A 60,948-nucleotide genomic window follows, 5' to 3' on the forward strand; every position below is an offset into this window, starting at 1 on the left:
TCGGAGTCCTAGTGGACAATCACTTAGATATGAGCCAGCAGTGTACTGCAGCTGCCAAAAAAGCCAAACAGTGTTAAGCTGCATTAACAGAGGGATAGAATCAAGATCATGTGAAGTATTAATACCACCTTACAATGCCTTGGTAAGGCCATACTTGGAATACTGCATCCAGTTTTGGTCACCACAGTGTAAAAAAGATGTTGAGACTCTAGAGACTCTAGAAACCAGATGACCTCCAAGGTCCCTTCCAACTTTATTATTATCATTAAAGAGTACAGAGAAGAGCAACAAAGATGATTGGGGACTGGAAGCTAAAACATGTAAGGAACAGTTGGTGGAATTGTGTATGTCTAGTTTAATGAAGAGGAGGATGAGGGAGGACACGATAGCAATATTCCAATATCTCAGGTGCTGCCACAAAGAAGAGGGAGTCAAGCTATTCTCCAAAGCACCTGAAGGCAGGACAAGAAGCAACGGATGGAAACTAACCAAGGAGAGAAGCAACCTAGAACTAAGGAGAAACTTCTTGACAGTTAGAACAATTAACCAGTGGAACAACCTGCCTCCAGAAGTGATGAATGCTCCAACACTGGAAGTTTTTAAGAAGAGACTGAGCAGCCATTTGCCTGAAATGGTATAGGGTTTCCTGCCTGAGCAGGGGGTTGGACCAGATGACCTCCAAGGTCCCTTCCAACTTTATTATTATTATTATTATTATTATTATTATTATTATTATTATTATTATTATTATTATTATTTATAGTATATAGTATATAGCAGGGATGTCAAACTCAATTTCATTGAGGGCCGCATCTGCATTGCAGTTGCCCTTGGGCTGGGTGGGTGTGGCCAGGGTGGGTGCAGCCTACTGGGTGGGTGTGGATGGAGTGGGTGTGGCCTACTGGATGGGCGTGGCCAGTTCTACATTGTTTGTGTCAATGGTGCCTGTGGGGGCCTGGGCAGGAGTGGGACAGATCTGAGGGTCTCTGGCAGAATGGGGTGGGACCAGGGCAAATGCCAAGGCATGGTCCACTGGAGGAGCCTCACTGTTCCTCTCAGGCCATGTGGGGGGGGCTGGATGTGGTGCAGGCTGCCCGGAGCTCTGGGCAGCAGAGGTCAAATGCCCAGCCTGGCCCTCGAACACCAAGCCCAGCCCCATTTCCCCAAGGGGTTGCCCACCTGCACTTACCTCCTTCTCAAGGCTGCTGCTGCTGTGCTTGCTCTCCTTAGCCAGGCTGTTCATGATGGTACCAGGGCAAAGTCAGAGGGAGGCCCATTCCCTCTCCATGGGAGGAGACCCAGGCAAGGGAATGGTGAAAGGGCAGCAGGGCAGGACTTCCCTCAGACCCTCCCTCTCCTTTCCTTCTTTCCTTCCTTCCTTCCTGAGTACAGAGTGGTGGGAAAATATTTGAGATGAGGGAGGGAGAAAAACAGGCAAGAAACGCAGTTGGGGAGGTGTCACCCTTCGTGAGGAATGAAGAAATGCACCATCGCCTGGAAGTGGTCAGCACATCGCCCTCACCTACTTCATATATCTGGCTTGGTGGGCTCTGGGAGAGGGGATGCCATGAGCAGCGTGAGAGTCAACGTTACCTGCGCAATGCCGCCCAGCCCCCAGCCTGCCCGGTTTCAGCAGGCAGTGAGGCACTCTCCTCACAATGCCGAAAGGCTGAGCCAGGCGGCATGAATCCAAAAAGAAGCTCAACACTGCCCAGCCCCCAGCCTGCCCGATTTTGGCAGGCAGCGGGGCACTCTCCTCACAGTGCCGAGAGGTTGAGCCAGGCAGTGCAAAGCTTGCCAGCTTTGCACCTTGCTGCCTGCTGAAACTGGGCAGGCTGGGGGCTAAGCAGCATTGCACTTCTCATCAGATTCATGCCACCCGGCTCAGCCTCTCGGCGCTGTGAGGAGAGCGACCCACTGCCTACCAAAACCCCTCCTCCGGAGTCAGATATGTGAAGTAGGTGAAGGCCACTTGCTGGCCACTTCCAGGCGATGGTACATTTCTTCATTCCTCACAAAGAGTGACACCTTCCCAGCATGCACCCAGGGGGCGGGGCCAATGCGGCAGGCGCTGGTTCCTCGCTGTTTCCAGACGGCCATGTGGAGCTAAGACTGAATGCGTTTCAGCATAGATGGCCACCACAAAATTGTACATTGGCTCTCGGCCAGACGGCCTGGGCCAGGACCAAGGCAGTGGGGGCCATTCCCGCACTGTTTTCAGGATGGCTTCGCGGGCCACATGAAACCACTTTGCGGGCCGTATCCAGCCCTTGGGCCTTGTGTTTGACATGTCTGGTATATAGCATATAGTATAAAAAGGAAAGCATATGTTTGGCTTAATTGAAATGAAAGATTATGTGGTATGAAAAAATGGAGTACATTGATGTTCATTTTGCTTAGCATGTTAGTGTATGGATTGGAGATACCTGTGTATCATTTATGAGTAAAGTTACATTGCTTTCGTATCAATATACATATCAATATATGTAAGTTTTTTACATTTTAAAAATATTTTTAAATTCTTTAAAATGTCTAGATACCTATATATCTACAAATGCCAGCCATCAGATTTTGAAGAGCTGGGGGGGGGAGAGGAACTGGTGTATAAATTATATGCAAAAATATATGTTTGAGCTTAAGCAAGTAAGCAAAGCATGGTCTGAAAAAACTAAAATCAGACTTATAAAATGCATGCTTTGATGATCTGAATATGCAGAGGACAAAACAGATGGATTGCAGATAAATAAACAAGTGGAAATAAAATATCCTGGTGGGCATTAGCTACTATCTTGACCCTCAATAAAAAGGACAAAAGTGAAATATACTTGCTCAGTCAAAAACTAAAAATAATAGCCCTAATAAAGTTTCTAGGTGTCAAGGAGGTAAAGGAGTCTAATACACCCATGGAAGTTGGATACCTTAACACAGACATGTCAAACTCGCGATGTCACGTGACATCGTGCGATGTATTGGAACTTTTTCCCCATTGCTGGCAATGGGGTGGGCGCGGTTTCCTCATGATGCATCCAGCCTGCTGGCAGGCAGTTTGACACCCCTGCCTTAACAAAAGTGAAAACCATAATAAACTGGCAAATAATGAGCTTTAAGGTATTTGCTGGAACTGCTGGTCTTTTTCTGAAATTAATATTGACATCATTCAACAATAGCAAAAGATGTGGTCTAGGAAAAGCTGGGCTGTTTCTTTGGCATTGAGTAAACCTCTGCAAGGTATGAAGTGAGCCATCTTGGTAAAAAAAGATCTATCTCAACCAAAATGACTGTGAAGTTTTGGATGGGGATAGTGGGTTAAATCAGTAATGATTTAGAGAGACTGTATGCCATAGGAATGTGTGAGGGGGGAATGGCTGTAAGAGGCCTGCCGGCTTCTGATGTAGAGACTTGTCCCTTCTTCATGTGTGGCAAGATGTCACATAGTCCTTGATATCTGCTGCAATCTTAGGCCGCCAAAAGTCTCTTAATATTCCCCTATGCCCTGGTGTTGTGGCAAAGCTGCAAACCTTCTGTGCAAGGAGGAAGAACCACTATTGTGCTCTTGTGTTTCAAAGGTCTTCCCTCCATTATGAACAGGGATACAGTACCTGACGAGATTTCCTTAAAGTAATTAATCTGGGCCCAGGAGAAGTGGCTCAGAAGTTGCTTTGCTTTGATTCTGGTGATCACGTCCTGATGCAACCTCTCAGAGTTTGGTGGGTATGGTGCTAACCACAAATGAGAAACTTGTAAAATTGTGGTGGCTAATGGAGCATGTTGGGCTTGAGAATACTCTGGCTTCTGAGAAAGAGCATCAAGTTCTTCATATCTAGGACATACTGGTTGTAAAAATCAAAGCATGAGAAGAATTGGCTCCATCTAATTTGTCTGGGCAAAAGCGGGTTGGCCTGTTACATGTAAATTCTTATGGTCTAATGAGAAAACTTGCAGCTTCCAAGAAGTGTCTCTGTTGTTAGAATGAGGATTTACTGCCAAGAGCTCCTTGTTAAAAATAGACGGACAATGGACAATGCTTGAGAAGAAGGCACAGGGCAACAGTCATCACTAGTTTCTTATAGAAGGAGTACTCTGATGGCCACCTGAAGCATCTGACCCCACCCTTGGGCTCAGCCTGGATATTTCCTATTAGATTTGTTATGACTACCTACTCCAGAAAACTCGGTGGTTTAGAAAATCCAGAAAAAACAGTAAATACAACAATTAAAAGCCACATAAACAATTAACCCAGACATAAACAACCAGAACAATAATAAGACTGGGGTCCTACCAATACCACATTAAATGCAGGCCTGGGAATATAAACAGGTCCTAAAGGCTTGCTGAAACTCCAGGAGAGTAGGAGTCATCCATATCTCTGGGAGCATGCTATTCCAGAGGACAGTGGTCACAATAGAGTAGGCATGCTTTCTTGGTTCCAAAAGATAACAACATTTAATTGAAGAGGTCTGGAATGCCTCTGCTCTGCCTTAATGTACCAGACAGAAACAACTGAAGATAGACAGGGTCCCTCAGATAATTGGGTTTTATGTTAAGAAGGGACATATAGGTGGCAACCAGGATCTAAAAATGCATTTGGACGCCTACAATACAGCTCACCAAGCAGTGGTGACACAAGTGCAATGTAAAGGGCCAATTATTGCTCATTGCATTTGATACCAATTATAGCTTCCAGATAATCTTTACAGAAAGTCTCATGTACAGCACATTATAGTAACCCAGGTTAGGGGCTGAGGGCATGATCTCTCTACTGTGTTTCCCCCAAAAAAAGACCTATCCTGAAAATAAACCCTAGCTTGATTTTTATGTCTGCACCTAATATAAACCCTACCCCAAAACTAAACCCTAGTTAAGATGCCTCCCACTCCATCCCACCATCTGGTTGTACAAGGTGGAGCAAGGCACACATGTAAAAATCAACTAGGGTGGGAGGGTGGAGCTTCTCTATGCACCCCACATCTGCTTACTTCAGGGACCCCACAGCCAGGCCTTCCACACCCCAACACCTACCTTGCCTTGCAACAGCCCCGTCCACTTCTTCTGATTGCTGGCGGCTGCTCGTGGCAGGAGGCCATGTGATGTGTCACACTGGTTCCACTGCTCGCAGCAGGAAGCCACATAGCTGTCGCGCTGCTGTGCTGCTTGCAGCAGGAAGCCATGTGGCACATCACGCCGGTGCTGCCACTCATGTGTGCCACCGCACATGTCATGTGGCCTCCTGCCACGAGCGGTGGCACCAGCATGACATGCCACATGGCCTCCTGCCACGAGTGATGGCACCAGCGTGACGCACCACATGGCCTCCTGCCGTGAGCAGCTGCAGAAGAAGTCAGGTGGCGGAGCGACAGGTGTTGGGGTAGAAGAAGCCTGGCTGTGGCAGTTCTAATGTAATCAGGTAAGACATCCCCCGAAAAGACCTAGTGATTCTTTTGGAGGCAAAAAATAATAAGACTGGGTCAAAACACGGTATCAATACTAATTAAGACCAACCACTCGGAAGTAGGATAACCACTGCAACAGAGTGCCTCTCACTCCCAACCTGCATACCAGTACTGAAGTAAGCATCTGTGAGTACATCTGGACTGCCAAAATAGAAAGGTTGACTTGTTATTTTAGGCAGAAGACAATAGGTACATTTATTAGGTGCAAGATCCAATCTGGGTCGGTCACTGGGACCAGAGGTTTAGTCTTCCGAGCTTTCAGACTCAAGTTGGAGCCCATCCTCAGGGAATTTCTCTCTACCGGGATATGTGCTTTGGGCTATTCTGTGCTTCGTATTTGTGTAGTGCCTTCATATTTGTTGATTGGTGTGTTGATGGCTGGTGATTGGCTGTTGTTTCCTTATGCTGCCAAGTCCTCAACCCTTAAGTACCTGATAAGCTCCTGGTAAATCATTTTGACTGACAAGGGGTCCATTTCCAAAGCTTCAGTCATTTCCCTGGCTTTCTGAAGTGTTTTGAGAGATTGGTGAGGGACTACATGGTTGTTGTTGGTTTTTTTGAAACAAGTTTTATTGGTTTTTTAACTTTTACAACAAGAAGCTCGAGAATCACTGTGGTGATGGGGTAATCAATCATCCAAAAACAAAATCATATATATATATATATATAACTCAAATTAATACATTAGATGTTCTCTCTCTGTTTCCCTCAAATAGTATAACGTATTTAAAATAATCCATTTCTAGATTACATTTATAAAGATCCAAATCCTGTTTTTAAGCTTTACTAATTTACAATTACCATAATCCAATTTAATCTTAAATAAACATATTATTAGCACTTCAAAAATACACATAATATTCCAGCAAAAACATTATAATATTTCCAGATATATTCTAATTCTTAATCTAATAAATCATTAATTTTATCACAAACCTCTATTTCTTCTTCCACTACAAAATAATTATCCTAGTTAAGATAAAAATATTACTCTACTCTATGTATATATAGTCTATCAGTCAATCTATTTCTATAACAGAACAAAACAAAACACAAAATCATTTCAATCCATTTGGTAGGATTTAAATCTCATCCAAATAATTATCATATCTAAAACACACATATCATTACACAAAATATCATCTTACTAACTTGACATACTCAATTAATTGTTAAATCAGTCCAAATCTCTGAAGCCTCTTCCATTTTCTTATTCTCATTCCATTACAAAATAATTTTCATACATAAAATAAACATATTATTTCAAAAGTACATTCTTACTCTGTTTCACATATATATTCTACTAATCACGAGTTTTCCTCTCGCTTCTAAATCTGAATCTTAAACCTTAAATCAATCCGTATCTCTACAAGACCTTTTTAACCCATTACATGTAATTTTAAGTCTCTTTTTTCAATCTTATTTTTGGCAAAGCAGGTTTCCATAACAGAGCCTCTATTTCAGCAGATAGGTCTCCCTTTATTCCTTGTGATGTCATTTGGGTCAATGGAAGACATCCCATCCTCTGTTTTAGGAGCCTGACTTCTTTGTAGTTAGACCCTTGTTGCTTTAGAAATTCAAGTCTCAATGTTTGGTTCAGCTGAGTAAAACGTTCAGTTGTATCCAATTTTATGATTAGTAGTTGGTTATCAAAGTTATCATCGTTCTCAGTAAGTCGTGTTCGTACAGCAATTCCTGTTATTTTTGGATTTGTATGTAGTTTGATTAAGGTTACCTTTTGATCCTCAGAAATCTCAATAGGATGCTTATGAGGTAATATAAATTCCTCTTTAATACAGGTTAATTCCTCTTCTGGTGTATTTTGGCCTATAGGATAATCAGTTGAAGTCTGGAAGTCAGTTTGAGGGTTTGTAATAAAGTTTCTGACTCTTATTTCTGTAGTAATCTCTTTTATTTTAGCGCATACTTGCTCAGTGGCTTCATGAATTTTTTCCAATATAAGTTTACAGTTTAGTTGTAAATAGGGTTTCTCCATTTCAATAATAGTTAGAAGCAGTCCTTTTATCTTTTAGTGGAGGCTATATTTAATAAGGGGTAACCAATGTCCACCCCCACGGTTTCTAACAGCTGCATCAACTTCTTTATCTTTTCCCTTTTATAATAGTTTGAAAGTCAAGCCAACCTCATCTCCAAACAGAAGCAGGCAATTGCAGTATTACGTTTCACCACAAGATGTCCTCAGTGGGTTACAGAATCTTTCCCAGACACCAATAAAATTAATCTTCCTCTTTTTTTTTTTTTTTTAGAAAAAAGCTCTATAAAAGGGTTTTTTCGGGACCCCAGTTAGAAGTAAAATATAGTCATTAAAGTTAGTTATTCTGTCCTTTTATTCAATGCTTTTCTTCCCAGACAAACAAACGCCGCTCTCTCAGGGCAGGGAAATAATTCCAAGAGGGCTTTTTACAGGCAAAGAGAAAAATAGGGTGAAGTGAGGAAAAGGAAGAGTCTCACCTGGATCATTCGCGGTGGTTCTTAATGCTTAGATGTTCTTGTGACTTTCGGCTGGTGCAGCTGCATGATCGGCCCTCTTGCAGGACGATCTTTGCTCCGTCGGCCCTAAGGAGTCAGCTGGAGCCACGGGAGAAACTGCCACCCTCCCGCAGTCACCAGAAAGCCTCCTCATCGGTTGTTGCCCCTCCAAGTCGACTTTCAACTCCCTTCGGAGTCTAACGGCGAAGGAGAATCAGCTGGTGAAGAGACGAGTTTCTTCGTACGACTGCAGTCGCTGCAAACCGGAACCAGAAGTCAGGGACTACATGGTTTCATGCCTTCCCCCTACATTTGACTTATTACAGTTTGCCTATTGGAAGAACTGCTCTGTAGAAGATGCACTTTCCTGTGTGCTTCATCTTAGGTTGGCGTACCTGGAGGGGAAGAATACTCATGTGCGAATGCTGTTTGTGGATTTTAGTTCAGCATTCAACACAATCATACCTCAGCATCTGGTGAACAAAATGGGCCTATTAGGTTTTAATACTCCTTTATGTAATTGGATACTTGATTTCCTTATTGATAGGCTTGTACCAGGTTGACAATGAAGATGCTTATAGGGAAGAGGTGAAAGCTCTGGTGGACTGGTGCAATAAAAGTAATCTGGTTCTAAATGTTGATAACACAAAGGAGGCCATTGTAGATTTTAGAAAGAGCAGGCATAGTCATACTCTACTCAGTATCAAGGATGCAGCTGTAGAGGTGGTCAACAGTATTGAGTATCTGTAGGTGCAGATAACTAACAATCTGAATTGGTCTCTCCACATGTCATCTTTAGTGAAGCGTGCAAATCAACATCTGTATTTCCTGCATTGGATGAAGAGAGCACATCTTTCTCCTTCTGTCCTGGCCACTTTTCACAGAGACATGATTGAGAGCATTTCAATAAACTGCATCACTGTCTGGTTTGGTGAGAAGCAGTGCCTCAGATAAAAAGCCCATACAGAGATTGGTAAGGACAGCCAAGAAGATCATAGGAAGCTCATTTCCTGGTATTCAGGATGCTGCTTATAAGTGCTATGTGGTTAGAGCTCAAATAATTGTTAGAGACCCCACACACCCACTTCACTGTCTGTTTCTGTTGCTCCCCTCTGGGAGAAGGTTTCGAAGTATTTCTAGCAGGACTATCCGATTCTGTAATAGCTTTGTTCCCTATGCCATCTGTCTGGTAAACTCGCAAGATACGTTTTTCTCACCATGCACAGGTATACATAACCCGAAGTAGACTGTTTCTCTGTATCAAATAATATATGTGGGTATATGCATAATTCTGTATTTATTTATTTATTTTTGTCATATTTGTGTAGCGTACATCGGAAGTGGTGACCCTTTGAGAGTTGTATGCAACAAAATTTCATTTTAATGTATGACTATTAGTGTACATTCAAAGTGACACTAAAGTTATTATTCTATTCTATTCTATTTCTATTATTGCACAGCCAACAATCTTAGTAGCTGAGAAACTGAAGGTATGCCCTTGTTCTTTAAAATGTGAGGCTACCAACAAGTTTGGATCTCCTCGTCTGACCGCTTGCTTGTGTTCTTGCAATCTGGTGATCGGCTTCCGCCCTGTCTGTCCTACTTAGTCACACGGGCAATCCATGCAGGGGATCACATAGATTATATTAAAAGTATCATTTACGTACATTTATTAGTGACTGGAAACTCTTTATGGCCTTTTTGGTGAAAATGGAAAAACATGAACTGGTAATTTATGGATTTGATTATTAGAAGGGTAAATTATGGAAAGAAGGGAATTATGATATATCCATAAAGAGGAAGATAGATGAAAAATTTATTCATAACTACTCTAAAGAAGATTAAGATCTGTTTCTTTATACTTTTCTTCTTTTTCTTTCATTTTCTTTTCTTTTCCCCCTAGATGGAACATACTTCACGTACACACAGGTACATCGTGCACTGGGCAGAGTGATATACAGATGCATTATTCAAATGCAAAAAAGTGTGGAATACTCAAGTCTGCACACAGGCAAACCCCTTCAATCTTTATTAACACAAATAAATGTATCCAAAATCAAAATAAAAGCTTCATAGTGACTGCACAAGTTTTATTCATTACAAACTAAAATTAAAACCTAAAGGATCTAGCTGTAGCTATTCTTACAGAGTAATTCTTGGGGCAATTATAGAAATATAAACCCCAGTTTCTACGTTTTTTTCCCCTGATCATATTTAAAAGCAGCCTTTAACATGCACCTATAAAAATTAAATAGAAATAAAAAAACAGCATGGATTGATTAAAATTGATAGCTAAATCAAGCATTTTATTGAAGTACTATAATGGCCTGAGGGATGCAATGATTCAGCAGTTAAAGACACTGAGTTTGTTAGCTGGAAAGCCAACTCAAGACACGAACGCTATGCAATGGGGTAAACTTCCATTATGTTTCAGCTCCTGCCCACCTAGTAGTTTGGAAGCATGCAAATGCATGATAAATAGGTACCATTTGGTGTGAAGGTAACAGCATTTCATGCTCCTTGGCATATAGTCAAGCTGGCCACATGATCATGGGTTTTTAGCTGGATCTCTCAGCTAAGAACTGGAGATAAGCACTGCCCCCTAATGTCAGACATGGCTGTACAGGGGAAACCTTTACCTTTATCTTTATAATGGCCTCAGGTTCTTGGAGGATGACCATGTCTATGTTACTGTCCAATAAAAGTTTGGAAACATATTGGGCCTTGAATTGCTGAGCCCCTTGACTTTGATTTGGCAAATTCGAATAATATTCCTGAACTCTCTTGTCATTTCGGAGTGAAAAGGTTTTGTTTTCATTTTCATTGCCATGTATTTTGAGAACCAGAAAAGTCTACAGAGTAGTCTGGCTGCCCACAGTTGCTAGTTCATTTAGTTCACGCTGTCGCACTATTCAGGGTGCACCACAATTCAGTGAGTAGATGGTTAAACATTCGTATTTGAACACAGATCTTTGTTACATTTACAGTCTATTGTGTTCTAATAATCTAGATGAAATGTTAATATATATTGCTAGTCCATTTATGATATGCCATATGCTAAATAAATATAATGGCGTAAGAGAGATAGGTACATTAACGGGTAATTTTTATTTCTAGACATAAAGTGGGAAGAAAGTACCTCTTTCTCTTGTTAGAGAAAGAGGTTGCTTTGTGGGGATAAGTAAGTTAGGTGAAAGGATGCTGTAAATGGAGTCTTATTCCAAAGCATCAAATAATTATTACTTCCTAAACAGACTCTAAATTTAAAGTCATTCAGAATACAAAAGTATTCCAGCCCATTTTTCAATCAGATGCAAACTCCATTCCTACCCTTTTATCTGTTCTTCACAGCTGCTTTGTGCAATACACTTCCTCCTTATAAAACACTGAACCAAAACAGGAACTGAGAAGCTCTGTTTTTCCTTTGAGTTTTAACTTTTCTGAAACCATTTCTACAATTTCAGACTATCTGTTCACACTTCCTTGGTCAATTGGTTCCTCTTTCTATCCTTATATACAGTATATTGTTTTTCAGATCTTCACTACACTTTTTACAAAGGCATGTTGGATTCTTCTTCTAACGTCTAACTTATTTTTCTTATTAGAATTATTTGCAATTGTGTTATTATTCCACCCTCCCTCCTAACCTTAAATTCCTATCCCCATTAGCTTCTCCTGCCATAGAATCCTATTACCTATATTACTTCATTAAAGGATATGTTTTGAAATTGAAAATATGCATCTAATTATATTGTTTTAGTTTCTTTTAACAGCTATAATTGGGGCAGGCTTGTTGCCTTGGAGTCAGTCTTGACTACTGGCATCTGCCTGGAGTGGTCCTTTCCTGGCAATAATTTTTTTAAAACTGGTTTTTAAAAAAATTGCCTGTGTGAGAAGTCAGCCCCCCTAGAGAAGGAAATATTAAAAGGACAGAATATTATATTTCCTCAAAGGATCTCAAAGAGGCAGAAAAACATAACCAACCCAAACTCTAAGACAAGAAACATAATAGGATTAACCTGCCACCACCAGAATGCCAGAAAGGCATATTCAGACTTAGGTCAAAGTACATGACACAAGAAATACAAAACCTCAAACAGGAACAGGAAACAACTCCAAATAAAAGCCCAAGAAGGTATAAAAACCCACTCCCTACTACATGTGCTCGCTTCTCTTTTCTTCCAGAACCATCTTTCTGTCTGGCTCTCCCCTTAGTAGAAGTAGTGTATACCTTTTTTTAATGAAAATTATCAGCACTTTTGATCAGTGACGTCATCAAAGTAAACAAACCCACGTGCTGATTACGTCAACAGGGCACAGCCCTAAAAGGAAGTGACGTGCTCAGCCCCCACCCTCCGGATGTGACGTTTTGGCCTAATCCCATCAAGATTGGCAGTCAATCCTCTGGGTACATGATTAGGTTAACCCTAGACTAATTCTATGGACATTCAAAACCAAAAAGAGCTAAGTAAAGTGAATAATTAGCAGAGGCCTGTGTTTTTGGGGAACAAGCCCTACTTTGGGGAGCTGTTAACCCTAGACTATTTCTATGGACATTCAAAACCCAAAAGAGCTAAGTGAATAATTAGCAGAGGCCTGTGTTTTTGGGAAACAAGCCCTACTTTGGGGAGCTGTGAAATAAAAAATAAAAAAGGCTTTTTATTTCTAATCATTCTAGCCTAACGATGCTTTTAATTTTTGTGGAGTTTTAAAAATCAGTGCCTCAAAAGCTGGGGAAAAAGAAGCCCCTGAAAGGCAGCCAGAGCCTGCATTTAACCCCTTTTTTCTAAAAGATATTTTTTCTAAAAGGTATTTATGTCTAGGTGGCTTTAAAAGCATTTCCTCGAATGCAGGGGGAAAAAACAAACAAACACAGCCCCTTTTAAAACCCACAGCTGGTTTTTACCTTTGTAAAAAATCTAAACACACATATTTTGCCATTTGTACCCTGAATAAAATTTATTCTGCCCGCCTTCCCACTATAGCAAAAGACAAGGAATATTAACAGGAATTAAAATGCTCACAAGAGGCAAGCAGCCAACCAGGCTCACAAGAGGCAAGCAGCAAGCAGCCATGCCTGTCTGTCTGCTAGTAAAAAAAAAGAAGGGGTAGGCCTTGTTTGGGATGTGCCCGGGCATGTCATGCTCCCCGTGATCTGGGCATGCGCTATGCTCAAGGGCGTGTCATTGCAAGGGGCAGGGGAGTTTGCTCCCCCTGATCTGGGCATGCGCAATGCTCAAGGGCGTGTCATTGCAAGGGGCAGGGGAGTTTGTGCGGGCAGGGACATGCCCGGGCATGTCATGCTCCCCGTGATCTGGGCATGCGCAATGCTCAAGGGCGTGTCATTGCAAGGGGCAGGGGAGTTTGTGTGGGCAGGCCTGAACAGCTAGCGATTTAACCCCAGCAGTCTTTTGAAGATGGCAGCCTCTGATGGAGATTTGTTTGATGTAAATTTGACCCCCAAACCACCCAAGCGTGGGCGCAGAATAAGAAAAGGACCTGAGTTATACAGTTTCATTGAAGAGAACAAACTTATAAAACCTTGTTATTGCAGATTCTGCAAAACATCAAATGGTAAGTAAATATGTTTTTATTTATGATAATGTAAATGGTGCTGGAGCGGATACACCGCTAACAGGATGTGCTTTATATTTTGCAGACTCTGAATTAGTAATACCTAGACAGCAAACACTTCAAGACACCCCGCTTTTAGATTCCTGTGGTAATCGCCATGGTCAGAAAGCTTCTGCAGATTTCTCTGATCTAGACTGTAACAGGGATTATGAGCTATCCCAGAGACCACGCTATCTACCTTGTGAGTTAAAGAGCTGCAATTTGTGTAAAGACTGGTTTGCTTGTGACTGCGGACGTGATTTGTGGGGCTCAGACGGGTCAGAGTATTATAAAATAGTATTATCTTCTGATTCTGATAGTGGTGATGAGGGATATTTTTCTGATGGCGGAGCCGTGCACCCTCTGAATTCTGTATAACCAATAAAAGACTGTGTTAATGTCAACACTTGAACATTTGTCAGTGGTCTTTCAGTATAACGATGCATGAAAAGCTTTTAAGTCGTATTTATTATACTCCGGGGTGTGTAGGGAGTTATGGAGGTGTGAATGCCCTTTTTCAGGAAGCTAGAAAACATGATAAAAACCTGACCATGAAGCAAGTCAAGACGTGGCTGTCAGGGGAAGACGCTTATACGCTTCATAAGCCTGCAAGAATTAATTTTCCTAGAAATAAAACAGTAGTGTCTGGCTTAGATCATCAATGGCAGGCTGACCTCATAGATGTCTCCAAATTTTCTAAAGAGAATCATGGAAAAAAGTACATCTTAGCAGTTATCGATGTGTTATCTAAATATGCCTGGGCCTCCCCTTTATCTGATAAAACAGGGAGGGAAGTTACATCCGCTTTCCAGAATATCTTTCAAACAGGACGTGCACCCCGAAAATTACAGACAGATGCAGGTAAAGAGTTCTTGAATATTCCACTGAAGAAACTTTTAGCACGTTACGGCATTCATCATTTTGTCACTCATAGCGCAACTAAAGCAGCCGTTATAGAGAGGTTTAATAGAACCCTAAAAAACAAACTCTGGAGATATTTCACAGCTAGAAATACCCACCGGTATGTGGACATTTTAGCAGATACTATTCAGGGGTACAATAGCTCTTACCATCGTAGCATCGGTACTGCTCCTAACACCGTAAATTTGTCTAACGAAAGGGGTGTGTGGATGAGGCTTTATGGGGCAACTTTAAAAAGAAAAAGAAAGGAAAAATGTCTTAAGATGGGGGATCATGTCAGGGTATCCAGACTGAAGGGTAAGTTTGAAAAGGGCTATCAGCAAACCTATACGGATGAGATATTCATCGTCAAAGAACTGCAGACAAGGGGGGAAAGAGCGGTGTATAGATTAAATGATTACAATGGTGACCCTGTAAAGGGGGCTTTTTACTTTGAGGAGCTCCAAAAGGTTCCTGCTGACCAACAGCGCATATACAGAATAGAGAAAATTATCCAAAAAAGAGGGCGGGGGAGACACAGAGAATTTCTAGTCAAATGGACTGGATGGCCAGAGAAGTTCAACAGTTGGGTTAAGGAGACTGAAGTACAACATCTTTGATATGGTGGAGTTTTACATCACCCTTCCCAGCAATGCGTCAGCAGCAATTTTCCCCCAAAACAGAAATTCTAATTTTACTATACAATTAGCAAGATCATTGGATCTTCCAGGGTCATGGGAAGTAGGGCTAGCAGAGATACAGTATCCGCATAGTTGGCACACATTAACTTCTCCTGGATATTTTGAAATTGCTAATGAGAGAAAGAGATGGCATTTTTCTTTGAGAAGCGGATACTATACTAGCATCCGACAACTGTTAGAAAATATGAACAAGCTTATATCAAGTGCCAAGGACGGCCCTAAGACAACCCTACAGTATGATGCAGTGGGTCAAAAAATTAACCTTAAAGGTGATGAACCGCATACCATTCTAGTTAGCGGAGAACTTGGACATCTGTTAAGTACATTCCCTGGATTCAACACCTTATATGTTTACACAGACATTGTAGAGCTCCAGATAGTGGGTGACTACTATGTGCCATTACTGCGCTGTGTGCCTGTGCAAGGGCAAGACAATGATTTCATCACAATAACCTATGACCGTCCACATTATGTACCAGTCAGCAAACATCACATCGATACCGTTACTATAGAAATCAAACCCGACCAGGACAAAAACGTGCGTTTTTATAACGGGAAGGTGATTGTCAAGCTTCATTTTAGGCCTCGGAAAAGTGAAGGATGGTTGTAATCAAGGAGCACGGGAACCCTCAAGACTACGTGGCTTACTACAGGGCACAATCCGGTGGAGGCCTTCCAGGCTTCCGAGGAGCCCCCATTATGTACGGGACAGGGTTAGGGGGTCTGTTCCGTGGGCTTTTTCGAAAAGCAATGCCTTTTTTTGAGGCGTGGGTTAGAAATCATTAAGCCGCATGTGAAATCTGCTGCCAAAAACATTGTCAGAGATGTTGCGGGGAATCTTGTATCCCAAGTTGTTGATAGGGGGCAGGCTGGATCAGGGTTGTTCATAGCCAGGAAGAATTATGCATCGGGCCCGCCTATTCCGCTTAAAAAGAGAAGACTTGTGAAAAAGGCCCGTCATACCAAGAGGAGACGTGCGCAGAAGAGGAAGCTCTGTGACAAGGAAGACATATTCTAATACAATATGTCATTTATTCATTCTGCTTCAGAGGAATGTGTTAAATCAGAACTGGATCTTTTTCAACTGGCGCCTACACAGACCAGTATTGAAAACAGTACCTATGTCGAGATCCCTCCTTTATCAGCGCTAACACCCAACGCACCCCTGGAATTTTTTATCACGGGGCATGGTGAGCATTACACGGATTTAAACAACACTCTGCTGTATGTGAGTTGCAAGATTGTAAAGGCGGATGGGACGGATATTGATGATGGGGCAAGGGTGGGCCTGACCAACTACCCTATAGCATCACTATTTAACCAGCTGGATGTTACTTTGGGAGATCGGCTCATTACACAGAGCCATCATTGCTATTCTTATCGGGCCATGATTGAACTGATTCTGAACTTTGGTAGTGATGCACTGGGTTCCCAATTTACAGCTGGGGGTTTTTACAAAGATGACTCAGAACTCATGGAGAGTACTCTACTGACAGCTGCTGGGAACTCCGGTTTCAAAGCGAGAGCAAGACACACGGCCGGTAGTCGTAAATGGGATTTGCTAGGACCACTGCATAGCGATCTGTTTTTTCAAGATAGACTGCTGATTAATGGCGTTGATGTGAAAGTCAAACTCACAAGAAGCAGAAATGAATTTTGTGTGATGAAGGATGGCAATGAGAATTATAAAGTGCAACTCCTGGCAGCTTCTCTCTTTGTAAAACGTGTAAAAATAGCCCCGGGAGTGCGCCTTGGCCATGCAGAAGCTTTGCTCACCTCCAATGCCAAATACCCCATTGATCGAGTGGGGATGAAGGTTTACAGCATTCCTGCAGGGAGCCTTGTGTGTAATCAGGAAAATCTATTTCTGGGGCAGCGACCTAAACAATTAGTTATTGGGTTTGTGGACAATGCATCTTTTAGTGGGGATTATGAAAGAAACCCATTCAATTTTCAACACTGCAATGTCAATTTTTGCGCCCTGTATTGTGATGGCGAGCAGATCCCCGCAAAGCCTCTTCAGCCTGATTATGAACACGGTCTTTTTGTGAGAGAGTACATGCAGATGGTGCAAGCCACAGGCAAAGGCATGAAAGACAGGCCACTGATAATCAGCCGGGAAGAGTTTAACCGAGGGTATACCTTGTATTGTTTTGACTTGAGTCCTGATCAGGGATGCTCTGAGCACTATTCTTTGATCAAGAATGGTAACCTCAGAGCCGAAATTAGATTTGCACAACCCCTCCCCAACACCGTCAACATGATTCTCTATGCAATTTTTGAAAACCTTATTGAAATAAGTCACACAAGGAATGTGCTTTTTGATTATATGTGAGTATGGACACACTGCAGCTCCTCCAATTGTTCTCTGGAAATACTGCCTTTCTAGGGGTCTACCCTTGTGATCTGCTACCCCAGAGACATATCTCCAAAAGACCTTTTGGATTAATTGTAAATACTCACCCTCACACTCTGCCTGGTGAACACTGGCTGGCCCTCTACTTCCTATCTCCTGGATATGGTGAATTTTTTGATTCTTATGGAAGACCGCCGGATAGCCCTGACTTTCCTGGCTCTATAGTGATGTTTCTAGAGCAGCAAGCTGAGAAATACACATTTCACCAACGTCAACGTTGAATCCAGGAAACGTACTTAACAGATGTCCAAGTTCTCTGCTAACTAGAATGGTATGCGGTTCATCACCTTTAAGGTTAATTTTTCGACCCACTGCATCATACTGTAGGGTTGTCTTAGGGCCGTCCTTGGCACTTGATATAAGCTTGTTCATATTTTCTAACAGTTGTCGGATGCTAGTATAGTATCCGCTTCTCAAAGAAAAATGCCATCTCATTAGCAATTTCAAAATATCCAGGAGAAGTTAATGTGTGCCAACTATGCGGATACTGTATCTCTGCTAGCCCTACTTCCCATGACCCTGGAAGATCCAACGATCTTGCTAATTGTATAGTGAAATTAGAATTTCTGTTTTGGGGGAAAATTGCTGCTGACGCATTGCTGGGAAGGGTGATGTAAAACTCTGCCATATCAAAGATGTTGTACTTCAGTCTCCTTAACCCAACTGTTGAACTTCTCTGGCCATCCAGTCCATTTGACTAGAAATTCTCTGTGTCTCCCCCGCCCTCTTTTTTGGATAATTTTCTCTATTCTGTATATGCGCTGTTGGTCAGCAGGAACCTTTTGGAGCTCCTCAAAGTAAAAAGCCCCCTTTACAGGGTCACCAGTGTAATCATTTAATCTATACACCGCTCTTTCCCCCCTTGTCTGCAGTTCTTTGACGATGAATATCTCATCCGTATAGGTTTGCTGATAGCCCTTTTCAAACTTACCCTTCAGTCTGGATACCCTGACATGATCCCCCATCTTAAGACATTTTTCCTTTCTTTTTCTTTTTAAAGTTGCCCCATAAAGCCTCATCCACACACCCCTTTCGTTAGACAAATTTACGGTGTTAGGAGCAGTACCGATGCTACGATGGTAAGAGCTATTGTACCCCTGAATAGTATCTGCTAAAATGTCCACATACCGGTGGGTATTTCTAGCTGTGAAATATCTCCAGAGTTTGTTTTTTAGGGTTCTATTAAACCTCTCTATAACGGCTGCTTTAGTTTCGCTATGAGTGACAAAATGATGAATGCCGTAACGTGCTAAAAGTTTCTTCAGTGGAATATTCAAGAACTCTTTACCTGCATCTGTCTGTAATTTTCGGGGTGCACGTCCTGTTTGAAAGATATTCTGGAAAGCGGATGTAACTTCCCTCCCTGTTTTATCAGATAAAGGGGAGGCCCAGGCATATTTAGATAACACATCGATAACTGCTAAGATGTACTTTTTTCCATGATTCTCTTTAGAAAATTTGGAGACATCTATGAGGTCAGCCTGCCATTGATGATCTAAGCCAGACACTACTGTTTTATTTCTAGGAAAATTAATTCTTGCAGGCTTATGAAGCGTATAAGCGTCTTCCCCTGACAGCCACGTCTTGACTTGCTTCATGGTCAGGTTTTTATCATGTTTTCTAGCTTCCTGAAAAAGGGCATTCACACCTCCATAACTCCCTACACACCCCGGAGTATAATAAATACGACTTAAAAGCTTTTCATGCATCGTTATACTGAAAGACCACTGACAAATGTTCAAGTGTTGACATTAACGCAGTCTTTTATTGGTTATACAGAATTCAGAGGGCGCACAGCCCCGCCATCAGAAAAATATCCCTCATCACCACTATCAGAATCAGAAGATAAAGGCCTATAACACGCTATTTTATAATACTCTGGCCCGCCTGTGCCCCATAAATCACGTCCGTAGTCACAAGCAAACCAGTCTTTACACAAATTGCAGCTCTTTAACTCACAAGGTAGATAGTGTGGTCTCTGGGATAACTCATAATCCCTGTTACAGTCTAGATCAGAAAAATCTGCAGAAGCTTTCTGACCACGGCGATTATCACAGGAATCTAAAAGCGGGGTGTCTTGAAGTGTTTGCTGTCTAGGTATTACTAATTCAGAGTCTGCAAAATATAAAGCACATTCTGTTAGCAGTGTATCCGCTCCAGCATCATTTACATTATCATAAATAAAAACATATTTACTTACCATTGCTGGGAGATAATGTAGTATCATTCACCATTTCACAGGCTGTCCGGTAAGTACTCTGCATCTCATCGTTAAAGTTACAACACACCATGCTACAGCCATGTAACACAGGTCTGAATAAAAAATTTTCTTTATCATAACCCATGCAACAGATTTTGTTGCATTCTGTTGGCTGGGGCCTTGTATCAGAGTGTCCGAAGCTATCTTTTGCTGTTGGTGTAAAAACACCTTTGGAATCAGAGGCTGCCATCTTCAAAAGACTGCTGGGATTAAATCGCTAGCTGTTCAGGCCTGCCCACACAAACTCCCCTGCCCCTTGCAATGACACGCCCTTGAGCATTGCGCATGCCCAGATCACGGGGAGCATGACATGCCCGGGCATGTCCCTGCCCGCACAAACTCCCCTGCCCCTTGCAATGACACGCCCTTGAGCATTGCGCATGCCCAGATCACGGGGAGCAAACTCCCCTGCCCCTTGCAATGACACGCCCTTGAGCATTGCGCATGCCCAGATCACGGGGAGCAAACTCCCCTGCCCCTTGCAATGACACGCCCTTGAGCATAGCGCATGCCCAGATCACGGGGAGCATGACATGCCCGGGCACATCCCAAACAAGGCCTACCCCTTCTTTTTTTTTACTAGCAGACAGACAGGCATGGCTGCTTGCTGCTTGCCTCTTGTGAGCCTGGTTGGCTGCTTGCCTCTTGTGAGCATTTTAATTCCTGTTAATATTCCTTGTCTTTTGCTATAGTGGGAAGGCGGGCAGAATAAATTTTATTCGGGGTACAAATGGCAAAATATGTGTGTTTAGATTTTTTACAAAGGTAAAAACCAGCTGTGGGTTTTAAAAGGGGCTGTGTTTGTTTGTTTTTCCCCCTGCATTCGAGGAAATGCTTTTAAAACCACCTAGACATAAATACCTTTTAGAAAAAAATATCTTTTAGAAAAAAGGGGTTAAATGCAGGCTCTGGCTGCCTTTCAGGGGCTTCTTTTTCCCCAGCTTTTGAGGCACTGATTTTTAAAACTCCACAAAAATTAAAAGCATCGTTAGGCTAGAATGATTAGAAATAAAAAGCCTTTTTTATTTTTTATTTCACAGCTCCCCAAAGTAGGGCTTGTTTCCCAAAAACACAGGCCTCTGCTAATTATTCACTTAGCTCTTTTTGGTTTTGAATGTCCATAGAAATAGTCTAGGGTTAACAGCTCCCCAAAGTAGGGCTTGTTCCCCAAAAACACAGGCCTCTGCTAATTATTCACTTTACTTAGCTCTTTTTGGTTTTGAATGTCCATAGAATTAGTCTAGGGTTAACCTAATCATGTACCCAGAGGATTGACTGCCAATCTTGATGGGATTAGGCCAAAACGTCACATCCGGAGGGTGGGGGCTGAGCACGTCACTTCCTTTTAGGGCTGTGCCCTGTTGACGTAATCAGCACGTGGGTTTGTTTACTTTGATGACGTCACTGATCAAAAGTGCTGATAATTTTCATTAAAAAAAGGTATACACTACTTCTACTCCCCTTCAATAAACTACAACCTTCTTTCTAAAGTAGTCACCATGTTGTTTATTCCTGGCTTGGACTGGACTCTTGATGAAGACTTTTCCTTCAACACATTTGTAAACTAGATTAAGAAGGAAATGGCAAACCATGTCTATATTGCCAAGAAAAAAAAGGACATATTATTAGGAGTTTACCTCAAAGGAGATATTTATCTTATCACAATTCAGTCATTTTAAAACAAAGCAGGCACTCATGCCTTAGTTATCTCCCAAATGGACCATTGCAATGCACTTTACATGAGGCTGTCCTTGTAAAACACGGGTGTCAAACTCACAACGTCACATGACGTGTCATGACGTATTACGTTTTTCCCATTGCCGGCAATGGGGTGCGCATGGTTTTGGCGTGATGCATCCGGCCCACGGGCCGGCAGTTTGACACCCCTGTTGTAGAACATGCAGAAGCTGCAACTGGTTCAAGATGCAGCAGTGCAGGCAAATTATGTCTGCTCGATTGATACCTATCATTCCTCTATTCTGAGAACTGCATTGATTGCCCGTGCTTCCTGTTTCAATATATTAGTTATTACTTAGAAATCCATTTATGGCACGGGGCAGGATATTTGAGGAAATGACTCTCCCCAATTGTGTCTACAGATCCAGCAGGGGAGCCATACTATGGATCCTGCATATTAAATAGTATCATCTGGCCATACCCAGGAAATCTTTTCTGTAATAGTCTCTCTGGATGATCATCTCTGTGAAGATTAGGATACAATAGTACCAAACATTGCCAAAGTCTTTGAAGATGTGATTATGTCACTAGACAAGACAGCAGGAGCATATGGCAGATCCTGTAAGTTGGTTATGTTAATGTTTGTGATTATGGCTAATTATGGATTTATTGTTTTTAACTGTTTTTAGCTACCAACTCATAATGGTCAACCATTTAAATTGAAATAAAAATAACCCTATTAATAAAGCATCTCAAGGCCAACTTAACAATATTAAGAACTAGTCATTCAATTAATGTACTTTAAAAGCTACCTTGCAAAAATTTGGATTAATCCTATATACGCTTGTATGCAAAAAGGGTAACTGAAACATTTTCAAAATGAAATTATTAAAGGAAAGCAGAGCACAGGAGGCGGCCGTGACGTTTCAATAAACCATTCGCACAAGTTGTTCTTGAAACCACAAACGACAGCTTCCTCTCCAAGAATGGCTGTGCTCAATAAAACCTTCTCCCCTCAAAGAAGGTGCTAATCTCCATTCACTAACAGCTTCTCTTTCTGGTCGAGATGATCTGAGAAATCAGAACTTCGGTCATTTTCTCAAAATGATTTTCTATATATTATACTAAACCACTAATCGTTAGACTCGGTTATCTATAACGTAGCCGTATCCCTCACTACGTAACTTGAGTGCCAGGCAAGAAAAAAAGAAAAGAAAAAAGAAAACCTGCGATTTTAAATTACGCGACTGAGAAGCTCACTCAACGTACGCACTCTGACGGGAACCCGCGCACAGCCTCTTAGGCCAGGCAGCCAATCCCAGGACTGATTTGGGTTTCCGCTGACCAATCAGAATATATTTTATTGGCATATGGGCAAAGCTGTCCGTTGTTTTGTGCGCTCTGTGGAGTTGGGTACGGTGAGCGTCTTGCAGATTGTTCCTCCTCTTCCCTTTGGTTTCCCCCCTCCCCTCCGCTTTGTTGCTTGTTCCTTTTCTTGCTGCCTCAGGGAAAAGTCAGAGTCTGGCAATGCCCGAGTTTTTGGCGGACCCGTCGGTGCTCACCAAGGAGAAGCTGAAGAGCGAACTGATTGCTAATAATGTGAGCCTGCCTGGAGGTGAGCAGCGTAAGGATGTTTATGTGCAGCTCTACCTTCAGCACCTCACCGCCCGCAACGTGCCTGGAGTCCCCGCGCAGCCGGACTTCTCCAGTGACGAGGAGAGGGAGCCGACCCCGGTTGCCGCCAGGAACAGAGGGGGTAGTGGTGCTACCGTCGCTGTGGGCCGGGTAAGCGATTTGGCGATTCTTTTTATTTCGCGAATTGCAAACGCGCTTTTCATTTTCTCTTCACGGCCTTCCACTTTGAGGGGGCGGTAGAGTTTTCCCGCTTTCTCTGAGGGGGCGGCGCGTTGCCTTGTCACTGACTGAAGGGGTGGGGAGGGAGAGGAAGAGAAAGGGTGCTTGCGCGTGGGTAAAGCCCGAGTCAACCGCCTTGGATTAGGCAGGCTGACGGGGTGCTTTGGCGAGAGGAGAATGGACTCTCGACGCATTTAAGCAGACTGAAAAAAAGGCAGTTCAGGCCCAAATAGCGTGTAATGTTGAAATGCATACTGAAATCTCCCTGACACCTGCCGCCTTTGTGCTTCTGTTGTAGCGATGCTAATGTAGTCTTTACAGAATTTAAAATTTGTAAGCAACTTGCTAAGACCACGGTTTCATAGTCATTTTTATTTGTGCCCTATCCTCACCTCCATCAATATATTCCCCTGCCCTCCTACTGATAGGAAATGATAGGCGTTTCAGTGTAAAGGTAGTCCTCGACTTACAACAGTTCGTTTAGTGACTGTTCAAAGTTACAACGTACTGGAAAAAGTGACTTATGACCGTTTTTCACACTTAATGACCATTCCAGCATCCTCATGGTTACGTGATCAAAATTTGGATGCTTGGCAACCGGTTCATATTTATGATGGTTGCAGTGTCCTGAGGTTATGCGATCACCTTTTGCGACCTTCTGACAAGCAACATTGAGGAAGCCAGACTCACTTAACAAGTATGCTACTAACTTAATAAATGCAATGATTCACTTAACAACTGTGGCAAGAAAGGTCAGAAAATGGGGCAAAATTCAATAAGTGTCTTACTTAGCAACAGAAATTTTGTACTCAATTGTGGTCATAAGTCGAGGACTACCTGTATTATACTTGATAAAATCAGGTTGAGGAAGGCTGCTTTACTGTATAATGTTCCTTTTGCATTTTCCATGTGAAAGATATGTATTAGGCCAATAGCTTCATTGCTTATTACTGAATTTCTTCTTGTTTTGTTGCTTGTCTAATACTTAGGGTTTACTTTACAAGAATAAAAGCATCTTATATAAAATGTAATGTTTTTCAAGTTAATCAGTAAAATAATTTAAAATCTTTTTAAAGATATTAAGCATATTAGGAAAGGCCTCTCTTGCTAATCTTAACATGGTTCACAGTAGGAAAGAGGGTTCCATAGCTAAAGCATCAAGCCATTTGGCTTTAAAGATCAAGAGTATTGTCTTAAATTGGGCCCTATACAAAACTGATAGCCAGTGAAGATCTAATGTAAATTACTAAGTCCAGCTATCTCAAGAAGAGTTGTACAGTTCTTGGCATACTACTACAAAGTAGTCCTTGACTAACAATCTCAATTGATCCCAAAGTTTCTGTTGCTAAGTGAGACATTTGTTAAGTGAATTTTGCCCCATTTTATTACCTTTCTTGCCACAGTTGTTAAGTGAATCACTGCAGTTGTTAACTTAGTAACAAGATTGTTAAATGAATCTGGCTTTCCCATTGACTTTGCTTGTTAGAAGATCGCAAAAGGTGACCCCAGGATACTGCAACCATCATAAATATGAATCAGTTGCCGAGCATTTGAATTTTAATCATGTAACCATGGTGATGCTGCAGCGGTCATAAGTGTGAAAAATGGTCATGTTTTTTCAATGCCATTGTACCTTCGAGCTGTCACTAAATGAACTGTTGTAAGTTGCGGACTACTACCCTGCTTTAAGAGAGGCACCTTGAGAAGGGGAATAGTGGAAGCTTATCTCAAGGTTAGATTGAAGCAATTGCAGCTTCATATCTAAATGGTAGCTTATGAGCTGTCTGTAAATCCATTCATCTTATTCTTTCAGTTCCTACTGTATATGAAAGAATGCTAGAGGCAAAATGGAGTGAGCAATTGAGACAGAGATCATGCAGGTTTAGGAACTCACCCATAGTTTCATATAGTTAGCAATATCTGGGTTCCTACAGCAATATCTTGAACATGACATTAAACTGTTACAGATCTCAGTGTCACCAGCAACTGCAATTGTTTCTTAGTAACCCATAATTTCTATAAATCACTGCCCTTATTTAATCAGATTTGCTTCAATTCCTTCCTTCTGGATCTTCATTGGGGATTCATTTGATATAATGAACTGATTTTCTTGCCTACCTGGCTTTGCTTTTGCTTGACTATCCTTGGCTTGTAAGGAATGTATTGCTGCTTCCGTCATAAATGGGACAGAGCATGTTCATGATACCATCTTTCTAAAGTTTATTTAGCAAGTTCAGAGTGTTTTGCATTATTTAAATATTTGCTGCATATTTAAAGGCAGTTTATAGTAAATCCAGTAATTGGAACAATTTAGAACACTTAATATATACATTACTTTTTTTACAAACGATACATAGTAAAATAGCTAAGCTATAACGAAAAGGTAGAGGGAAAAACAGCATAGCGGCATTGAGAAAATAAAGATAGTGAAGATGGCACTAGGCATATATCACTTGAGAGGGTATTCTAAATTAGACAGTAGCCAGTAGGGAAAAAAATGCTCTGCATAGCCATCTACCATGTGGTTGTAAGTCATATTATTGGGAGGGAAATGTAGGGAAAGATGTTACTTCAGATGCTGTAGTTTCAAATTATGACAAATTACTTTAAGATTAGCATCTCAAATTCAAATCAGAAACAAAATGTATTAACTATCTTCAAAGACAGCCCCATTTATGGTGCACTACAGTAATCTAAACAAGTTACTGTAACAAGGCTGTCTCTTTCTAGTATGATCATACTGGCATACCAGTCTAAGTTAGTAAAATGTGCTTCACACACAGATTATTTATATCTTTGGTGTCAAAGATAGATCCATAAGTATCCCCAAAATGTGAAACTGATCCTTTTCAACAGTGTAACTCCATCCAGAACATAATGAATTCCTTTACTGTGAGCTGATTAACTATTTACTAACTAGTAATTTACTACTAAAATTAACTATTTACTGTTGTGCAGCCTCAGCAGAGTTTTTTTCATTGACCATAGTCAATTGGCCCTTTTGCAGTTCTTTTCAGCATATCCAGCTGGTTGCAATTAGTATATGATAACATTTTTTTCTAAATGATTTTACTAGCAGGGTCATAAAGTTATTAAATAGCATGGAGAATAAAGTGGAATCTTTTACAATTGCATACTGTAAATACAGAGTCAAGGAGAAATATCTTAATTGATGACAGAACCTAGCAGAATATGATGTTTAACGCATTAAGTTCATTGTGTAAAATGGATATGCTTCTATCCCTCTTCTTAGGTTTGTTTATATGACACTGTCAGAAAAGACTTTAGGTGGATCTTGAAAGATAATGAGGCTTTGTGCATAGAGGTTAAGGAACTGAGAGCTCAAGTAGTGTCAGTCCTGCCAGGTGAGAGTCATAGTACAAAAAGAGCACAGGGTCCTGGAACTGAACAAATAGTCACATAGATACTGCTGCTAAGACCATGAACTGAGCCATGTACATGAGCAACTCCTTGCAATAGGACAATTATATCTCATTAGGACTAGGTATCTTAATCTCATCAGAAGGGTGTTAAGAGCAAAAGGCAAAATCTGGCAAAAACCTAGAACCAAATATACTATCAACAATTGGGACATAGTGCAGGGGTCAAAGGCAGAAACATATGGGCAGAGGGTTGATACAGGCATGAAACTACACAGAATTGGAACATAAAAATACTGTTATGAGAATTTGGGTTGGAATAAAATGAGAAAGAAAAGTGATGTTGTCAGAGTTTATTATAGTCGGCCTAGATAAGTAGAAGATATGAATGAAGCATTTCTATCAGATAATTGAACATTCAAAAAGTTGCCTGAAAATATTACAGGTAGTCCTTAGGTTACAATGGCAATTGGGATTGGCAATTCTGTTATTAACCATTATGTGACCATATTGCTTAGCAACAGCAATTCTGGCAGTCTTGGTTGCCATTGTTAAACAAGGATCACATGGGTCATTAATCATGTGATCATGATTTCCAACTTCCCCATTGACTTTGCTTATGCAAAGCTTTAGGGAACATTGGAAATTGCGATCATGTGGCTGTGGCTTGTTGCAACATCCAGAACTCTTAAGGACCCCTTGTAAATCCTTCTCATTCAGCACTGTTATAACTTTGAATGGTTGCTAAATGTATGGTCATAATCCAAGGACTAACAGTAGATTTCAGTTTCTTCCACATTTGGAAATCTAGCTCTGCCAAGAGGCAAATCCAATAAATTCCTTTTATTTAATCAGTTTTCATTTTAAATTCAGTGAAACCAATACACCATTTTTAAAAAGATTAACTATTTATGTCCCACTACTAGATGTTCCAATTTTTTAGTTCATAAGCTGTAACTTTGAAAATATCCTTTAATATTTTATACAGATAAGATGTGCATTTAGTTTTGGACATCATGTCCATTAGATGAAAAATATCTCAGATTTTTTGGAAACAACCAAACTGTCAGCTATATATTAAAATAATCTTGATTGAGTATCTGGTAACTATTGTGAAATAGGGAAGTAAAATTATATTTGAAATCAAGAAAAATCCTTTAAAATAATCACAGCAAAGTAATTGATGTACAGTATGTGATTCCTGATGCCATCCCCAATTCTAGCAGATTATTTCTATCTGTTTCTCTCTCCCTCTCTCTCTCTCTCTCTCTCACTCACTCTCTCACTCTCACTCACACACACACAGCATAAAGTTAAATTTTCATGGGCCTCAACATCAAAGTTCAGTCTACAGGGCCCAAGCAGAGTTGCTTAGGGTCCCAGAAATGAAATTTTCTATGTGATGACAAAACAATTGCCCTGATGGAAATAGGTAAAACTTTCCATCAGGGCCCACAAGCATTGATAATGCTAAATTTTCATTCCACATAAATATAATCAGTGAAGTACTATACATTTTTGCGGATAAGCCCATCCACAGATAAGCAATTCCTCAATTTTTTAATCAAAATATTTGAAAAAAAATGTGCTGCCCACAGATGAGCTGTCATGCATTTTTCATGGTATTTTGGTTAAAAAGATGAGGTTCTGCTTATTTGTGGACGGATGTAGAAACATATTTGTACAGGAAATACAGGTATGTTTTTTAAAAATTACCAAATATTTTCATGGATAAGTGTCACCTGACTTTTGAGTGCATTTTGGCACCTAAAATTTTTAGCTGATCCATGACTATATATAGTATAAATTAATAGTATTTATGGAAGTTTGCTTTTCCATTCTGTTTTTAGAAGAGCTGATTGGAAGGTAACTCAGATGGAAGATAGGTCATATCCAGTGAATTGCGATGCTGAAGGAGAAAAGTTTTTACCTATTTTTATTAAAGTCCTGGTAATTGTTTGGTCAACACATAGTGAAAGAATGTTTCATTTCTGGGACTGTGAACAGTTAGGCCCTGCAAAATGAGATCCAGAAAGTGGAGTCAAACATTTTGTACTGTGAATTAATGGGGAGTCATCGAAGATTACTATTGATACACAGAAAACTTTCTAAAATACTGCAAAAATAGTTTTAACTAATTTTTTATGTGTCTTTCTCAGAAGAGAAGGCTCTAGCTGTCAATTCTTTTTTCTAATATAGAAGGAGGGAACTTTAGTTCATGATAGAAAGAGAGTAAAAAGAAAAGTTATCTAATTTAAATGTATTTATTTTTATTTTATTGGATTCAGCTACCACTTCATTGAAAACAACTCTGGTGGCTCACAATATCAAAGAAAAATTTAAAAATACAGTATAAACAAGGTAGCATCTGTCCAACTAATGCACTGCATATACAGAAACTCATCTAATGGGTGCCAGCATCCACTCCACCCCAAAGCCTAGGAGAATAGCAAGGTTTTCAAGGCTTTCCAAAACACCATCTCAGGGGAGAGCCTTACAGATCTCTGAAAGTATCTCATTCCAGAGGACAGGGTAAGTAACTGAGAAGGCATGCTTCCTGAGTTCCAATATGTGGCATTGTTTAATTAGGGGGATCCAGAGTACAGCAAATCTTCTCGTAGAGGGGGGTATGTGTGTGTGTATGTGGCTACTTTGTCTGAAAATACAACTTTTTTAAAAAACAAGAAAGTTTTTCTTTTAAATTAATGACTTTGGTGGATGAAAGCAGAAAACTTTTCTCTTTATGTCCCTCAGCAGTTCTCCATCCACAGCATTATTTGTGGGTAACTAGATCTTCCCACCATGACCCTTTTTAGTGCAAAAAAGGCCCAATTCTCTTTGTGATGTTTGGAAAATAAGTTGAAGAACAGCTAAACAGTGACTGAGTTTAAAGAAACACTACTATAGGGAAAGAATTATTTAACTAAATGAATAAGCTGGAAAAATAGAGGACAGTATTTTGAAATGTTTTTTGTATTCCTGTTTACTAAGTATTTTCAATGTACATCATATGTAGCTAGGTGGCAGCATTTACCTACATTTCCTTGATTCAAAAACTAAGCAGGAAAATCGCCAGTAAAATTCTCAGGTTTGTTGTATAGATTGTAATTAAAAAAAAAAAAAAAAACCCTGGAAGGACAGTACATACATTTTTATCTTTATATACATATAAAAATAATCTAAAAGATAATTTTTCTAATTTTCAGTTAATAATTTAAAGAGGGTATCTAAGGAATTCGTGATTTCGTGTATTTTAAAATAGGGGACACCTTGTGTTTTCAGATTAAGTTACTTTTATAAATTTTTTGTGTAATCTTTAAAAATTGTCAAGAACTTGGAATAGTTAAATAGTTACAGGTGATATACAAAAGATAATCCTATCAATTACTCAGAAATTACTTTGAAGCAATGAATTATAAGGAAATACAGGTAATCCTCAACTTTTGACTATAATGGAGCCTGCCCATTGTGGTCATTTCACTTAATGTCCCCAAATCCCACTCTCCCTGTTGCTGTTGTTAAGCAACTGTGCATTCTTTAAGTACAGCACATAGTGTCTCGGGGGGGGGGATCTCAGAGCTCATCTTCGGGAAGGAGAACCAGCCACTCTGTTCCTTGGCCTCTCTATACATTATTTTGTTGTTAGTTGCGAAGTCGTGTCCGACCCATCGCAACCCCACGGACCACATTCCTCCAGGCCTTCCTGTCCTTAAATGGAGTCCATTTAAGCTCACGCCTACTGCTTCAGTGACTCCATCCAGCCACCTCATTCTCTGTCGTCCCATTCTTCTATTGCCCTCAATCTTTCCCAGCATTAAGCTCTTCTCCAATGAATCCTTCCTTCTCATTAGGTGGCCAAAGTACTTGAGTTTCAACTTCAGGATCTGGCCTTCTAAAGAGCAGTCAGAGTTGATCTCCTCTAGGACTGACCAGTTTGAATGCCTTGCAGTCCAAGGGACTTGCAGGAGTCTTCTCCAGCACCATAGTTCAAAGGCCTCAATTCTTTTGTGCTCAGCCTTTCTTATGGTCCAACTTTCACAGCCATACATTGCAACTGGGAAAACCATGGCCTGGACTATACGCACTTTTGTTGGCAGGGTGATGTCTCTGCTTTTTAGTAGGCTGTCTAGATTTGCCATAGCTTTCCTCCCCAGGAGCAAGCGTCTTTTAATTTCTTGGCTGCAGTCCCCATCTGAGGTGATCTTGGAGCCCAGGAAGATAAAATCTGTCACTACCTCCATTTCTTCCCCATCTATTTGCCAGGAATTGAGAGGGCTGGATGCCATTATCTTGGTTTTCTTAATGTTGAGTTTCAAGCCAACTTGCACTCTCCTTCTTTACCTGCATCAAGAGGCTCTTTAGTTCCTCTTCACTTTCTGCCATTAGAGTGGTATCATCTGCATATTTTAGGTTGTTCATATTTCTCCCGGCAATCTTAATTCCACCTTTTGATTCATCTAGCCTTGCCTTTCTCATGATGTACTCTGCATATAAGTTAAACGTTCCCTTCATATCTCCAATTTTCTTGAAGAGATCTCTGATTCTCCCTATTCTATTGTTTTCTTCTGTTTCCTTGCACTGTTCATTTAAGAGGGCATTCTTATCTCTTCTAGCTATTCTCTGGAATTCTGCATTCAATTGGGTGTACCTTTCTCTTTCTCCCTTGCCTTTCGCTTCTTTCCTCAGCTATTTCCAAAGCTTCCTCAGACAGCCATTTTACTTTCTTGCATTTCTTTTTCTTTGGGATGGTTTTAGTTGCTACCTCTTGTACAATGTTGCAAACCTCCGTCCATAGTTCTTCAGGCACTCTGTCTATCAGATCTAATTCCTTAAATCTATTTGTCACCTCTACTGTATATTCATCAGGGATATGATTTAGTTCATACCTGAGTGGCCTAGTGTTTTTCCCTACTTTCTTCAATTTGAGCCTAAATTTTGCAACAAGAAGCTCATGATCTGAGCCACAGTCAGCTCCTGGTCTTGTTTTTATTTGGTGATCTTACTGACTGTATAGAGCTTCTTCATCTTTGGCTGCAGAGCACATAGTCAATCTGATTTCTGTGTTGACTGTCTGGTGACGTCCATGTGTAGAGCCGTCTCTTGGGTTGTTAGAAAAGAGTGTTTGTTATGACCATCGTATTCGCTTGACAAAATTCTATTAGCCTGTGCCCTGCTTCATTTTGTACTCAAGACCAAACTTGCCTGTTATTCCAGTTATCTTTTGGTTTCCTACTTTAGCATTCCAATCCCCCATGATGATAAGGACATCATTTTTTGGTGTTGATTCTAAAAGGTGCTGTAGAGCTTCATAGAACCGGTCAATTTCATCTTCTTCAGCACCAGTGGTTGGGGCATAGGACTACTGTGTAATTAAATGGTTTGCCTTGGATTCGCACTGAGATCATTCTGTCATTTTGGGGATTGTATCCCAGTATTGCTTTTCCTACTCTTTTATTGACTATGAAGGCTACTTCATTTCTTCTGAGGGATTCTTGCCCACAGTAGTATACCTGATGGTCCTCTGAATTAAATTCACCCATTACTGTCCATTTTAGTTCGCTGATTCCTAAGATGTCAATGTTCAGTCTTGTCATCTCTTGTTTGACCACGTCCAGTTTGCCTTGATTCATGGATCTTACATTCCAGGTTCCTATGGAGAAAAGATCTTTACAGCATCGGACTTTCCTTTCACCAACAGATGCAACCACAGCTGAGCGTCCTTTCGGCTTTGGCCCAGTCGCTTTACTCTTTCTGGTGCTACTAGTACCAGCCCTCTGCTCTTCCCCAGTAACATATTGGACACCTTCCGACCTGAGGGGCTCATCTTCCAGCGTCATATCTTTTTTCCTTTTGGTACTGTCCATGGGATTTTCATGGCAAAGATACTGCCATTTCCTTCTCCAGTGGATCACATTTTGTCAGAATTCTCTGCTATGACCTGTCCATCTTGGGTGGCCCTGCATGGCATAGCTCATAGCTTCATTGAGTTACGCAAGCCCCTTTGCCACAACAAGGCAGTAATCCATGAAGGAGCTATACATTATGATCACTCCCAAAATGGCACCTGCTTCCAGGATGGCACCACATAGCCTCTGCATAGGAAAGCCACACAGCAGAGTGGCTGCTTCCCAAAGGAGCTCTACAAAAATGATAAGTGGACCTAGCCGTGATGGAGGAGGGTGTGGGCAGTGGGAAGCAGGCTGAAGGTTTAAGGATTGTAATTTAAGGATTATCTGTATTTGAGGAGAAAATAAGTACATTTTTATTATAGAGAGCAGTGTAGAAAGTGTTTTCTTCAAATGGGAAAACTATCACATTTCAGAAGTTTTGCCAAAATTATTGCATTAGCTATTTCACAGCCAAACCAAATCTGAATTGCTTTGGTTATTCCAGTTTTTCAATTAAAAACATGTAGCAAATAGAGTAACACTCCTCCCCTCAGTAGTCCCAGTGTTTCATATGCCATTGGCTCTCCTGACCATTAGCCAATGGCTGTTGTCTCTTTCACCAGCTGCTACTGCTGCCAATGTCCTAGCATAGTACCCGTGTTTTGCCCAAAATAACACCGGGTCTTTTTATTTATTTTTTTAAAAAAAATTTTCCTCCAAAAGAGGCACCAGGTCTTATTTTCGGGGGATGTCTTTTATACTCCATCTCTGTCACCAATAGCCCTGCCCAGCCGGTCCACTTCTTCTGGCTGAAGGAACAGCTGCATTCCAGCCTGTATTTTGCAGTCAGGCCTTTCCGGAAGGCCTATGCAGCCAAATACTGAGCTATGGATTGAATCCATAGCTTGGTTCTGCAGTGGCCTTCTGGAAAGACCTGTGACTGAGAAATGCAGACCTGGTTGCAGAAAACATTGCAGAAGAAGTGGGCCAGTGAGGAGAGGCCTGGCTGCAAGGTAAGTGGGTGCGGGGCACATCAGACAACTCCACACCCCCACCCTAGCTTGATTTTTAGGTGTGTGCCTTGCCCCAAAACTAGGGCTTATTTTGGGGGTAGGGCTTATATTAGGCCCAACCCCAAAATCAAGCTAGGGCTTATTTTCGGGGTAGGCCTTACTTTCAGGGAAACACAGTATATCCTACTTGTTCATCCTTTGCCTTCTTATGAAATAGTCCCATTTCACTCCAGGTGGACTACAATATCCAGAATGTGGATTTTAATTCAGCGACAATTAATCCAAACTCAGATATTCCATTCCTGGAACAGTAGGTACATGGAATGCTTTGGAACTTTGTAAAAGAATGCATGAAATTCATTATATGGAGTTATGCATTTCATGGATATGTTGTATTCTAAAAATCTTTATTTACATGTATATCTTAGCACTACCGTTTTATAATACTGGTAAAATATATCTCTCTATAGAAAGCAACAAAGAAAACGGATAAGTCAAGGCTTGAACAGGATGATATAGATATAGCAGAACTCAATAATGAAGAACTCAAAGATCAACTCCTGAGATATGGTGTGAATCCAGGTCCTATTGTTGGTAAGCTAATATAATAAATCCTAATATATTTGTATGTTTGTATGAATGAATTAATATGAATATAAAAACTGAAGACAAAGAGAAATGTAGATGGAAAAGTGATGACAATCTGTGTTTTTTAAATATTTGAAATTTCAATAGGCAAAGTAATTATGTTCTATTGTGGATTACATTCACTTCCTCAGTAATAATTGCCCAAATCCATGTTGTTATTAACTACTGTATTATTGTGCTGATCATCTTAGATGCTAATAAAGATCAGATGTTTACAGTTGGAAATAATTTATCCTTTCAGGTTATTTCAAATATTGCTAAGAACTATTTTCAAATATAGAAGCATAAACTGCTTTGCAGAATCACTCATCAGGACTTAAATAAGAAACTGCTTGTTGATCAACATAGTATACAATTGTATTAAAATACATCACCAATAGTATGAAAGTGTACTATTTAACCACATGTGGCAAGTAAACATTTGCTAAATGAGTTAAAACATTATTTTAATAATTTATTTTATATATATACTCCCATATTTTTACTAGAATTCTACACAACATAGTTAAGTTTGTTGAAGTAGGCTTTGCCTAACCATAGCTTCTCCAAAATTTTCCTTTCTTATATTCTGCTTTCTACATTATCCATTAACAGAACTAACATACATAATATAACATTTAAATTTTAAATTCAAGTTAACATAAATTATCCTTTAAAAAGGTAGCAAAAGAGATGTATCTTGGCTGCACTTCTCAGATCAAAACTAATTTAACACAACTCCAAGGGAGTTGCAGCAAGGGAAGCAATGCAAAAAGAATCACTCCCTTGTGTGCCAGATAAACAATTTCCTGCCTAGGAACATCTTCAGAATGGTCTCTCCTACAGCTCTTAATACCAATGATCTCTCCCATAAATGTTAATTACTACAGATTGTCAGTCCTAAACTTTATATGATTTTAAGATTAATAACGATATTTTAAATTAAACCTGGTAAATGATTTCAGTATAGGATGTATGTATGTTCTCTGTAACCTGTACAGGCTTGCAGACTATTGCTGTATTTTGTACTAATTGCAACTTAACTAATATTTCAGTTCTGGGATCATTTCATATAATGTATATCGCAGGGGTCAAATTAGGATATCAAAGCAAGATTGACTATTGGCAATTATAGCTGATTCAGGAACAGCTGTAATTGAACTATTACACATAACTGTGTCACTTTCGTCACCTGGGAACCCAGAAACAAAGTTTAAGGAGCATCTTCTAATAGAGCACTTCCCCTTTTAGTGGTTTTACAGTTTTGTTCAGAAAAACTGAACTCCAATCATACAGCTATTTTCTACTGATGAATGCTACTTATATTTTACCTAGTTTGTTTGCCCACATCTAGCCCATTCATGAACTTAAGCAGTAGTTATAGGGTTGCTTTTTTGAAACTAAGTAGTAATGAGCATCAGTATATGGTGGATACCTGAAATTAACGTTGAAGATCATTCTAAGAGAAAGTGAGGCCATTAGAAGAATAATCAGACAGTATATTTGCTTTGTCCTAGAACCCAAAATATGCACTCTCAGTTGGCAGATTGTTAGATCTAGTGTTGGAATTCATTTAGACCCCAACCATTCCTCTTCATCTTGGAACTGCTAGAAGGACAGAGGTAGAAGAGATGATTTCTTCCCTCATCACAAACCAATGGCAAATTGAATGTGCTCTTGAAAAAAGCTATGGAAGATTGGATTAGGTCAATAGTTAAATGTGAGGCCATCACAAATTCCTACAGATTTGAGCTATGTTAAAAGTTTAAAAAACATTACAATATACATTTTATTCAAACAGTCATAAATCCTGGTCCAGAATTGACATGATTTGGATGACATCTGAATTGAGGACAAGTATGCAGGAGATTGAGATAAAACCAGGTACATGGGGAGATCACAACCCCTTAAAAATGACATGGAGAGGAATACCCAAAAAATTAAAATAGACTTTGAATCAATCTATATTAAAAAAAGAGACTTTATAGAACTAGAAACAAAAGGAATGTAGTTTTTCTTTAAAGAAAACAAAAAAGAAGATACAACATTAAAAAATGTGTGGGATACAGCCAAAGCATATTTTAGAGGTATAGCTATAACATACATGGCAAAATAAATAAATAAATAAACAGAAAAGGCAAAAATACATATTATTAAGGGAAGATTTTAAAAAAATAGAAATTTTAAATTTATAATTCTAATTTTAAAAAATTAGAAATATGCACTCTCAGTTGGCAGATTGTTAGTTCTCCAGCACTGGAGATGGATAATCCACCAATGGGTTGAGACTGTATTCCTGCCCAATCAGATCAGTCAGCCAAAGTTGCCACGCCCGTCCTGGACCACGAGGTCCCAGTCTTGACTGATCTCGCCGAGGAATCAGACATTCAACTTTGGCTCCTAGGCAGGTATAGTTTTCTCCCATTGGTAGATTATTTTCCAGTAGCTGAGAGTTAGGTTAACTTAAATTAATTGGATTTAATTGACTAAATTACTTAAAATTCTTACAAAAAATTCTTACCAATTACTAACTGAAATCCAAAATTCCCAGAGGGATATCCTCCTCCACTAGAAAGGGGGGGATTCCCTCAAACTCCCACCCTAACCCAAGCCCCAGTCCTCCACCTCTACGCCAATAGCTCCAAAGGGGGGGAAAAAAGCCGATTGGCTGAGCTGAGGATTTTTAATTTAAAACTTAAAGTCTTAAACTCGCGGAGGTAGCGGAGGACTAGTGGGGGGGCGCATGCGAGGGGGGAGGCAGCCGCGGAGTCTTTTTCAGGTGGCGCGAACCAGCTGGAAAGCAGAGCACCGTCTTTTTAATTGCCAGGCATTCTCTGAGGACTTTTAAACCAGCCGCCATTACCAGGGAAGCTCAGCGCATGCGCGATCTCTTTGTTTCCAATGTACGTGGAATCTGGCAATAGAGGAGGCTTTCTGTGCAGGCGCGGCAGCCATTTTGAGCGCATGCGCAGTAACCCTGGACCTGTAGCGGCCATTTTTTTGGAGTAAAAGGTACCACTGAGCGTGTGCGGCAAGCAGATACGCACGTGTGGTCAGGATTTTTTCTCCGCAGCCATTATCGGCCACTAGAAAAGGGACAGGAGTCATAAGACCCCTTATGGACCTCCCTAAACATTTAAGCAGCAAACTGGTTGAACCTCAGCAGAGCTAGATAGGTGCCTTTTCATAACTTCTTATTACAGAGCTTGGTGCCTCTCTGCCTAGAACAAGCTAAGTGCCCGTGTTGCACACCCAGCTTAATTTAAGTTGCCTTGGCTCCATCCGGATCTCGGGCTCCCCACTAGTGGCCCGTAAGTTTCTGGATTTTAGTGGTGGGTTCCAGGCATCCCCAGTCGCGTGTCTGTCCTTACCCACTGCAGTCTAAGCCGGATTCCAGGCATCCCCATTAGTGTGCCTGTTCTTATCCGTGCATGGCAATTGACTCAGACCAATTACAGAGTCTGTTCCTGAGTTCCAGGCGCCCCCTGTAGTGCGCTTGTCCTTACTCAGAGTAGACGCTCTCCTACTACCGGGGTTCCCCTATCGTGACCCTGCGCTAGAGGAGAATGGAGGAAGCCATCATTCCCTCCACTGGAGCCTTGCCTTCAACTTCTAGAGCACCGTTTCAGAGGGTTCTGAAGCCTCTGCAGCCTCTAGAATCAAGGCTGCAAAGCAGTCATCCAGGAAGGCAGACAAACAGGCAATCAGAAGGCACCAAGCCCTGGAAAAACAATTCAGAATTGAAAAGAGCCAGAGCGGGGGAATAGTTCCCGAACTACCACTGGGGGTCTCTTCATCCCCACTGGGCGTTTGGTCTACTGGGGATTCATCTCAGTCTCCAGCACGAGGCAGGATAGGTGAATTCTCATCGCTTTTCCGATCCCCCTCACCACGTAGGACATAAGAGCCTCCGGTGACCACACTAACTCCGGCACCAGCAGGGACGCAGGTAATGACACAGGAGATCCAAATGTCCGAGGAGGAGGACAACTCACCTCAGGTGCCTTCATTTAACGGCCTTTTTAACCCCTCTCTTTTTGTCACCATTCTGCGCAAGGCTGAGGCCACAGCCCATCTTGGTCAGGCGACAGCAGTGGAACCCATCACAGTCGACACGGTGGCTGATCCAAGGTTCGCCGAAAAGGTAACCACTCAACACTGCATACCATGTCCGACCCTGTTCCTAAACACAATAAGGAAACAGTGGTCAGCACCAGCCTCCCTACCTCTTACCAGCAACACGGAGAAGAGCCTATTTAATGTAGCCAGGGAGCTGGAGGGAACCTTGGAGGTACCAGCGGTGGACGAACCCATAGGACCCCTGATAGCGGACACAGCCATATCAGGAGATTTTGCAGAGGCTCTTAAGGCCGAGGACCGAAAGGGTGAGTCCGCCTACAGAAGAACACACCAAGCAATAGCATGGGCTACCAGGGCAACTACCTCCGCCTCCTTTTTCACCAGAGCCACACTTTGTTGGCTCCGGGAATTACAGGGCCGAGTTCCTGTGGAGGACATCCATACCCACCAGGAACTCAGCAAGATGGTAACAGCCACGGAATATGCGTCGGACGCGACATTCTTAGCAACCAAATTTTCAGCCAAGGCAATAGCGTCAAACATCACGAGCAGACGCCTTCTCTGGCTAAAAAATTGGCAGGCCAATGCCAAATCCAAGTGGAAATTGGCTTCAGCTCCATACTAAGGGGCCAAACTGTTTAGAGAGGCGCTAGCGCCCTACCTAACAGAGAACAAGGACAAGCGCAAGATCCTCAAACACATTCTTAAGAAACAGGACAAGAGACCCGGTTTCTTCGGAAGGAAACAATCCTTTCGCGCGGAAACCAGGTTCAATTATTTCCAACCTTTCCAACCTAGGCAGGATAGACAGGAAAGACAGACGGATAGACAAAACACAAGACATAGGCAGGCGCAAGGAAGACGACCCTTTCGGGGGAACAACCGCCCCTTCCGCCGTACCAGATGACTCCCTCCCAGTCCTTCCCATAGGGGGCAGTCTAGCACAGTTTGCTCTCCAGTGGGAAGAAACCACCACGGACGTATGGGTCAGAGACACCATACGTCACGGTCTCTCCCTAGAATTCCTCTCCAATCCCCCGAACCGCTTCTACCCCTGCCCCTGTCCCGCGAACCCAACAAAGAGAAAACTCATGAACGAAGCCGTTCAACAGCTTCTAAGCATACGGGCCGTAGAACCGGTGCCTATGGACCAGAGAGGCCAGGGATTTTATTCTACCCTCTTCGTGGTTCCGAAACCTTCAGGGGGTTGGAGAGCCATTCTGGATCTAAAAAGGCTAAATTTTTATTTAAAATACCGCAAATTCAAAATGCAGACCCTACACTTCATCCTAGGAAGCATAAGAAAAGGGGATTTTCTGACATCTATCGACCTCACGGAGGCATACTTGCACATCCCCATCTTTCTGGCTCACCGCCGGTTTCTACGGTTCGCCTACAGGGGGCATCACTTCCAATACAGAGCGCTCCCATTCGGCCTTTCATCAGCGCCCAGGGTGTTCACCAAGATACTGGCGGTTCTGGCAGGACACCTAAGGACCATTCCGGTCAGAGTCCAGTGTTACCTGGATGATATCCTAATCCAATCAACGTCCGCCCGCCATGCTCAGGCAGATCTAAAATTAGTAGTAAAGCTGCTGCAGGATCACGGCTTCTCGGTGAATTTCCTCAAGAGCCATTTAACTCCAACAACGAGGATACTACATCTTGGAGCTGTCATAGACACAATGGAGTGCAAGGTGTACCTATCCCAGGAACGCCTCCGCAACATAAGGAAAACAGTAAGACAGGTAAACCGCGGTCAGTCAGTGACGCTTGTCTGTCTTTCCCAACTGTTAGGGAAAATGATCTCGACCATAGCAATCATCCCATGGGCAAGACTGCACTCAAGGGAGCTACAGTGGTTCATGCTTCCGTTTCAGAGACAGAGGCTCAGTGCCTCCCGAAGAAGAGTAAGCCTACTGCTGTGGGCATGGCACTCTCTCAGGTGGTGGCTATCTCCGGCCCTTCTCAGAGGCTCACTCTTCAGGGAACCAGACAGAATAGTAGTCACAACCGATGCAAGCCTGTTCGGCTGGGGAGCTCACCTGGGGACCAAGTGGACACAGGGCCGCTGGTCAACAGCAGACCTCCGGCACAACATAAACTGGCTCGAACTCCGAGCCATCCATCTAGCGTTAAGACATTTCCAAGACAGCCTAACATGCGGTCACGTATTAGTCCTAACGGAGAACGTGACACCCAAGGCCCACATAAACCATCAGGGGGGCACGCACTCCCACTCCCTATCGTCCGAGGCTCTCCTACTGGGAGCCTGGGCGGAACAAAATCTGGCCTCAATAAAGGCCGACCACATATCAGGGGAAACAAAAATCCAGGCAGATCTGTTGAGCAGAACAACAATAGATCACTCGGAGTGGCAACTACACCCAAGGATCTTCAGGGAGATCTGCCACCGCTTCGGTCTTCCCCAGGTAGACCTATTTGCCTCTCCTTCCAATGCCCAACTGATCCACTTCTTCTCCCGATTCCCATCCAAGGGAGCAGAACAGACGGATGCGTTACGGAGCCCATGGCCAAGGGAGCTCCTATATGCATTCCCACCCTTACCTCTCCTTCCGGCGGTAGTGCGCAAGATTCTGCGGGAACGAACCGAGGTAATTCTTGTGGCCCCATATTGGCCAAGGAGGCCTTGGTTCGCAGACCTGAGGAGTCTCTCTTGCACAGACCCATGGCGGATCCCTCCAGAGAGGATCTCCCTCAGGCAGGGGGCGATCTCCCATCCAGAGCCACAATGGCTACAACTAGCCGTCTGGCACTTGAGTGGTCAATTTTAACTAAGGGATCTTGCTCACGGGGCGTAATTAGGGTTATACAGGCTTCAAGGCGCCCTTCCACGAACCGTATCTATGAGGCCACGTGGAAAAGTTTCCAATCATGGTGCTCTAAACAGGGGTTGCCACTCAAAAAGATTAGAATCCCCAGGATCCTAGAGTTCCTACTAAGCGGTCTAAAGAGGGGCCTAGCGCCAAACACGCTGCGTAGGCAGATCGCCGCCCTCTCAATAATACTTTCGGCCAGCCCTGGGGAACCTTTGGGTAAGCATCCCTTAATCCGATCCTTCCTCAAAGGGGCTGCGAACATTAGACCACCAACAGTGCACAGATACCCATCGTGGGAACTACCACGAGTACTGAAAGCTCTTACCAGAGCACCATTCGAACCACTCAAAACGTGACATCCGCTACCTGACCCACAAGGTAGCATTCTTAGTAGCTATCACGTCAGCTTGGCGCATATCCAAGTTAACTTCCCTCTCAACGAGGAAGGACCTGTGTCACTTTCACAAGGACAGGGTGGTTTTGCGACTAGATCCTTCCTTCATCCCAAAGGTCAACTCCTTTTTTCATAGATCGCAGGAAATAGTCCTACCAGACTTTTGCCCAAACCCAACTCATGCCCTAGAGTGACTATGGCACACGTTGGACGTACGCAGGGCGCTAAGGTATTACTTTTCACGTACAGTGGAATTCCGTCACTCAGAGGCGCTTTTCATATCCTTCCACCCCTCCTCTAAGGGCCGGAAGGTCTCATCCTCTACCATTGGTAGGTGGATTAGGGCTTGCATCACTGGGGCATACCAGGCGGAGGCCTTGCCGGCCCCCAGGCATGTCACGGCTCACTCCACAAGGAGTGCTGCCACCTCGGCAGCATGGGCCATGCAAGCTTCTATTGAGGAGGTTTGCAGGGCGGCCACTTGGGCTTTGCCCTCTCCATTTATTCGCCACTGCAAAATCGACAAATACTCTTCTGCGGAGGCCTCCTTCGGTAGGAGGGTCCTCCAGCAGGTGCTAGACCAAAGTTACACACAGGACCAATCTATTCCCCAACCCGAAGGACAATAGGCTTTGGTATGTCCCATTGGTGGATTATCCATCTCCAGTGCTGGAGAAGGGGCATTGACTTACCTGAACGCCTTTTCTCAGCACGGAGATGGATAATCCACACCCACCCTTCCAAACAAGGATAGTAAGGAATATTTAGTTTGAGCCAAAACGTCTTACTGTCAGTCAGTGGCTTCGCTCGTGTCAAGACTGGGATCTTGTGGCCCAGGATGGGCGTGGCAACTTTGGCTGACTGATCTGATTGGGCAGGAATACAGTCTCAACCCATTGGTGGATTATCCATCTCCATGCTGAGAAAAGGCGTTTAGGTAAGTCAACGCCCCATCTATTGTTGGAATTCATTTAGACCCCAACCATTCCTCTTCATCTTGGAACTGCTAGAAGGACAGAGGTAGAAGAGATGATTTCTTCCCTCATCAAAAACCAATGGCAAATTGAATGTGCTCTTGAAAAAAGCTATGGAAGATTGGATTAGGTCAATAGTTAAATGTGAGGCCATCACAAATTCCTACAGATTTGAGCTATGTTAAAAGTTTAAAAAACATTACAATATACATTTTATTCAAAGAGTCATAAATCCTGGTCCAGAATTGACATGATTTGGATGACGTCTGAATTGAGGACAAGTATGCAGGAGATTGAGATAGAACCAGGTACATGGGGGGATCACAACCTCTTAAAAATGACATGGAGAGGAATACCAAAAAAATTAAGATAGACTTTGAATCAATCTATATTAAAAAAAGAGACTTTATAGAACTAGCAACAAAAGGAATGTAGTTTTTCTTTAAAGAAAACAAAAAAGAAGATACAACATTAAAAAATGTATGGGATACAGCCAAAGCATATTTTAGAGGTAATAGCTATAACATACATGGCTAAATAAATAAACAGAAAAGACAAAAATACATATTATTAAGGAAAGATTTTAAAAAATTAGAATTAGAACTGCAAATGAATGTGCAAAAGAAGATTCTGAAAAGAGAAATGGAAATAATAAAACATAAATTAAAATTTGTTGGATTCAGAAAAATTGGCACAGCAAATAAAAAGAGCAAAACAAACCTTTTTTGAAAATGCAAACAAACCAGGAAGATAGCTAGCTTATAAACTTAAAAAACAGAAGGAGAAGAAACTGATAAATAATTTAGTAGATGAAAAAGGTTGCCTACAATTTAAAAACGAAGAAATAAAAAAGATAATTAAAGAATACTATAAAAAACTGTATGATATAGAAGAAATTCCAAGAGAGAGAATGATTCAATATCTGGAAGAAAATAATCTTCCAAAAATTTCAGAAACTTTTAAGACTATGTTAGAGGAAAAAATAACAATGATGGAAATAACAGAGGCCATAAGAAGACAAAAAAATGAGAAAACACCGAGGCCAGATGGACTACCGACAGAGCTATATAAATCTTTACAAGATATATTAAGTGAACCGTTGAAAGACGTGTGCAATGAACTTCTGTTGGAGGCTAAACTCCCAAATACATGGACAGAAGCAAATATTACCTTAATACCAAAAGAAAATTCAGACTTGACACAGATAAAAAATTACAGACCGATATTGTTATTAAATGTGGATTATAAAATTTTTACTTCAATAATAGCAGAGAGACTGAAAAGATTTTTAATTGAATTTTTACATTCAGACCAAAATGTTTTTTTACCAAAGAGACAAATTAAAAATAATTTAAGAGTGATAATGGATGTATTGAAATATTATGAATTACATCCAGGGAAACAACTGGCACTAATATTTTTAGATGCTCAAAAGGCATTTGATAATGTTTCCTGGCAATTTATGATTCAGCAATTAAAAATAATGTACTTTGGACAAAACTTTATAAATATGATTAAAACAATATACAATAAACAAACAGCAAAAATGATTGTGAATGAAGATTATACAGAGAACTTTGAGATAAGAAAGGTACAAGGCAAGGATGTCCGTTATCTCCATTGTTATTTATTCTGACCTCGGAAGTTCTAAATAGAAATATTAGACAAGATACAGAAATAGGACTAGAAATAAAAGGTGAAACATACAAATTACAAACATTTGCAGATGATTTTGTATTTATTTTAGAAGAATCTTTGGAGATGATTCCTAAACTACTGGGAAAGATAGAGCAGTATGGAGAAATAGCAGAACTGAAAATAGAGAAAAAACTAAAGTAATAGTAAAAAATCTTTCAGATAAACAAAAAAACCCTAAATGTCAGAAAAAATAGAACTACAAATAGTTAAAAAGGTCAAATATACTTAACAGCAAGATGTTCAACAATAAAAGAAGATAACTATACAAAACTATTGAATCAAATAAGAGTGGACTTGGAAAAACTTGCAATTGTCAATATTAGGAAGAATTGCTACAGTGAAAATGAATATATTACCAAAAATTTTATCTTTATTCCAAACAATACCTATAAAACTTGAGAAAAAATTCTTTGAAGATTTAAATTCATTAATTTTGAAATTTATTTGGCAAGGAAAAAAAGCTAGAATTAAGATGAAAATGTTACAAGATGCAAAGAAAATGGAGGTTTTTTATAGAATTAGAAAAATGGCAAAATTTATGGGAAAGAAATTATAAACTGACAATGTCAACTTCCTACAAAGAAAATTTATATAAATGTTTTATAGATGGCACTTGCCACTAGCAAGACTAACAAAAATGTTTAAAAACATGTCAGATAGATGTTGGAAATGCAAACACAAGTCAGGCACTTACTACCATGATTGGTGGACATGTGCCAAAGCAAAGAGTTACTGGAAAAAGATACATGCCTGGCTAGAAAAGATGTTGGGAGAACACATAGATTTTAAACCTGAACTTTTTTTATTAGGTATAATGCCAGAAAAGACTGCTAAACAAAGCATATATTTGACTTTGCATGTCACAACAGTGGCAAGAATTATATTTGTGCAGTATTGGAAAAATGAAGGAATACCATCAGAGAATGCATGGAGATGGGATAGACTGACTCTGACTGAAAGAAAAAGAAGAAATGGAATATTATCAAATTTGGGACTTATTTTATTGATGGCTAGAGGAAAGAATAAAGGATTAGGAACAGCACGTTTGTTAAATAAATACTATTGAATGTATGGAAAAAAATCAATAAAAATTTAAAATAAAAGTTTAAAAAACATCCCAGAAGGTGACAAAAGTAGTAGTAACATATCAAATTTGTACTGTATGTTGTCCAGCTCTCAACATAAACATTTCCATATTTTTTCTAATATGGAAAACTACATGGCTTAGTCTATCTCAGTGAAGTCAATTCTAGGGAACTTTTATGTTTTTTTCAGTCTCTTTCACATAGATCTCAGATACATTAGGCCAGGACCTTTATTCAGGAGTAAAAAAAGCCTAATGGTGTTAAAAGCAGGAGAGGATATTGTCATTGTCACTTTGATTTCTTTTGATAGATTGCCAGCCAACAAAGAGAAGCCAACCTTTCTCATTACTGCAGCCAAATGGCAGCTGTTCACCATATCTTTCCCTATCTTTCTCTATTTTATTCTTTGCTCCCAGGCTGTTTCCTGCTCTTAAGAATCCCTAAGAAGCCAAAATTCCTCTATGATTAAGAGTCCCATTCCTTAAAATAGTATAGAACATTTTCAGCTTTTGGTCTCCTTAGATCGGAGGTCCCCAACCCCTGGTCTGTGGATTGGCATCGGGCTGCAGCATGCCAGAAACTGGGCCGCGCAAACAAGCAAAGCACCATCCATGGGATGCAGGCAGCACACAAAACCATGCCTCCTCTGGTCTGCGGAAAAACCTCTCCCCACAGAACTGGCCCCTGGTGTCTAAAAGATTGGGGCCCTCTGCCTTAGATGCTTTCAAAAGTAGTCCCTTTTGTAGTTTCAGCTGTGGCTGTTCCTCACAGGGCACAATTCCTTTATGTCTTAACTCCAGAGAATAACGACAGCATCTCCTGCAGTGCTTCCCAACCCCAAGTGCATGGACAGACACTGGGTTGCACCAGAAACCAGGCCATACAAACAAGTGAAACCCCATCCGCAAGATGCAGACAGCATGCAAAACCACACCCTCTCTGGCCCTTGGAAAAATCTCTTCATGGAACTGGTCCCTGGTGCCCAAAATGTTGGGGGCTGCTGCTCTACTGAGACCAGAGAGTCAAGAACCTCATTTTTACTATGTAAAAGATTTGACCATGACTCTTCTCCTTGTAATTATTTAATTGCCTTGATGTAGCTATTTTTAGTACAAAGTGCTTCTTTCTGGCAACTGTAGATAGATACATATTTCTGAGGGCTAAACTACTTTTTATAATAAATTTGATTTTATATAGGTAGTCCTTGAGTTACAACTGTTAATTTAGTGACCATTCAAAGTTATAACAACATTGAAAAAAGTAACTTATGACCACTTTTCACACTTCTGACCACTGCAGTAACCCCATGGTCACGTGATCAAAATTCAGATGCTTGACAACTGACTCATTTATGACAATTGTAATGTCCCAGGGTTATGTGATCACCTTCTGCAATCTTCTGACAAGCAAAGTCAATGGGGAAGCCAGACTCACTTTACTAACTTAACAAGTGCAATGATTCACTTTACAACTGTGGCAAGAAAGTTTGTAAAATGGGGCAAAATTCGCTTAACAAAATTTTGGGCTCAATTGTGGTTATAAGTTGAGGATTACCTATAATGGTTTTATTTTGAAAGGGGAAGTGGTTATATATAGAGCTAATTTTTCTATAAAACTATTTACTAGAAAAGTACTGTGTGCATAGTGGGGAGATATCAATTGCGGAGCCATGGCCCAGATTACAGTTCACATTTGAATTGTATATTATTATTTTTCTATCGGAACACAAATAACCAGCTTTAGCACGCATTTTAAAAAACTGGGTTATCTGTCTATCTTCCTTCTGTCATAAATAAGTTGCTTCATACAAACTGCCATTTTGCAATTGAAATAATTAAATTCAAAAGTTTTCAATAAGAGTATATCTACCTACTTTCTGTCCCCTTTATGGATTACTGCTTTGTCATGGCGAAGGGGCTTGCGTAACTCAATGAAGCTATAAGCTATCCTGTGCAGGGCCACCCAAGACGGACAGGTTATAGCAGAGAGTTCTGACAAAATGTGATCCACTGGAGAAGGAAATGGCAAACCACTCCAGTATCTTTGCCATGACAACCCCATGGACAGTACTAAAAGACAAAAAGATATGACGCTGGAAGATGAGCCCCCCAGGTCGGAAGGTGTCCAATATGCTACTGGGGAAGAGCAGAAAGCTAGTACTAGTAGCGCCAGAAAGAATGAAGCGACTGGGCCAAAGCCGAAAGGACGCTCAGCTGTGGTTATATCTGGTGGTGAAAGGAAAGTCCGATGCTGTAAAGATTTTTTTCTCTATAGGAATGTAAGATCCATGAATCAAGGCAAGCTAGACGTAGACAAAAAAGAGATGACAAGACTGAACGTCGACATCTTAGGAATCAGTGAACTAAAATGGACAGGAATGGGTGAATTTAACTCAGATGACCATCAGGTATACTACTGTGGGCAAGAATCCCTCAGAAGAAATGGAGTAGCCTTCATAGTCAATAAAAGAATAGGAAAAGCAATACTGGCATACAATCCCCAAAATGACAGAATGATCTCAATTCGAATCCAAGGCAAACCTTTCAATATCACAATAGTCCAAATCTATGCCCCTACCATTGGTGCTGAAGAGGATGAAATTGACCAGTTCTATGAAGCCCTATAGCACCTTATAGAATTAACACCAAAAAAATGATGTCCTTATCATCATGGGGGATTGGAATGCGAAGGTAGGAAGCCAAAAGATAACCGGAATAACAGGCATGTTTGGCCTTGGAGTACAAAATGAAGCAGGGCACAGGCTAATAGAATTTTGTCAAGAGAATACGATGGTCATAACAAACACTCTTTTCTAACAACCCAAGAGACGGCTCTACACATGGACATCACCTGATGGTCAACATAGAAATCAAATTGACTATGTGCTCTGCAGCCAAAGATGGAGAAGCTCTATACAGTCAGTAAAAACAAGACCAGGAGCTGACTGTGGCTCAGATCATGAGCTTCTCGTTGCAAAATTAAGGCTTAAATTGAAAAAAGTAGGGAAAAGCATTAGGCCACTCAGGTATGAACTAAATCATATTCCTGATGAATATACAATAGAGGTGACAAATATATTTAAGGAATTAGATCTGATAGACAGAGTACCTGAAGAACTATGGATGGAAGTTCGCAACATTGTACAAGAGGTAGCAACTAAAACCATCCCAAAGAAAAAGAAATGCAAGAAAGCAAAATGGCTGTCTGAGGAAGCTTTGCAAATAGCTGAGGAAAGAAGGGAAGCGAAAGGCAAAGGAGAAAGAGAAAGATACACCCAATTGAATGCAGAATTCCAGAGAGTAGCTAGAAGAGATAAGAATGCCTTCTTAAATGAACAGTGCAAAGAAATAGAAGAAAACAACAGAATAGGGAGGACCAGAGATCTCTTCAAGAAAATTGGAGATATGAAGGGAACATTTCATGCAAAGATGGGCATGATAAAGGACCAAAATGGCAGAGACCTAACAGAGGCAGAAGAGATTAAGAAGAGATGGCAAAACTACACAGAAGAACTATACAAGAATGAGCTTAACATCCCAGATAACCACAATGAGATGGTCACTGACCTCGAACCAGACATCCTAGAATGTGAAGTGAAATGGGCCTTAGAAAATCTGAGCAACAACAAAGCTAGTGGAGGTGACAGTATTCCAGCTGAGCTATTCAAAATCTTAAAAGACGATGCAGTAAAAGTGCTACACTCAATTTGCCAGCAAATTTGGAAAACTCAACAGTGGCCACAGGATTGGAAAAGGTCAGTTTACATTCCAATTCCAAAGAAAGGCAATGCCAAAGAATGTTCAAACTATCGCACCATTGCACTCATTTCACATACTAGTAAAGTTATGCTTAAAATCCTACAAGCTAGACTCCAGCAGTATGTGGATCGAGAACTACCAGAAGTACAGGCAGGATTTCGAAGAGGCAGAGGAACTAGAGATCAAATTGCCAACATACGCTGGATCATGGAGAAAGCTAGGGAGTTCCAGAAAAACATCTACTTCTGCTTCATTGACTATGCAAAAGCCTTTGATTGTGTGGATCACAACAAATTATGGCAAGTTCTTAAAGAGATGGGAGTACCAGACCATCTCATTTGTCTCTTGAGAAACCTATATGCGGGTCAAGAAGCAACAGTGAGAACTGGACACGGAACCACTGATTGGTTCAAAATTGGAAAAGGAGTCCGGCAAGGCTGTATACTGTCGCCCTGCCTATTTAACTTATATGCAGAGCACATCATGAGAAAGGCAGGGCTAGATGAATCAAAAGTTGGAATTAAGATTGCCGGGAGAAATATCAACAACCTAAGATATGCAGATGATACCACTCTAATGGCAGAAAGTGAAGAGGAACTAAAGAGCCTCTTGATGCGGGTGAAGAAGGAGAGTGCAAAAGTAGGCTTGAAACTCAACATTAAGAAAACCAAAATCATGGCATCCGGCCCTCTCAATTCCTGGCAAATAGATGGGGAAGAAATGGAGGTAGTGACAGATTTTATTTTTCTGGGCTCAAAGATCACCTCAGATGGGGACTGCAGCCAAGAAATTAAAAGACGCTTGCTCCTGGGGAGGAAAGCTATGGCAAATCTAGACAGCATTCTAAAAAGCAGAGACATCACCCTGCCAACAAAAGTGCGTATAGTCCAGGCCATGGTTTTCCCAGTTGCAATGTATGGCTGTGAAAGTTGGACCATAAGAAAGGCTGAGCGCCAAAGAATTGAGGCCTTTGAACTATGGTGCTGGAGAAGACTCCTGCGAGTCCCTTGGACTGCAAGGCGTTCAAACCGGTCAGTCCTAGAAGAGATCAACCCCGACTGCTCTTTAGAAGGCCAGATCCTGAAGTTGAAACTCAAATACTTTGGCCACCTAATGAGAAGGAAGGACTCACTGGAGAAGGGCCTAATGCTGGGAAAGATTGAGGGCAATAGAAGAAGGGGACGACAGAGAATGAGATGGCTGGATGGAGTCACTGAAACAGTAGGTGTGAACTTAAATGGACTCCAGAAGATGGTAGAGGACAGGAAGACGTGGAGGAACGTTGTCCATGGGGTCGCGATGGGTTGGACACGACTTCGCAATTAACAACAACAACAACCTACTTTCTGTAATATAGGGTTATTTTTGTCTCCCTTACTATGTTAATTTTGAATTTAGTTGTCTACCTTTTACCTTTATGTTCTCTCTCTTTCCCAATATAGCTTTCTGTTTAAGATAACAGTTACTTTTTAAGTTCTTAGAGTTTCCTTTATAGTTTGTCTCATGTTTTGTCAGGTCTGCTGTGGGATTTCTTTTTAAATTTCAAAATAAAAATTGAAGGAGACAAGTTTTAACAGTTTTACACTTTATTAAAATATTGCTACTATATTCAGATTTTGATAAGTGAGGTAGTAATAGTTCTTATAAATGCACATAGAGGACCATAAATGTCTGAGTCATGTAACCAATTTTTCCTGCTCTGTTGCAGCTACGACAAGAAAGCTGTATGAGAAGAAGCTACTGAAGCTGAAAGAACCATCCCAAGAGCTAAGTTCTTTCATAGCCACACCAACATTTTCTTCATCAACAGAAAACAATAAGCACAATGGAAATGATGATTCTGATCAGTTCAGTGACAGTGAAGAAGGTATAATAAAATACATGATGACTAAATAGCTTTAAAAACTATAATATTTTTATTTTTTATCTTTTTGTATGCAATGAGAGTGGAAACATACTTGGCCTTAATACATGCGGTGCGATTAGGAGTAATAGATATAAATTCTACTTTATTTATGATAGACTACATTTAAGTAGCCATTCCTATCCACTGAAATAAATTAAAAGTACTCATTCTTATAGTCATCATTTTTAAAACTGCTTGTTTTGTGCCTTCAATTCAGTAGGAGCAGCACTGTGCTCGCTAATTAATTTTTAAATGCAAATTGAAGTACTGCATTAGTACAATCTTGTGTTTTCTTTAAAAATAAAACTTAGTAAAAAGATTTACGGTAAATAAGATTGAAAATATTTAATATTCCCAGAAGTTGATCCAAAAACACCCCCCACAAGGAATTCATGATGCCACTTTCTTGAATTTTCCATTCTGATGTATTCCATGCAGAACACATCTTTTGTGAATTTAATATTTATTGCTACCAGTTTTCAATGTATTTTCTAAATTGGAAAAATAATTGAACAGTCTTTAAAGATTCTAATAGTGACATTTTTAACTGCAAAAGAATAATACATTTATTTACAGATCCTAAAACAGAGTTCAGTCTTGACAAGCAGGAACCACTGAAGAGTAAAACAAAAACTTCATTATCACTTAAACAAAGAAGAATTGCTGAAAATAACCAGGTATCACAATAATTTTCTTCAAAAGATTCTTTTAAAATATATATTTCAAAATGGCATTTTAAAACAACCTTACATTTCTGGTGTAGTTAATATTTACTGCAAAAATAAGCATACATCTGGTCCTTTAGCAAAAATGGTTGGCATATAAAGAACTTATGGCAGAGTGCGATATTGCTAGCTAGCATTTTGATGTGATAAAGGAGAGGATGGGGAAATTTGTAATAAGTTTTTGCCCTACCTATTTCTTTCATGCTGATTTTCTGCTATATACAGTAGTCTGAGTCGACGTATTTAAATAACTTTTCTTCCTAATTATAATATATTTTTGCAGAAACCTACAGGCACCAAAGTTTGTTCTAAATAAGGACAGTATTTGTGATCTAAACTAGTTAATTTTATTCAGTGCCACTTCATTTAATAAAATCTATCTAATGTGGACATGCTGTTAAGAGCAAGAAGGGCTGTTTTAATTGGAAAACAATAATATAGCAGCAGTTTAATAAGATTGCAAAGAAGTTCATAATGCAATGCTGCTGCCAACCTGAATGCCAGGTAAAGAGATGAAGCAAATCAAGCCTTCTGAAATGTTTCATATAGATATGTTTATCTGAGGAAAACATCCGAGGAGATAAAAAAATAACTTCAAAAACTCCATTCACCTCACCCTCCCTCTCCTTCATTATCTTAATGGGAGAAGGAGATAATAGTTGTGATTTAACTTCCACATTCTCCATTAATTTTGCTTATTGGAAGCCAATTCTGAAACACAAAATGCCAATCACTGCAGGATGCTACAATAGTTGTAAAAGTGAGGATTGATCATAAAGTTGGAAGGGTTTTTTTATACCGTTGTAACCTCAAATGGTAATTTAAAAAAGTGAGGACTGCTGTAATTAAAAATTCAGTAGAAGAAGAAAATATACCTCATTTTTAAATAAGTTATACTTCTATGAATAGAAAATTTTATTTTCTAAATATTCAAAATTGAAAAATATAGTTCAAAACCAAATATGTGGCACTAATTTTTAAAATTTAAATTTAGCTTGTATAAAATATAACACATGGATCAATCATATTCAGAAAACCTCCCAATGTCTCTGCAGTTTTTTATTATTAAATCCAGACAAAAGACTATTTCTTGTTCACCTTAACATGAACGTAGACTTAAGATAGTAATTTTTGAAGTCTTTTGGTAGATGGCCACATCTAATCTATTAATTCAGGGTTTAATGTCTCATCTGTATAATAGCTATAATTTGATTGGCCATTGTACTATGCCCTAGAATCTCTTTCTGACTAGCAAATCTTATTAAGCTATCAGACAGATTTAATGCTTGCAAGGTTATTCCCTCCTTTTGTAATCTATATATACACTGATATATAATTTCCATAGAATGAAAGCTGCAATCCATTCAACTTTGCAGTCATTAGCAGTGAAATTTAAACTTCTAAGTCTAAGTACAATATGGATAAGATGTTGAATATTTTAAATTTAGTAACAGATTTAAAATCTAGTATGGCTTGCTTCAGAGAGCCATTTAAAGAACTTATATTAGTAAGGCCATATATATTAGTGTCACAAGATCAGAATCCCTTTATCTGAAATTGAAAAATAAGTACCAGTGCAAGTATCAGCTAATGTATGTAATAAAAGAGAAAAAAGAGCTCAGATATTTAGATGCCCTACATTTTAATAATCTAAAACGGGTGTCAAACTGCCGGCCCACGGGCCAGATGTATCACAGCAAAACCGTGCCCACCCCATTGTGGCAATGGCAAAAAAGTTGCGATACATCGCGACACGTGACGTGAGTTTGACATCCCTGATCTAAAATGTCTTTCACATCAAAGTACATACTTATTGTTAATGGTATGTCATTAATTTCTATCCTGTGTTCATTGTTTCTCTGTAATATGCTTTTCTACCTAACATAGAACATAGGAATAATACATATTATGCACAGTTTTCATGCAAAATGCTACCGTATTAGGTGGGATAATCTGATTTCAAGATAGAGCATTCATATGTTTGCTAATATGTTTGATGCTTAAATATCCAAGGATGGCATTACTGAGACATTCTGGAGAAGTGGATCTTCAAAAAGTGGACTTCTTCAGGCAGTGTCTAGGGAATCTGCGAGAGTATCAAGAAGAACACCAAGGAAAAGGGTGACGGAAGGCTACTTTTTAATTTAGACCTTAATTTTTGACATTCTCAGAGCCCTAGCAACAGCTATACACTTATTTTGTTATGTTTTTGTTTTTAAACAAACAGGTTGAAACTACAGTTCCATTTCCTGTACATGATCCAGTAATATCAGAGAATACTCCCATAGCTGTAGTGGCTTCAAGCAACGAGACTCTAGTAAATATATTGAATTTTCATTAGGTGGTATTCTTCATTTTCTTCTCATGGAAGAATTTTGAATAAACCTTTATTTCTTGGGAAAAAAGTTTTTTAAATAAAACATTGGGCTGTTGTTCATCAGTCTAATGCAAACCAAGAGCAACTAAATGGCAGGAGGAACAATATTCAGTTACTGTGGATCTTCTGAAAGTTTTTTTCCCTGTGTGTCAAAATTTGTTTTTACGTATATGTTACGGGGTAATATAAATAGTAAAAGCAACTTCTCATTTATTTTTTTTTTAAAAAATCCCTATATTCCCATTTAGGATAGTTGGTATCTCATGTGTAAGCTGCTTGGCTTGGTTAAGATTTTTGTTGTAATTTCCTCTGTTAATTCTGAGTCTGAACAATTTGAATTTCAGCAGGTTGGCAATAGGGTACCTGGAAATACCAAGCATGCTGATCCTATACTGTCAATCAGTGACTTCTCAGAATTGCCAAGAAGAACACCAAAGAAACCATTGATGACAGCTGAAGTAAATGAATTAAATATAGATTGGTGGATAGAAAGGGGAGGAGGGTGAACTTATCTTTAATTAAAACTATGGTAATAGATATATTTTAGGGCTTTTCTACCTTCAGATTCCTTCTCAGGACTTTTTCTTTTTTTTTGGCATGTATTGGATATATACTGATTTGGAATATCTAAGCTTTAATAATCTGTTACCAGATCTAATACCTAGAATACCTAGCAAAATCTAAAGTAATTCAGTTCTATTTTTTAAGGAAATTTATCTCTGCCATGTGTGCTATTAAAATAATTGAATATACCAGTGCAAAACTATTGCATGGTGTGCTTAAAATGGTTCTTTCAGTAATTACATTTTTTCAGAGGAAGAATAAAAATGAAACTATTCATCATCCCTATCACTAGTATCTGATCCATTCAATTAGAAGTGGTGAAAATATCTTTCTTAGGTTTTTATTACATTAATCTTTATAAAATAGCATTATTCTGCATCTTGAAGGAACAAAGGATATTACTGAAGACATCTGCATTTATAATAAATTACTAGATAGATAAATGTAACTAAATTTTGATCAACAGCTAAACCCCATGAAGGAGTCTTCTTAAATTTTTATGGGTGTACTATTCGAAATGACACCGGAATATGGCTACACTCTGCCTCTCTCCCTTATTTTTTTTAGTACAGCTTCTAATGAAATTTGATAAGATTATCATTTTTCCATTTTCTAACTACAGGTCATTGAGAAAATGTCTACAGAGGTTACAAGATTAGAAAGAGATATTCTTAAAGAAATGTTTCCATATGAAGCATCAACACCTACAGGAATTAGGTACCTATAGCTATTTTTTGTTTTGTTTTGTTTCTTGGGATGCATGAATTTTCAGATTTTGGCCTTTTTTGGACTAGACCTAGGACATTGGACTTGACAAGACAATATTTTGTATTACATAGTCTTATCAAGTCTTGAAAATAAGTGTTACACAATATTGTGCTAGTTTGCAAGTTTCCTGCTTTTGAGTGGTATCTTAAAAAGCTTGATTTTTCAGTGTTCTGTATACAGACTCTCTTAAAATTTCTTTATATGGTTAAAAAAACAACTGAAGAAGCAAAATGAGTGTGGTACTTTCAGTTTCCAAAACCAAGGTTACCAAGATTCATTTTAAATATCAAAATGTTTATTTGGAAAATGTATATGGATGCCCTTCTTAAATATATAATTCTAGACTACTAATAACTATATATTTACATAAATATATAAAGAACCCCTATAAAAGAATCCAATAAAAAGGATAGCAAATTGTCAGATATGTATATTGGGCTCTTTTAACCCTAACCCGAAATCTGACTTTTAACTGCCCACTATAAATTAATACTGCAGAGGACAGGTGCGCACATGTACAAAACATGCTATTAATGTTAATTTTAACAGTAATGTTGATGTTGCAGAGTTGTCTCAAGATCTGGCTATGTCGTCAGGGCTGGGCATCGCAGGAGACTGGTGAAATCCTAAAATGGTCCTGCTATTGTGGTTAATGCTCATTTTTGTACCTTACTTTTTTTAAAAAAAAAATTTAAATGATTGTTTTTAGATATTGTCGTACATTGCATAAAGTCACTTTTGTGAGATGGGTGGCCAAATAAATGTTAATAAATAAATTACTGAAAGGCAGCATATCTTTAATATCAGTAGCTTTTGGAGAACAAATAGAAGAGGACTATAAAGCTAAAATAAAGATAAGGTTTTTCATATTGGAACGTTTTATTTGCAAAGAAGAAAATAAGAAAATAATATTCTACAACAGGATTATTTCCTTCATGTTCATGATTGCCTGGTTCTCAAAAACTTCTGGTTAGCAACTATGATATAGAATGTATTGGCTGTTTGACCAGGAAGGCTTTTCTTACAATACCTCTGAAATTCTTTATATGAAGGAGAAAATATGTTTTGTTTGAATATAAAACAGACTATATTTCATAAATTCTGCCAAAGCTAGAATAATTTTGATTGCTCCAAGTTTTGACTAGAACAAAAGTGTAGGAGCTTTATAGAATAAGTACAGTAAGCCTGATGCACATCTCTTCTCCAGTGCCCTGCTCACTGATCTCCCTTGCACCTTCATTTTCTTATTCTTTCAGCTACAAGTCTTAGTGCCAAGCACAGCAGATCCGATCAGCTAATTCCCCCAAGCTTCTCAAAAACTCCTTTATTATATCCCTTTAGCTAATGTCAGGATTTCCTGTTTACTTCCTCTTTCCCACAACTCATATTTTGGTTTGTACCTGAGATGTCAAAAATCAACTAATCCGAGCATAGAACATTTTGCATATCCCTAGTCATATTCTTATAACTGACTTTTTTCTTTGAACAGTGCTGCTGTTGCTCTTTTTATCCATGCCCAATCAGCCAGCCTTGTTTCCTGCATCTGAGACTACCTCTGTTAATTTGGAGTTACATAAATAGGAACATGTCAGTACATACATATCCAAGAAATAATTCCCTTTAGCCATATTATGCAGAATGCAGAAAAGGAGTCAGAAGCAATAAAATAAAATTAAAAGCAGGAAATATGAAAAATAACACATTTAAAATTAGTTCACACCAATTACTGTACCCTTTTTATTTTTTCTTGTTCTGTTTCATACATTGATGTTTATTTTTAAAATTCCTTATCTTCAGTGTTTCTTTAGCCATACTCAACTGTCACTTCCATATAAAGAAATGGGCAAGCTAGTTCATATATGTGGTAGTTTGTTTTTGATAATAAAAAACAAACGCTTTGGGGGTGATATAATTATATACATAATTAACTTTTTTTTCCTTCCCCAAGTCTAGCTACACTCAGCTTAGCCTTTCTTTTTCTCAGCAACACCAATTATGATATACTTAACTGTATCAAATTTAGCAGGGAATTATCAAAACATACAAGTGTCCTTTTTTGAAGCTTTTAGAGCCAGCGTGCTGCTAGCTTGGACTAACAAGAACTCTGTGCCTAATGAGATAACTGCTGGGAGAGTTTCCTCACAGTCCCCCACCCAAGAAGCCACTGTGGCCTAGCTTGACTTGCAAGTTGATATTACCTGACACCAGACCCCTTTTGGATAATTACTACTGTGATTTCTTTAGTAAGCACTATTGCAAGGTCCCTTCGTTGGGCTTCAGCTGCCTGCCCCCCTTCCCCAATTTGCTGAGAATCGGCAATAAAATTAGAATGGCACAAGTAAATGCAGTTTAACCTTTAAATGGCTATACCTGGCCCTTGAATTGCCTACCCCAATATAAAAAAAAGACAACTCTGGTTTATTGAGTATTTTTATTAACTTGTTTAATTGTAAGATGGGTGGCATATAAATTTAATGAATAACCAGATTCACATTTAAATTCTGCAAAAATACATGTTCTAATATTTAAGGTGCAACTTGTGGTGGAATCTCCATCTAGAGTGGACGGAGGTATGAAAAGAGGACTTAAGAGTCCTTGCATAACAGGAAGCAGTGCAGATCTTATCTCCCTGAGAATCCCTGAACCCTTATTAGACCATTCCCAAGAGAATCTAATCCATATAGCAAGATTCTTATAAGTACACATGCAATAATAAAGAAGTAATCTTAATCAGGTCATGGTGTTGTTCTGGTTCCTTGTGGCTGACAAACTTGATTAATAGCAATTGTCCCATACCAAATTATCAAATAATTGTCAATGAGATATTTTTGAGAAGATCACAAACACGGATAAATTAGTTTTATTCTTGGGATTCAAATTGATGGCAGAGCAACACTTAGCAGTTACACATTAACTCATCTATCTGATTCCAGAACTATGTGACTGCTGCAGGAAGCTCCTTTGCCATGCTATCTTGAAAAAAGATGCAGTAATTTTAATGAGTCACTGACAGGTACTATACTCACATTGTTATGCATTTCAAAATATATCCAAGTATTGCATAGCCTTTCTACTTTACTATATTGAGTCTAAATTTTTCCCATACACATTAGAACTTTTGAAATATATGAGGTATTCTAGGACATTTTTATGTTAATCTTAAACATATTACTTAATTTATAGTGCAAGCTGCCGCAGACCAATCAAAGGCGCTGCTGGGCGACCTATAGAGTTCAGTGATTACCGGCTGGAAGAAACATATTCATCAAAATATATTCCTAAATATGTTGCCTCGGCAGAAGTCCAAAAAGAAAAAACAACTAAAAAACACTCCATTCCTTTGTGGATAAAATTTTTGCTCTTTTTCATTGTTACAATCTTCTTGGCTTTCGTCTATCAATCCATGGAAATCAACCAAGGAAATCCATTCTCCAAATTCCTTACGCCTGAGAGTCCACGGAAAACAACAGATTGAGTTTTTCTTTCTGTGGCACATACAACTGCGTCTCCCATTTTTAATTATAAAGATATCTTCATCCTTCCTCATCTTGAAACTGAAAAAGGAATAAAATAGGACAGTAAATGGGCATCAACTTCTTTCAAAATCAGGAGATCACTGTGCCATAAGTAGTATCTTTAGATTTTTTTGGAACTACTTGTAGGATTTATTTTTTTAATGTGGACTTCATTATGTTCATTTGAGATTGTATATTTGATTTTATAAACTTGGAAGCTCAAAATGGGCAGAAGTGATAGTAAAATGTGAAGATACGTGTTTAAATGTTTTTACTTCAGACTAAGATACTTCACTGAAATTTTGTTTACTGCATATGTTATTTGGGGTGGAAAGAAATTGATAAATGGAAATGCATTTTTAATGCATTTCATGAAAACTGCAGCTAAATTTAGTGTAGTTTTAAGGGGCTTCAGCATTTTTCTGTAGAATACTGTAATCTCAATAAATGTAAACTTGTATACATCTGTGTTAGTTTTGATTGTAGTAATTATACTTAAGCTTATCCTTAATTTTTAATCATAGTTACCTATTTTAGTGCTTAATTCTATAATTCCTGATCTAATTGACTATTGTTGTTTTAGAACAATATTTATTAGTATAGTTTTTTGAAATAAAGCTTACATAAAATAAATTGGTTTACTTATTTTTACTTAACTAAATGTGAAACCATTTTTATCTGCGTACTTATTTCAAAAGAGTTGTGTTAACATAGCCTGAATTACATTTTTAGATTTCATATTTTTCTATGGTATTTATTTAAAACACTGATATTCCAAAACCTATAATTCTTATGGTATATAAAGGCTATTTGTTACACACAAATAGTGTGATGAACAAAAGTTAAACATATTGCCCACCAATGCAGTTATTTTGGTCCACCATAACTTGTCCAAAATTGTTTTTTTCAATGACATAACATTCATTTTTATTGTAGATTATTACATATCGAATGTATCAATTTACAGCATATTCTATACAAAACTGCAATAAAGTTATTTTAAACCATAACTTTCACTCTCCTCTAACTTGGTGTTCATGCACTCAGAAGTTCTTTAATTTTTATATAGAAACTTTTGCCTTAAAATGTATTTAGCCTACATATAAGCCTTGATCAAATGTCTCTCTTGGTAAATTCATGGACAAAACAATGTAATATTCTTGGCAGAAATATAGAAATTGTTTGGCATTATCTTCTATCAGCAACCTACCGCTGTGAAATTTCTTGGTTGTTTTCCATCCAGTCACAAGCCTACACTGACCCTGCTTTGCTCTTTGAAATACAGGATTTCTAGAAAATGCCATCTACCTAGATATTATGGATACCTAGCCAATATTAATTCCAGCAATATGAAAACTCGAGGTACACAATATTACATCCATAGTGTAACGTTTTCCACTTAGCCTCACAATTGTCCCAGTGTTACTCAGGAATTTTAAAGAGCCAAAAGAAATCCCTGAGCCAAGGTTTCAGCAAGCAAACAACTTTTATTTTGATCAAAACAGAGTTGGATGACCTTATTCCTCTTCGTGGCTGGTAGAGAAATGAAGGCAACAACCAGGAAAGATGTCTTCCACCTTTTATACCTTTCAAGAACAAAAAGATCAGGTCTTTGTACCAGGTGTAATAGCACAAAAAAACAATTCCAAGATGATGACTCATACACAGCAACCCAGGCTCCATCCGTAACTCCTTTTCCCCCTCCCCTTACCGTGCTCTTTTCATGTAAGCAATCACCTGTATATAGAGCATGAGACATTTGCTTTTATGTAAATAATTTCCCAATATAAGGCCCCTACAAAGTTGCTTGCAAATGAACAAAATTATATATAAAATGATTACAAAATATCACTACTAATATCAAGCTTAAGCATAATAAAATCCCTTCATTCTCCAGCATGAAGATGGAGAATCCACGAATGGGTTTACTCTGTCTTCCTGCCCAATTAGACTAAGTCTGTCAAACTTGCCACGCTTCTCCTGGGCTAGAGTACC

At 39.8% G+C, this 60,948-nt stretch overlaps 1 protein-coding gene across 8 annotated transcripts; it reads left to right on the forward strand.

Moving 5' to 3' along the window:
• Positions 1 to 22,865: 22,865 nt before the first annotated feature.
• On the forward strand, positions 22,866 to 59,963 carry TMPO (thymopoietin). Of its 8 annotated transcripts, none has more exons than XM_039354048.1 (9): positions 22,866 to 23,292; positions 34,113 to 34,236; positions 50,807 to 50,965; positions 51,581 to 51,681; positions 53,743 to 53,850; positions 53,957 to 54,046; positions 54,451 to 54,564; positions 55,293 to 55,387; positions 58,622 to 59,963. In XM_039354048.1, the coding sequence occupies exons 1-9, from the start codon at positions 23,035 to 23,037 to the stop codon at positions 58,911 to 58,913; spliced, it is 1,341 nt and encodes a 446-aa protein (XP_039209982.1). In that variant the 5' UTR covers positions 22,866 to 23,034; the 3' UTR covers positions 58,914 to 59,963. The 8 variants fall into 8 exon arrangements, with proteins under 8 accessions (XP_039209982.1, XP_039209983.1, XP_039209985.1 ...); XM_039354049.1 differs by having other exon boundaries at positions 54,454 to 54,564; XM_039354051.1 differs by lacking the exon at positions 53,743 to 53,850 and having other exon boundaries at positions 54,454 to 54,564.
• Positions 59,964 to 60,948: the final 985 nt, after the last annotated feature.

Source organism: Crotalus tigris, unplaced genomic scaffold (assembly GCF_016545835.1).
Source record: "Crotalus tigris isolate CLP2741 ecotype Arizona unplaced genomic scaffold, ASM1654583v1 scf7180000018548.2558034, whole genome shotgun sequence".
NCBI lineage: Eukaryota > Metazoa > Chordata > Lepidosauria > Squamata > Viperidae > Crotalus > Crotalus tigris.

What these genes read in the sequence shown, in the direction of transcription:
- TMPO (XM_039354048.1), top strand. Translation starts at nt 23,035, where the DNA reads ATGCCCGAGTTTTTGGCGGACCCGTCGGTGCTCACCAAGGAGAAGCTG. An exon ending in GAATCCAGGTCCTATTGTTG is followed by an intron (nt 34,237 to 50,806) that starts GTAAGCTAATAT and finishes GCTCTGTTGCAG; the next exon opens with CTACGACAAGAAAGCTGTAT. An exon ending in GTTCAGTGACAGTGAAGAAG is followed by an intron (nt 50,966 to 51,580) that starts GTATAATAAAAT and finishes ATTTATTTACAG; the next exon opens with ATCCTAAAACAGAGTTCAGT.